This window comes from Ambystoma mexicanum, chromosome 9, assembly GCF_040938575.1.
Source record: "Ambystoma mexicanum isolate Mex_15411 chromosome 9, UKY_AmexF1_1, whole genome shotgun sequence".
NCBI lineage: Eukaryota > Metazoa > Chordata > Amphibia > Caudata > Ambystomatidae > Ambystoma > Ambystoma mexicanum.
The window spans coordinates 1,499,688,089-1,499,760,177 of NC_090931.1; the positions used below are offsets into that span (position 1 = coordinate 1,499,688,089).

Sequence of the window (72,089 nt, forward strand, 5' to 3'; positions counted from 1 at the left end):
CACATGCAGCTGGTCATGTATGCGTCCACTCCGAACTCGATGCCCATACTGGAACTCAAAAAGGCATCCGTAAGGGACTAATGTTTCAAGATTCTTCTGGTCGCACTGAAAAAAGGGGGAGTGGAAAGCCGTGTTGGAGGGCCTAGGAAAAAGGACCCAGGAGGCTCGACGACGCTCAAGCCACTATGGAGGGTCCGCAAAGAGTTAACATTCACAGATTCCAGGTTGCTGCTGCAAGGAGACAAGATGGTGGTGCCCACCCTTTTGGTACAGCACCATGGTCACCAGGGGATGGCCAAGACGAAGGCCAGGCTGAGGCTCAAGGTCTGGTCCCCGGACTTGAAAAGCAGGGTGGAGGAGTTTGTGGTGGCCTATGTATGGTGCCAGGCGGCGTCCCCGGCGCAGAGGGACCCCCACCCCAAATGAGTCAATGCCTCGAGGAACGCAGCCATGGGTGGCAGTATATGCAGATTTTGGATCCACGGGGTTGGGAATGTCCGCTTCCTGGTGGTGGTAGACCAGTGGTCTAGGTACCCAGAAGTGGAATTCGTGGAATCAGTGGCGTTTGAGGACGTGGCGGTAGCCTTTGACAAAATCTTTGTGACTGATGGACTCCCACAGACCTTGTGCTCGGATAATGGACCGCTATTCCGGGGCGAGAGATTCGCTGAGTTCCTGCAAGAGAATGGGGTTCATCACAGGAAAGTCGCCCCAGTCTGGCCCCTGGCGAATGGCGAGGCCAAGCAGTTTATGAGAACGCTTAACAAGGTGTTTCGAATCACCCGCAGCCAAGGCCAGTGCCTTCGCAGAGTCCTAGATCAGTAACTTCGGGAGTATCGAGCAACTCCACACTGCTCGACAGTGGTGGCCCCCACTGAGGCCATGTACCAGAGATGCCTGAGGGGCCTGCTGCCTAATGCCGGTGAGCTGGAGCCTGCCGTGATTGACGATGCTCTGGTGGAAGAAGAAAGGAGAGGATGAAATTAAAGTGAGAGTCTGAGACTGGGGCTTCGTCAGTGCCAGTTGGCACAAGGCGATGAAGTCATTGTAAAGAATCGGCATCCCCAGGGGAAACTGTCACTAACGTATGAACCGAGTCCTATGGACGTGGTTGCTGCGAAGCGGTCGATGGTGACGGCCTCTGATGGAACAGCACGGTGACCAGAAATGCCAGCTTTTTCAAGAAAGTAGATGAAGGCACGCAGCTTGGGGTGTCCCCGCGCAGAGAGTGTGCTGAAGAGCCATATGAAGTTGGTGGGGTGGCCAGCCCCCAGCGTCCCTGGAGTCGGGGGGGAGGCGTGGGGGTTGGGAGGTTGGTGTGGAAAGTTCAGTCCATCAGACCCACCCGAGCTGCCCACTCCTTCTCTCTGGACATCCACTGCTTCAAGCGCCAAAAAGCGAGTGGCTGCAGCTTCCCTGTGGTTGCTGCTAAACCCTGGAACACCATGCCTCTAGCGCTGAGATCAGACCCATCCCATGGTCATTCCAGAAAGAAGTCAAAACTTGACTCTTCAATCAAGGGAAATAGACACTCGCGCCCCTTCCTTCCGCTACCTGCATACTATGTACCTGTAATATGCAACCTACTTCATGCAACTGCCAAATGTATACTAAAATCTACTGTTTGTTGAACCTCTCATCTGCTGTAACCTAATGTAACCTAAGAGAACTACTGTAGCCTAATGTAATCTAAGAGAACTATTGTAACCACCACACTTCTGTAACCAGTGCTTAGATGCCCCTGTGCTAAGTGCGCTTAACAAAAGTCAAAATAAATATATTTGGTTCATTCAAAAGGAGCTACTGGGTATAGAAAGATCCCCTGACACAGGGATCAAAATCAACAGACAAGAGAAACTGAGTGTTCCCGCTCAGTTGTGAAAGGGTGCAGGAGGTACCCTCAACGAACTGGGAGGGGGAGGCCTGCCCACCTCAGTGACTATGTCCTGGACCCTTGAGTCATGCAGGTGGAGGCTGTGATACATGTCTGCGATATTTGGGGTGTTTGCCACATGTTTGAGTGGGTGGTGATTATTTGTTAAACTCTTATTTTGCTCATTATGAAAAAGGAGGAGTGTTATGTCCCCTTTAAGTTGCGCACACAGCAGAGTGATTTAACTCTGTTGCGTGCAGCGGTATAATAAATGGGGCTGGATGACGTGCGCTTAGGCAGAGCGAGCGTGGAGCCCGGACAAGATACTCTGATACACGGTGTCTCTATGCCGAGGGGTGGGGGGGCTCACACCACACCACCATGGAGGTCCCAATCCCAGGCCTCCATTACCACAGGGAGTAGGAGTGATAGGCACGGGAGAACCACCCTTTCAAGTATCTTCCCTGGCATTTGGTTGGACTCTCAATTTGAGCATGAGACTAATAGGTTTTCAGCATAACATGGTGGTATTTTACAAGTGTTTGGCTGCCTGCTGCCTCAGAACGCTATTCCTTCTGCAGTCGAGTGGTGTCTCCCTATTCTTTTGGTGAAACTGCCTGAAAACACATGCTGCTCCTTTAAGCAACTAGGAATACAAAAGCCACCTACGTAGCAAAATGTTTCAAGTGTTAGGCCGTGTTCGGTCAAGACGACCAGAGGAACTCGCAGGAATCCATTGCCTTAACTAAGATCAACATTGCAATGACTGTATGATTTCTGTTTCGAGCTACACTTGGCTAACATCTTCAGCGGTCGCTTTACACAACGCTCTACCTACCCAGCGTGTTCAGTGAACTAAGCAATGAGGTGACTGTTGGCACATAATGCCTTTGAGCCTCAGCAGGTCTGAATAGCCGAACTACTGCGCATGCCCCTATTGTTACATAGGATTTGTAGTGTGGGCTTCTCCTTGCTCTTGTTTCCTACCTCCTATACTATGGAATGACTTACAGACAGATTTGTTGTGGAAAAACGATTGGCCGTAGGCATTTATTTTCTACAGAAAATAACACAAACAAGAATCATGATAACAACATGTGTCTGTGCTTTTGGGCACACCGTGTCCAGGGTTAGCGATGCCAGCCTTTTCCTTGGTCAGTCTCGGTTACCCTCGGGCATCCGTTCCTGGACATGTGCCGCCTACGACTTTCTTCTACCGTGTACCGAAGAAAGTACTCAGCGTTCCTGCTCCTCTCTCCGCTCGTCTCCTTCTTCCCAAAGTTTTGCAGGGTGGGTTGGGTGGCAAAACGTTTCCTTCTTCTTTGCCCAGGTCCCAAGACGCCTACCCGAACGAGGTGAGCGTCTTGCCTGGTTTGTTTTTCCCCCTTGTCCTTTGGCCATACTTATACCCCCTCTGTCCTTTGTTATTCTCCTGGGGGCCGGGCCCTCCCCAGCCCCCCTGCAGGTGTCCCCTCACACCTTTCCTGTTGTTGGGGGCTGTTGCCTGGCAACGCTGGGGCAGTGGTGCCAACTGGCTGCCCCTCCCCATGTTTCTTCGCGCCATCTCGCCCCCACCCCGCGCCTAACCCCCCAGGCCCTCTATCGGGCCGTACTTTGCACGGCCCGGGGCCTGGGGCATTGGAGTTTGTCCGTTTGCAGTGAGGTGACTGTTAGCATACAGTGCCTTTGAGCCTCTCCTGATCTAAATAACGGTAACACGGCGCATGCACGCCCCTATTTTAACATTGGATTTTATCTGTTTGCGGTGAGGTGATTGTCTGCATCTAGTGCCTTGAGCCTCACCCGCTTTGAATAACTGAAATAATTGAAATACAGCGCATGTGCGCTCCGATTGTATTATTGGATTTTGCTTTTCTGCATTGAGGTGCCTGTCGCTCTCTCAGCCTCCGAATCTCACTGTTCAGACTGACTAGAATACGGCACGTGTAAGTCGCCGTCGAATCTTTGAATTGCTTCTTTTTTAATCCCACGGCCTCCCATCCATTCTCCAATGTTTTTTTAAATCTTGTTTGATTTCGTGAGGTGAATGTTGGTCGCATGCTGAGCTTATGACCCATTTGGTCCTTCATAAATAGAGTGATTATTTGTAATTTCATATTTTGGGCATTACAGTGAGATCTGTCAGAGGAAAACCATTTTGATGCTGGTCTCCCTAGGGTTGGTTTAATTTTGTTCCCACTGTGACGCGTGCAGTCAGTAGACAAGCTTTTCTTGTGTGGGTGGCTGCTTGCGCATAGCACTCTTAGCTTATTTTAAAATGTGAACTGTATCAGACAGATGGCGAGATGATGTTAAAACTCTGCGCAAATATGGGGCTATTTAAATGTAGCAACTCACAACACTCAACTCTCAGTCCAAATTAACGGAGTCACAAATGAACAATGGATGAGTCACTATACCAAACTCTACGCAAGCCCTCTCGTCACTGCAAATGAACAGTTGTTGTCTCTACCTGCTATTTTTCATCTGGAGCTAGACAAGGAAGTGGTTTTATACTATATTAATAGATCAAGCAATTCTTGGGCCCTAGGCCCGGATGGCCTTCATAACAGAATGTTTAAACACCATCCCCAGGCTTTGGCAACCATCCTTTGTAATATATATTGATATGTTATTGCCACAATCTTCGTGTATTGATCACACTAACATTGAGATACAAGTGAGAATTTCTATGCAGGGTGATTTGACTTCGTTAATCCCAACATATCGAGGACTGAGTTAAGGATCAATCCTTGCCTCAGCACTCTTTAATTTTTTCATCATGGATATGAACGAGGATTTTGAGGATATTGATAATGATGCTTCTAAGATGTGTGAACAACAAATATCAGCTCTATACTATGCAGATTACCTTGTTTTAATGTCAAAAACACGTCAAGGTCTCCAACGTTTGCTGGATGCTCTAAGTATGTTGATCGCAATGTATTAACAATCTGAATAAATCAAAAATTCTGATATGCAATAACAACAAACGAAATGCAAAATAGAAGAATTGGTTGTTACAGGGCTCAAACTTGGGCCTAGCACTTAGCAATAATAAGACAGACGAACCGTATCACATGAATTTTGACACGAAATTGGCCACAGCAATAGCTTAATCACTCATTATTCAAGCAAAGTATGGAAAATGTTCCCTTAGTCCTATCATCACATTCTATAGACAAAAGGTCTCGACCATTGTACTCTATGGGATAGAAACAAAGCTATTTACTGAAGTGATTTTGCAGAAATTTGAAGGTCGATATTGGCAGCTTATGCTAGGGCTACCCAATTGTGTATCAGTTTTGTGGGTGCGTTATGAAATAGGGTTGATTTCAATATACTTAAGATACTTATGGCAAGTAATCTCCCTATTTAGAAAATGTCTTTTGGCTCCGGGCTCGAACATGCTGCTGAGCATTATGTCCAAATATATGTTTACATTTTCACATAAATGTGTCCAGAAATGGAATGATATTCACACCCTAATGCAAGCGAAAATATCTCTACAAATCCTAATAGAAAATCCAAATTTAGCAAAAACAAAATTGTTACAAAATGATTGCATTTGCAACAGGGAAAAGTGCCAAGAGTATAAAGATTTTAAAAATAATCAGTTTCACGAAAAGAAATTTAGTGTTGTTGAATAATATATGTTGAAATCATCATCATCAGTTTTGCATAGACATGATTTCTTACGGCTAAGATTTAACCTATGGCTGACTAAAGAAATACAGAACAGACGTGGGTAAATCTGTAATCATGAAAAAGTATGCCGGTTTTGTTTGAAAGTTGAGAACAAAGAAACGCGCAACATCTATTGACCAATTGCACAATGTAAAATGATTTATGCACATTGCACTTTAAAAAAATACTAAGGGAATACCGTGCAGATACCTGTGATCAGTTGTGGAAAATGTTATTTACAGGTCATCTGACATCATTCCACATTGCTGCTGTAAATTTTCTGTATACACTGAAACTGATATAATTCGATTTTATGAATAATTATTATAAATTGCTTCAATGTACTCTTTTGATCAATGACTTGTAAAGTTTTTAGGATGTGTTTAATGTGAATTTGTGAATTTGATTTTTTTTATTGATTTTCGGCTAATACGATAAAGAAAAAAAAGAATAACAAAATTATACAATATTTCTCAGCCGAAAACTTACTTTACTCCAGTTAACCAATGGGGAAAACCAAATCCCCTGCTTCCTGGTGCAGTACGTCCCCTTAACAGTTGCCAAACTTTGTCTTTAATACTTTAATGAGAGGGAGAAGACAACTGTGCTAATAGGTGGCCTGTGCAAAGGAGCCTTTAACTGATGTCTGGTCCATGAGATTGCAGGAGGTTCCCCCTGAGCTCCTTCCACTCTTAATGAGACTTATATGAGACCACAGGGTGGTGGTGGGCGGGGGGTCGGGTTGGGTGCTCAACACTGGATTTTTAAAGGAACCTGAGCTTTAGTACTGACAGTCTGCACACGTCGTAGTGAGCCGTATCTTCTGTTTTGCGCAGCTTCAGTACAGCACGGCTTTGCTCTACCTGAATCTGGCATGTTATAGTGAGTAGTGTATTCTGTTCTACGCAGCCTCCGTACAGCATTGGGCCATCGACTCAGATTTCTCAGAAGGGAGGCTTTGCTCTCCTTGGGTCTCCATTAGGGAGCTAGGGTTGCCAACTGTCCCGTATTTTGCGGGATTGTCCCGTAATTGGGAACTCTGTCCCGCAGTTTGCCGAGTGGCTGTGTGGGACGCAGGTTATCCCGAATTGCTTTGTTCCCTGGAGTGTGACTCTTGGGTGACAGCAAGTCGGGACAACCTGCGTCCAGGACAGCCACTCTGCAAAAAGTGGCCGTCTACACACCACAGTGCTGCCACCTGCTGCCGCCTTTCTCTGGGCAGCTCCGAGGCCCCTGCTCCTTTTGAGCCTGCAGGTCCAGCTGCTAACGCTCTGACACCTGTCTTCATTCCAATGCTTTGTTCCTAGATTCGTGATGGCCATGTTTGCAGTTCAAAAAACGTGACCAGCACCTCACAAGGACATACCATTTGCATTGCAATTAAGCCAGGTGTTAACAGCCATTAACAAATTTAAATTACAAACGGGTCGGGCCAAAAGTGAATGACGCCATGACGTTATCGCCGCCTTGTGGGCAGGTGTTCTGCAAAAGGATATCGAAAAGTTGGCCACCCTAGCTTTAGTACTGAGAGTCTGCCCAAGTCCTGGGAATACGTGTCTGCCGTTCTGCGCAGCCTCAGTACCGCGCTGGGGGGTGGTTCCTGATTTCTCAGCTTGGAGGCTTGCTCTACTTGGGTCCCGGTAATGAGGCTGTTAGTGCGGACAGTCTGCGCATGTCCTGGTGAGGCGTGTCTTTGGTTCTGCGCAGCCTCACTACCGCGCTGGGGGGTGGTTCCTGATTTCTCAGCTTGGAGGCTTGCTCTACTTGGGTCCCGGTAATGAGGCTGTTAATGCGGCCAGTCTGCGCATGTCCTGGTGAGTAGTGTCTTTGGTTCTGCGCACCCTCAGTACCGCGCTGGAGGGGTTTTGCGTCATCTTTTTCATGGCGGTAGTTAGTTGCCGAAAGAGGTCAATTCGGAGGAATCCAGCGAGGATCACTAGAGAGCAAAATAATATCACTGGGGAGGACAGCATTGACGGTCACTGGGGCGAAATGAGTGCGCAGGGACCAGATGACGTGAGTTGCCCCCATTCGCTTCCTTGTGAACAGCAGTTATTGCTTCCATGCCATGAGGCCTTTTATCCACCCTTAGCCTTTTAGCTGCGCTTTGGCTTCTGGGAGTTGTAGTATGAGTTGTACTATGAAATGTGGGCCTAGACGGGATATAATTCCCGGCATGCATCATGCTGCTGTCTAATTAAAAAGGATTGGTGGAAGGTGACCTTTGTGACATGTGTCCAGTTGGCAGCACTTGTATTTGTATGAATTGAAGAGAAATATGAGTGCCTCTGTCAGGAACAATGTACAGAATTAATAAGAACAGCACATTCCGTTACAATGTTAGAAAGCGAACAGTGAGCAGAACATGGTCGAGGTGGAAACCTGGGCCAGGGCCATTAACTGCAATGGTGTTCCTGGTGTCCACTCCCTCAGCCTTTGTGTGATGCAGCACTGAGGAGATGGCTGTGCACTGCACAGGCAATGGTTTCCACTTCCGGCTGTGACCATAATGCATGCCCTCCCACCCCCAGGCCGCCTTGCACTCTCACAGGCATGCATGAAAGGAAGTGCACCGGTCCCAGTAGAACTTCCATGCTGGTGAGAAGGGAGCTCCCAGGGGGTGCAATGGTTGCTTGGCAGCGAGAATGTTCACATGCACCAAGAGATTTCTAGGCAGCGTTGGCACATTAAAGCAACAGGAGAAGGCTAGGGCAAATGAAACACATTAGTCAGGATCTTAGAAGGTGTAAAAAGGGGCTGTCATGGGGAGAGGCAGGGCCCACTGGGGGGTCTGAGTACAGTGCATACCATCCTCCAACTTTAAGATCGCTATCAGCAGAAATGTTGACATGTAAGTGACCTCACCCTCCACAGAAATTATGAAAGCTTTCCATCATCCTCTGTGTTCTACCTGCATTTTACTTAATTCCTCGTTAGTATATTCTCTATTATTGTAAAGGTTATATTTTCAGCTTGCCTGAGGAAGCCTACATTGGAGTGGAAACATTGCTTTCACCATTAGAAGTTGCAGTAAGTGTTTCCTGGCATTGCAATGCTAGTTCCTCTTGAACACATGGTGACATGCATTGGACATCGCAATATTTCTGAAGATCGCTGAACAAAGCAGACCTGTTTTTTTACTAGTAAGAAAGAAGGGTTGTACTTCCCAAACAAGGTTCACTTGGGATTTCCATGAGAATGTGGAGGGTTTGAATTAAAGCACATTCCACAATCTTTTCCATGCTACAGGTGAGTAGGTCAGGCCCACCTTCATTCTTTGCATTCTGGGATCTGTAGTTTCGGTTTCCACACTTCTAAATGTAGGATTTTTTTTTTAAATTGCCTTTTTGGTTTTTGGTAACCCTTATACGAAGTACAAAAACAAGACAAAGAACATACTTTATACAGATTTCATTCAAATTCACGTATATTAATCTCATTGGTATCTTTTTTATAATAAAAGTCGCCTATACTTTCAGCTGATATATTTAATAATTATCATTATGGTTAAAATAACAAAAAAAACAGGCATCACCATGTATTTCAGAGACTTGATTCCTGTATTTATACAAATCTTGCATATTTAAATTTTCTATCATTTATCTTAATATGTCCAGTATAAGGGATACTTGTTTCTCTGCACAGAAACGTGACCATAGGTTGTTGTGAAAAACTGGGACGTCTTCCCTTCCATTAAATGCTTCCTCAAATATTTACCTATTTTCTCAGAAAGATTAGTGCTATAGATTATTGGCCCAATTCATGGAATTATTAGCACAGAAAATAAGGCACCTGCACGCAAAATCGCGCACAAGCGCCAGTTTGTCGATACATGGAACAAAATGCGTAGGGATTACCAGGGACTTTCGAGGAATCCGCGCAGGTCCAACACGTCACTGCGACACTACGGGCCCCTTAGCATGAGACTCGTAGCGAAGGGGCGCTCTGTACTGCGCAGTCCCTACACAAGACTAACTGTCCTTAGTGTGGGTGTCTTGCCTTAGTTAGCTGTGGTGGGCTTCCTATCTATCTGCGGGATAGAGGGAGAAAACTTGCCCGCTCTTACATTTTTAATCATCATTTATTACTGAAACACAGAATACATTTCCTTCAAAATGTATTATTTACTGTCCAAACCACTTATGTAAAAACTCGAGGCAAGAGAAATATATCTATCACTTTCAAGTATTTGGGACTGCTTTCAGATCTATTCTTGAAAGTGTCCAACTTGTAGAAGAGTTGAGTGAAGGATCATCTTCACTTTCAATGAATGTCTATCTTTATTCTATTAGGGGTGGGGGGAGCTGTTGTGATTAGGCACATCCTCACTAGTCAACCGGTTTCAGTGGAACCTATCTGCATTTTCCACCGTCTTCAGGACGGATGGTCCCTGGTCATTTCTGAACCTCCTTGTTGTTCATTCTGTTGCCAGAACGATTTACAGCTTGGATAGATTCTTGCTGTGGTAAACCCACTGCCTGTACGGACATAAGAGACAAAGACAGGTGCTCTCATCAAATCACTATTTTGAGGTTATCTGGATCTCTAGGTATTTTAAAAGTACAATGTGCTTTCATGTTATATGACTCAACAATCGTGCTTGCACTCACTGGTAGAAAAACTCTATTCCGGTACAGTCGTGGCTAGTTTTGGCTGGCAAAGACTCTCTCATTCCACAGAGTTGTGTATTACTTTGTCTTTCAACTTCTTGGCTTATTTCTAATGAAGAAACAAAACATATTGCTTATGGGTAGTACCTCATGTTGTCCTTCTGTTCATTACTGGGACATCTGAATAATTCACTGGCCCGAGAGGTGCTACATACATGTTAAACCAGAAAAAAGTGTAACGTGGCTGTCTTGCCATGTACTATCAACTGCTTACTGATATTGTACTCTTTATGACATGATGTTCTGACTGCCCACGTTTTGTAAAATATTGTAGATGGGAGGAGGCCACCCATGCTGCTGACATTCCTGTCCTATATCATTGACTTGAGGGAGTAGGGTTGTAATGCACGCTGCTATACAATGCACTGAAAGACTACAAATCAATTATATCATCCCCATTAATCTTTGTTCCTTTCAAAAAGCGGCAACCCTGATAACGTGTTGGTACTTGCGTGTGTGATCCAGTCTGGGGAAACAATTCTCTGCATGGTCTGTGTGTGTGCGCTTACCTAAATGTAAGTCTCAGCACAGTGTTCGCGTTGGAGCTCTATGACATAAAAAATGATTGCATAATCCTGTAGAATGTACAACCTCGCTAGCGGGTTGTGTCTTATAAGAGCTGATATTCCTGTGCGCTTATCTTAAAATTGTGAAGCTCAATGGCTTTCGCCTGCGCAAGTACAGGCAGTCTTACTGTGCATGCAGTCGCTCTGTCTCAAGTATTTTGACCGCACCTGCATCTGTGGCCATGGCAATGAGCAACATCAGTTACAGAGTGAACATGCTACGGATCCGGTGGCCATCTTAGAACAGACAGTGGTCTCAGACATGATCTGTTTCCTTGTGGTGGAATTACGAACGCTAAATGTTATATCATTTTTTGTCTAAACACCTCTTACATTATTGAATGGTGTTTATTGGCATTACTTATGTGCAATCTCATCCAGTGATACTTGCTTGTTTGGAAAACTGCATACCACCAGCAGAGGTGCCATCAAAGTTGACCCTACAACTCTATACCTGATAAGATACTCTGTCCCAAAAATATTGCAAGAAAGTCTCAGTAACTTCTGTGGTGTATGTTTCATTACCATCAAAATAAGATGCACTCATGCATACTTAGCTGTTTGGACTCAGTCTTCCCCCAATGAGTTATGAATGGCGTGCTGCGTGTTTGCCTATTTTTATACATGCAAGATTTGAGTTTGCTGCCACCATGCATATTATTTACGGGTAAATGTCCTTACTTATTATGGCAGTGTCACTGTTAAAACCCTGTCATCTTCGGATAATTTGACCACCTGACACATTTATTAATTAGCAAAATAATTGACCCATGTTTGTGTCATGGACAAAATTGTCATATTCTGTTCCTTTGTACAGTTCAGAGCATAACAGACAAATAACACGGTTCAAATTGAGGGGTGCTTGGAGCTATTAAGTTCCTGCGTCTAGCACAGTAGAGCCTGGTTAGCTTGAAACCAACAACGACCAGGAGGTACTTTTAGCTCCTGTGCCCAACTGGTACCTTCCAAACATGGATGTGACATTAACTTTGAGTTCTTGAGAATGTTAATAAAGACGAATTAGAACACATCGGATACAAATTTAAGTACAAAATGGACAAAAAGTAAATGGAGCATCACTGCTAGCTCCTGGTTCCCTTAGCTCCTGCCTAAAGGGTAATGCCTGACACCCAGGAGCTGGTTTTACGTCCTGCTCATTGAATCTCAATTTTTCACCCTAAAATAAGTGGCATGCATACCCAACATTCCTTTTTTATATAAATGTGCATGCACTGCTTTTTTGTACAAGAGAGGTTTGTGTTTGATGCCACCATGCATTTTCTCTATCTTAGCTATTCATTTGAGTGTCACCCATATTTATTATTACATAGTGACGTAGTGGAAAAATGGTTGTTTGATGTTCTGCCCATCTGCCACATGGATAATGGGCAGATAAGGTAAATGCATGCCACATTTTTAATCATAATTTTTCATAATTAATAGCCCTATAATAAAATCCAATTAAGTTAATGTAAAGTGTTCATCAAATGCTCAAAGTGTGAACCAATGTTTGCCACTTGGTCCTGTGTAAAATCTTTTTTGGGCAGAGACAAGAGGCTCCAATCCTTCAGAAAAGTATTATTTGTATTCCTAACCACTGTTTCACCAATGTAACAGGCCACTAAAGATTCCAGAAAATCCCAGTGCAGAGTCCCAAGTACACATGGAAATCACTGCTCCATTTGTGATCAATTTTACTGTGCAAACATTTGCAAGAAATGTCTTTAAAATATTTTGCTCAAGAACCTGAACCCCCTAGTAATGTTTGTTTAGTTTTAAATTATTTAACAACTTGACTGGTCCTATGTGCCTGGAAAATGTACTACTTACCACCCAATTTCCTCAACATTTCCCGTAAACAGCCACTTTATTTGAAGTTAAAGGCCTTGCAAATGTCCTTTACTAGAATTGCACGTGTTCTAGATAACTATTAAGTACTGCCAATTAAAATGTTCTATAAGCAGTCTTAAGTCTCTAATTTTTGTTGCCTTAATTTGATGGCCAACTGAGCGCCAATATGTTTTGTTGAAAAACAGATGTTGCTCACCATTCATTTGATATGCATATTTTGATCACTGCGCACAATGGGTTGGGGGCCCCTGGTAGAGTATTCAGCGTATCTAGACTTCTTAAATAAGTGGGCACATCTAGCATTTCTATCCCAAACTGCAGCTTTACTTTTTTATTTCTTTGTATTTGCTAGCCAAGTTATCGGTAACGTCACACGTACAGCCAATACTTTGCAGGAAACTATCAATTCCATTCTTTTAAAGCTGCAAAACTCTCAAAGACACCTTGTTGTTTCAGGAAGTGAGCATATAGGGATTGCGATTTGTCTTGGCTCATTAGGATTTTAAGGTAAAAATTACATGTCGAAATCATTTTCCTTGTCGTTAAGGAAATTATACCTAATTATCCACGAATAGCTTTCACCGGTACAGATTGCGAAAGAACTAATGCTTTCTGCCATATTATACCCTCTAGAATACTGTGTTTCTTTCAGGGAAAATGGCTCCAGGCTGTAAAGTATAGCCGGGACCACACAAGTCTTATATAATTGAATCAGACCTTCGATTGAGTGTCCTCTAGCCTTATGGAGGAAATATTTTATTGCTTTGAACTTTATCGACACCCTGTCTTGATGGATTTGGAGAAACTCTCCTTATTCAGATTATTTGTAACCAAGGAGCCCAAGTACGTATAGCTCGATACTGCCTCAATTTTCTTCCCTTGTAGAGACCGCAATATTTTTTTATATTTCGTCTGTTGGGCTTTACCGTCATGATTTTAGTCTTTGATAGATTAATAATCGTGCCATTTTCTAGAGAGAATTTTTCTGATGCTTTTAGACTATTTTACAGCCCCTTTGCGGTTTGATCGAAAATAAAGATATTGTCTGCATACGATAGCCAAGCAATGGGGCATTGCGCAGTACATGGAGGGTTATTACAATTTAGTAAGGATTTTCCTAAGTCTGCCAAATAAATATTAAAAACCATGGGGGCTAGAGTACAACCTTGTTTTAAAACATGGTAAACTTTAAAATCCTCACTAACTCACCTTACTTGTTAATCCTAATGTGTACAATATTATTTGAGTATAAAGCTTTGATCTAAAGGCTGCCGGTGAGTTAACTGTGGCCATCTTGGAAACGTGAGCAATGCCCCATTCATCCCCCGCTTGCCTCCCTTTCCCACCACACACCCTCTTCCTGGTTCCTTCCCTCCCGCCCATCCCGCTCCGATTGGTCCTTAGGACCGTGTGTTCTGACCTAACGGCTTTGCAGAAGCCGTGTGTGCACCTGTGATCCAAAGGCTGCCGGTGAGTTAACTGCGCATCTTTAGCGCTTCTGCTGCCCCTCCGGGCCATCTTGGAAACGTGAGCAAGGCCCCCTCGTCCCCAGCTTGCCTACCTTTCCCACCCCGCGCCCTCTCCCTGGTTCCTTACCCACCCATCCTGCTCCGATTGGTCCAGCCGAGAGGACTCCCCTCCAATACCAGTTCTCTTAGGGCAGCCCTCTGCCCGGCAGCCCCATCGGCTAAGGACCTGAGGCAAAGGACGGCTCGGACAGTGACGGCTCCAGGTCGTATCTGCAGGTATCAGCAGGAGAAGCAAGAAGCCACCAACAAGTAAGTGTGGCAAGGGTGGGGACAGAAGCAATTACTTCTCGCCATACTGCCCTACCACTCAACCTTCAACATTTCGGATGTGTGCCCAATAGCCGCTCATTGAAAGTTAATTTAGAATTGTGCTCATTGAAAGTTGAATTTAGAAGTGTGCCCAATAGCTGCTCATTGAAAGTTGCATTTAGAAGTGTACCCAATAGCCGCTCATTGAAAGCTGAATTTAGAAGTGTGCCCAATAGCTGCTCATTGAAAGAAGTGTGTCCATTAGCTGCTCATTGAAAGTTGAATTTAGAAGTGTGCCCAATAGCTGCTCATTCAAAGGTGATTTTAGAAGTGTGCCCATTAGCTGCTCATTGAAAGTTGAATGTAGACGTGTACCCAATACCCTCCTTGTGAATATCGAATCAAGAAACGTGACCAATAGCCTGGCATGGACAGTTCAATCTGTGAAAAGTTGAATCTAGAAGTGCTTTTAGAAGTTGAATTTAAAAGTGTACCCAATAGCTCCTAGGTGAAAATTGGATTTAGAAGTGCATTTAGAAGCTGAATTTAGAAGTGTACCCAATAACCCTCAATTAAAACTTGAATTTAGAAGCCTGCCCAATAGCCTCTCTGTGAAAGTTGTATTTAGAAGTGTACCCAATAGCCGCTCATTGAAAGTTGAATGTAGAATTGTGCTCATAGAAAGTTGAATTTAGAAGTGTGCCCAATAGCTGCTCATAGAAAGCTGAATTTAGAAGTGTGCCCAATAGCTGCTCATTGAAAGCTGAACTTAGAAGTGTGCCCAATAGCTGCTCATTGAAAGTTGAATTTAGAATTGTGCTTATTGAAAGTTGAATTTAGAAGTGTGCCCAATAGCTGCTCATTGAAAGGTGATTTTAGAAGTGTGCCCAATAGATGCTCATTGAAAGTTGAATGTAGAAGTGTACCCAATACCCTCCTTGTGAAAATCGAATCAAGAAACGTGACCAATAGCTTGCATGGAAAGTTGAATCTGTGAAAAGTTGAATCTAGAAGTGCTTTTAGAAGTTGAATTTAAAAGTGTACGCAATAGCTCCTAGGTGAAAATTGGATTTAGAAGTGCATTTAGAAGATGAATTTAGAAGTGTACCCAATAACCCTCAATTAAAACTTGAATTTAGAAGCCTGCCCAATAGCCTCTCTGTGAAATTTGTATTTTGAAGTGTTCCCAATAGCCTCCAGTGAAAATTGAATTTAGAAGCCTACCCAATAGCCACTCTTGGGAAGCTGTATTTAGAAGTGTGCCACATATCCCTCTGTGAAAATGGAATCTAGAAGTGCATTTAGAAGTTGAATTTAGGAGTGTGTGCCCAATAGCTTTCAAGGTTAAAGTTGGATTTAGAAGTGCATTTTGAAGCCAAATTTAAGAGTGTACCCAATAGCATCTCTGTGAAAGTTGAATTTAAAGTGTGCCCAATAGACTCTCTGTGATTGTTCCCCTGACTCATTTTTATGCAATTAATTCAATATTTGCCGGGTTAATCCTCTATAACCAAGGTGTACTGACTATGTGCCCCTGCCGGCCTCTAGCGGCCTTACCACCATTGTGCTGTCTCTCCAGCCCCTAACGGCCTTGCCACGGGGTTGCCGTGCCAGCCTTTATCAGCCCTGCCACCCCACGCGCCACCATCAGCCCCTAATACTAGCACTGTACCACATAGCCCCATCCAGCCCAATGCTCTAATGCATCCCTCTGCCACCCACCTCACAGCGCCCACACCCCTCCTCTCCTTCTCCTCCATCTCACTCTTTACTCTCTCTCTCTGGGCCATCTGCAGCCTGCTCCCTGCATACCCAGACCTCTCACCACCGCCCGCCATCATGCCTCACTCTTCCCCATCCACATCTCCACACACCACTCTCAACCACTACATTACTAACCATCCTGAGCACCCCCTTAGGCGCTACAGACTTAGAACCCGCACCAAACCCTCATTTGTGCTCCGCAGCTCCCCACCATCTACCCCCAGTAGGAACCAAAAGCTCAGCTATTGCACCCACACATCATCTCTACGCTCACACCCTCTAGTCCACGCACATACCCACCACCTCCATGCGCCCATACGTGCACCCCTACCTCCATCAATCACAAGTGCTCCCACCACCTCGCTCACATTGAACGCCAGTGCTCCTGACCCACCACTGACCAACCACATCCTAAAAAGCGCACTCATTAATGTACGCTCCATCCATGACCATGCCATAGAGATCAATGACCTCATCACCACCCACAAACTAGACATGCTAGCCGTATCTGAAACATGGCTCCATGAGGCATCCAACCCATCCTTACACCTTGCCATCCCCCAGGATTACACTATCCTTAGGCAGGACCGCAAAACCTCTAAAGGTGGGGGCGTCACCCTCATCTATAGAAACACACTTGCCATTAGGCAGTGCAACCAACATTGGAACAACAACGCTGACCATCTCTATGCTAAACTAGCTCTCTCCCCTAATTGCACTATCAACTTCTTAGTCACATACAGACCACCAGGCTCTCCTCCGGACGTCCAAAAGCATCTCCTCCAAATCATTAGCAACAACTTGAAAAGCTCCACCAAAACCATCCTACTTGGTGACCTTAACCTTGGTTTAGATGACCCCAAGGACAAATCAGCCACACACCTATCCAACGATCTTTCCAACATGGGGTTCATTCACAAAATCACCAAACCTACTCACTGCAAAGGCTGGTCCATCGACTGGGTAGCAGACCATAACTGTTCATCATCCATCACCTCCATCTCACCCCTCCCCCGGACGGATCACCATCTCATCCAATTCTCCATCCCCACCACACCCACCCATAAAACCTTCACATATGCACCCCCTGCCAAGGTCAGAAGCTCCAAAAAACTCACAGCGACCAATCTCGCTCCTCTTCTTGATATCCCTGAACTCAAGCATCCCTTCATCCAAGATCCCACCTCCCTCGCCAACACTTACAACAACGCCCTCACCCGAGCCATTGACGCTATTGCCCCGTTGGAAGATAAAAAAGGAAAACAATCCATGCACTCCAACTCTTGGTTCTTAGAAGAATTATCTGTCCTGCATAACCTGAAGAGCAAAGCCCTATCCAACTGGCAGTCTACGCCCAACCAGTCCTCGCTCAACGAGTTCAAAGAAATCTCACGGACCTACAAAAATGCCATCTTCAAATCCGAATCATATAATCAAAGAATAACCAAATCCAGCTCCAAAACCAGAGAGATATTCTCTATTTTCAAAGAACTCACCACTCCTGAGTCCAGCCCGGACGAAATCATCAAGGATGAAGCTTGGTGCACAGGCATCCAGACAGCCCTGCTAAATGAAGTCAAAATGCTTCAAGACAAAATTGCATCACAACGTAAAGCACTCAATACCTCTGCCACGCCTCCCTCTCTCCCCCTCACAACCCTCACTCAGAAATACTCCTCTTTACCTTCAGAGAAGTCACAGAACTAGAAACCACCGCCTTACTCAAAAACATCAAACCCTCCACGTGCAAGGGGGACATATGCCCTCCCACTATCATCAAAGAGTGCTCACAAGCCCTCACCCCCATCATCACAGCCTTCATCAATGCCTCCTTCTCCTCAGGAACCGTACCTCATTGCCTAAAAGAAGCTTGGGTTCGCCGACTCTTAAAAAAAAAAAAACCTTAGACCCCCACCGTCCCCTTCCTCCTCAAAATCCTTGATAAAGCAGCCCACAGTCAAATTCAGCAATACATAGAGACCCATGCTATCCTAGGCAGAAGACAATCGGGCTTCCGCAAAGGCCATGGGACTGAAACTGCCCTACTAGATTTAAAAAATCAAATCACTAAAATAATAGACACGGGCAAACCTGCTCTCCTCCTGCTACTCGACCTCTCTGCAGCATTTGACTTAGTGGACCATGGCATCCTCACATCTCACCTTTTCAACGCAGCCCACTTCTCCCTCAAAGCAACCTCTTGGATCACCTCCTTTCAAGAAGGCCGAGCCATGAAGGTGTACTCTGACCAGGCCAATGCTGCCCCGACCACCATAAACTGTGGAGTCCCACAAGGGTCATGCACTGCACCGACTCTATAAATCTCTTCACTAAACCCCTCCTCGACCTACTGGACGCCCTCGGCATAACATACACAAACTATGCTGATGACACTCAAGTCCTCCTCCCCCTCACTGGAGACTATGCCCGAGACACAGAAGCCCGTCTCAACATTTACTCTACGATCCAAGCATGGATGGCGATCAATGGCCTCTGCCTTAATGGAGACAAAACAGAGATCATCATCCTGGCCCCCAGCGAAATCCTATCCAAGCTCAGCCAAGACTACGCACACATAACCATCGACAACACCAACATACCTGTCTCCACTGCTGTGAAGACCCTAGTAGTATACCTAGACGCTACGCTACTCCATGACGAGACAAGTCAACGCCATCTCCTCCTCCGCATTGACCACTAAACTCATCTTTGCCAAAAAACCCTATCTTACCACTCCCAACTGCCTCTCCATCGCCAGAGCCACCATAGGAGCCAGGCTAGACTATCGCAACGCCCTCTTAGCTGGCACCTCAACTAAAAATCTAAACACGCTCCAAACAGTGCAAAACAATGCGCTCCACGCTGCTCTGCACATCCCCAAATTTGACCATGTGTCGCAGGCCAGAAGAACTGCTCACTGGCTCCCAGTTAAAGAAAGAATCGACTTCAAAGTACTCTCCCTTACACACAAATGCCTCAATCACACCGCTCCCTCCTACCTAGCAGAAACCATCATGAGGAAATCTTCCCTTCGTTTTATAAGGACCCCCCATGACAACCAACTCCGAGTTCCCACCATAAGAAGAGCTAAAGCTGGAGGCATTGGCTTCCCACACATAGCACCTAAGCTCTGGAACAACCTCCCTAACTCTCTCAGAGCGGAACCCTCGCTGCTTTCCTTTCGGAAATCTCTCAAAACCATGCTCTTCACATAATCACCTCCCACCTTCCCTTCTGACATGAACGGCACATATCTTAAACGCCTTGATGTCTGCACCGCTTATGTATGTAACTAAAACATATTACTGTAAATCTAAATGCCTTGTAAACTTAATAACCTTCCTTCTGTAACCAGCCAAATGCTTATATGTAACAGCGCCACGATGCCCACGGGCTGAGCGTGCGCTTTAAAAATACGAATAAATAAATAAATAAATAAGAAGTGTGTCCAACAGCGTTTAAGTGAAAGTTGAATTTAGAAGTGTGCCCAATAGACTCTCTGTGAAAGTTGAATTTAGAAGTGTTCCCAATAGCTTCTGAGGGAAAGTTAAAGGTAGAAGGGCGCCCATTAGCCTCTCTGCGGAAGTTGAATTTAGAAGTGAGCCCATAATCCTAATATTCTAATACCGTGCCTGGTTTAACCGACTAACCTCCCTGTACAAAGTTCATTTAGACTCATGCCTAATACCCGCCCTGTATAAAGTCAAATTGAGAGAAGTGTGCCAAATAGTCTAATATCCCGTCTATACAAAATTGAATCTAGAGATTGACCTAATATCTCTATACAAAATTTAATCTTGAGGTAGACCTAATATCATCCTTGTGTACAGTTGAATCTAGAAGTGCGCCTAATAGTCTAATATCCCATCGATGCAAAATTGAATCTAGAGGTAGACCTAATACCAGCTCTGTGTGCAGTTGAATTTAGAAGCATACCTAATAGTACCTAATAACCCGATAACATCGCTGTGTACAGTTGAATCTAGAAGTGTGCCTAAAAGTACCCACTAGCCTAATATCATCTCTGCGTACAGCCGAATCTAGAAGTACACCTAATAGTCTAATATCATCTCTGTGCAAACCGAACTTGGAAGTGTGCCTAAAAGTGTGCCCCCACTGAATTTAGAACGACAATTAGAAAGCCCTCCTGAATTCCACCTAAAAGCCCGTACCAAACATGAGTGCACCCACTCCACCAGAGCTTGTCGGAAACGACCACCGTGGACCGCCCCTACTCCCCGTTCTGCCTTCCTTCCCGTCCCCCCCTTCCCAAATCATCCCACCCTCCTTTGCATTCCCTACAATTCCCCTCTCCAAACACTAAGCCAGATGGGCACGATGGTGAGCCAACCACCCTAAGACCACTCCTCCCCGAACCCCACCACCGACCAGTCAACGTTAACCATACCTGCTCCCCTCACCATCATACCAGGCACACCCCGTCCTGCAATCATCCACCCCCCGCCTTGCCCACAAACCCCTGCCACCTCCCCCCCCGACCGCACCTTTTTCCCCCTCCCTAAAAACTGCACACCTAGCCCTAGCAAGAACTGAAGCCGCATCCCTCTTCCCCCGGACCCTCCTACCCTCTCTCACACTCCAATCGCAACAAAGAGACTAAAGAGGAAATGTACCTGGTCCCCCTCAATCTCTCAGCACTCTTCGCCTCCCCTGTCTTGACCCACCACCTCATTCCCCCAATCACCTTCTTCCCCCGTGGCCTCACCCTTCCTGAAACCCCTCTCCCTCGATTTTGCACCAACCGCAACTGAAACCCCTAACCACCCACACCCCACCCTCAAATCCCCCAAACCAAACCCGATCATTCTAACACACGCAGCCACCCAAGCCCACCCAAAACCCGCTATTCTGTCTTGCTCGACCGATATTCCCATCGATCATCACCCACCCTTCCCCGCTCCCTCTCCAGCTTCCACCCTCTCCGCCTCCACCCCCCTCCGCTCCAGCTCCGAGACCAACCTCGCCTGCCGATGTGAACTGCATCCTATTTAATGCCCGTTCCGTAGCAAAAAACAGACACTGCATCTTTGACCTCCTCGCCTCTGACAAACCAGACCTGGTTTTCATCACTGAAACTTGGTTCTCTGACGACTTCCCCCCTAATCGCTAATGAAGCCTTCCCCCCTGACTATTCCCTCATCCCATTGAACCGTCCCTCCAGAGGAGGGGGTATAGCATTCGTCTTCAAGTCTCTTTGCCTCAATCATCAACAACCAACCTTCCATTCCTTCCTGCAAATATCTCCTCGTTAAACTATCCCTCTCCCCGTCGCTCTCACACAGCTTCCTAATAATCTACAGACCCCCTGGCTACGATAGACAATTCGCAAACAACCTCTGCGACGCTATGGCCACCCTTCAACTAAACCATCCAAACCTAACCCTTCTTGGAGACTTCAACATATGGCTTGACATCCCCACCAACCCTATGACACACTCTCTGGTTGACGGTTTAGACGCAATTAACTTCCAACCTCACATAAATGGCCCGACTCACTATAAAGGACACACTCTTGATGCCATCTTTAGCTCCAACGCCCTGATTCATTTAAACCCCCCCACCCCTATCATCTGGTCCAATTACTTCATTCTCTCGTTCGACTTTCGCTCACCTGACCCCCTTCCGGTACTCGAATCTGAACCTCCGAATCTACGCAAATGCTGGAAAAAACTAATAATCGTCCCGGACCTAGCCGACGTACTCCTCCAGTCTCCACCAACTACCTGCCAAATCCATAAACAACCAACCCTGGAAGCCTTTGACTCATGGCTCAACGTATCTCTGATGCGGCATACACCCCCTTGCAAACCAGCAACCCGCCGTGGTCTCTTCCCCAGATGGTTCACTCCTGAGTTGAAGACCACTAAACAATTATATAAATACCTAGAACGCAAATGGCAGAAAGACAAAACCCAGGAGACCAGGGCCACCTTGGCCCGACACCTTTATCAGTACAAGGCCGAAATCCGGAAAGCAAAAAGAGCCCACTACAACTCCCGAATCCTAAACTGTAAAAACCCAAGCAAAGAACTCCACAAAATCATCTCCGAATTCGCCAACCCGGCTTGCACCACGACCGTCCCGACCGACTCACAATCACTGTGCGACTCACTCTCCCTCCACTTTTACACCACGGCTCTCGAAATAACAACACACTCTAACCACCAAACAGGCTCTCTTACACCCACCAGGCAACTCTTCCCCCCCATACCGACTAGCCCACCAACCGCAACCAATACGCAACCAACGTTCGAATCCTTTAGTCCAATATCACCAGAGCAATTTCTCAAACATCTATCTGCCCGCAAACCATCTGGCTCGGCACTAGTCCCTTTCCCAGCCACAACCTTCAGAGAAATGTTCGCTTCCACCTGCGCAGGAGAACACGCACAATCCATCATAAATGCCTCCCTCTCCTCTGGTATCTTTCCCGACGCGTTCATGTCAAACCTCTAATTAAAAAACCTTCCCTGGATCCTCTCGAGCCCAAAAACTACTGCCCCATCTCAAATACCAGGTTGCCAAACTCATTGACCGAACCGCCTACTCCCAACTAAATGCCTTTTGTCGAAGCCAACAATCTCCTAGACCCCGCCCAATCAGGTTTCAGAGCCCGTCACGGAACTGAAAACACCCTAACCTCAATCTGGGATGACCTTAAAATGACGGCAGATTCCTCGGGATGCGCCGCTCTAATCCTTCTTGACCTATCCACCGCCTTTGACACAATCAATCACTCAATCCTACTAGACCGTCTGCACTCCCTAGGAATTTGTGGAACTGCTCTAAAATGGATAGCTTCATTCCTCAAAGATAGGTACCAAATAACAATACTCTTCACCTATACCTCCCAAGCCCGACCAGTCGACACGGGAGTCACACAAGGTGCATTCCTATCCGCCCTCCTATTCAATCTCTACTTGATTAACCTCCCACCAATAATTCGTTCACACAACATCCTGTTACAACTATGCCGACGACACTCAACTAATTCTAAAACTCCTGAACTCAAAACCCAACTCCCGACCTGACCTGGCCTCCTGCCTCCGAACTTCTTCCACACCCACTACCCTGGCCAATCCGCCATGGGCAACTCTCCGACCCCCTCCAGCTCAGTGAAAAATCTTGGAGGCACCCTTGACTCTGACCTAACACTCTCGCGCCAAGTCAACAACGTCTCAAAGTCCTGCCACTAGCACCTTAAAACCCTTAGGCGCATCTTTCCATACCTCTCCTTTCCCTACAGACTCTCCGCGGTCCAATCAATAGTTATATCAAGACTGGACTACGCAAACCCCCTATACCTCGGAGTCCACGCGTACCAACTGAATAAACTCCAAAGGGCACAAAATGCGGCAGCCAAATTGCTACTCGCGCTCGACCCAAGAGACCACATCTCCCCAGCCTGTAAGACGCTGCACTGGCTTCCAGTAGCCCGAAGGGTGACTTTCAAAACCTTATGCATCTCCCATCGAGCACTGCATAAAACCGGACCTCAATATCTTCAAGACAATCTAAAACCCTATCACCCCCCACGCACCCTAAGATCAAGCTCAGCCGGCCTCCTAGTCATACCGAAAACAAACTCAGTCAGGTTAGGCGGATCGTCATTCTCAGCCTTGGCCCCCACACTATTGAACTCACTCCCACCCCACATCCGCCTAACTGAAGATTTAACGTCTTTCCGCAAACTGCTGAAAACCTGCCTCTTCCCCTAAAGCCATCCCGTACCAAACTAACCCAAGCAGACTAACAGCACCTCAATAACTCAATCCAACAAACTACCTGACACGAGAAATTGACAAACAATAACCCCGAATATAAACTAGAATAGCAACCGGAATTAAATGAGTAAAGTTTATCAAAGCAGTGAAATGGTTAATAAGAGTAAATAATACGGAAACAGTAAAGAGATTCAAACTCCTGAAAAGGACATAATGCATGAGGAGTGAAAGAAGTGAATGGCGTGGATGAAATAGTTAGAATGGATGAAGCGTGTGGAACAGATGAATGTGCTGAGTGGAAGAATGCATGAGTGGAAGAACAGATGACTATATAGTTTGAATGCGTGTGTTAATTGTAGATCGGATGAGTGTACAGAATGGATGAACATGTTGAGTGTGTAGAGCGGCAGGGCGTGTAGAGCGGACGAGCATGTAGCGCAAATGAGTGTGTGTAGAACGCAGGAGTGCGTAAAACAGATGAATGTGCAGATCAGATGAGCGTAAACCGGCTGAGTATGTAGAACAGACGAGTATGTAGAGCAGATGAATGTGGTTAGCGGATGAGCACGGAAGTGCGGAGAGTGTGTAGATCGCTGGAACAGATGAATGTGCATACCTGGCGAATGTATAGAACGGATGAGCGTATAGAGCGAACAGAGTGGATGACCGTAAAGAGTGGATGAGCATACAAAATGGATGAGTATAGAGATGAATTTATAGAACAGGGTAATGCTGTTGAATGTGTGGAAAGCACAAGTGCATAAAGTGGATGAGCGCGGGGAGCGGATTCATAGATACATAGAATGGATGAGTGCGGGGAACGGATGAGTGCGGGGACCAGGTGAGTGCGTAGGGTGGGTGAATGTGTAGAGCAGAGGAAGGTGTAGTGCACGCGAGGGGATAAAGCGGACAAACGCCGAGAGTGGATGAATTACACAGACCGTGTGGGTGCGTAGAACGGATAAGCATATAAAATGGATGAGTACCGAATGCATACAGAATGCAGGGAGCCTGACCGATGAGCGGAACGGGATGGATGAGCTGAGCAGAGGAAAGTGTAGAGTGGAGGACTGCATAGAACAGACTTGTGGGTAGGGCCGACAAATATATAGAGCAGACGAATGCATATGAGTGAATTTGAAAAAGGGGTGCGTAGAGGGGACGAGTGCGTAGAGGGGACGAGTGCGGACCATATAACCCATCATATCACACCACCACGCTTACTCTCTCCTTTACACCTCGGCTAGAACACAGAGATTCTATGACACCATTCGGTATAACTGTTCTCATACCAACATCTGCCGCAGACTCCACATCATTCTAAGTAATCACTGCTGGTTACTCACCCCCAGCCAGGCGTTCTCCTCAGGCCTAATGCAGCCACATCCGGTCTGGATAAATCCTGCCAGAATGAGCACATACTCCATATCTCTCAACCACCACACCTACGGCTAAGAAGCAGCTATTACACGAATACCGCACCAGCTGCACACATACTGTAGTATGTGCTCACACGCACCTTAACTCTCTCTACTGACCTGAACTTCGGTTCCCAAAGGCGTTCAACCTACCAGCGCCCTCAGACCATACCAATGGTATATAAGGCGCTATATAAATGCAAAATAACATAACATAAAATACAGGATCTGCATATTTATTTTTGCCACTCATTTTTTTCCCATACGTTTTGATGGTGAACTGTGTCAGTTTGTAAAATCAATCAAAAAGATATGAAGACACTTATTCCTATGCAACACGGTGCTGCAAATAAAATACATTAAAATCCATACATTTGTAGCTGTGTTAAAACCCTTTCTACGACCTGATTGTTATATAATAGAAACCTTCTCTTACTCTAGCCATGAGTTGATATATTGTAGAAGTAATTTACAGAAAATCTTGGCACCAGAGTCAATCATGGGCAGGATTCTGTAATTACCAGGAGAATCTCTTGAGCCTTTTTTATAAATTCAATTTAACAGCGATTGTTTTGAGGAAACTGATATTTGGTCCAAGGTCACAATGCTCTGAAAAATAACGTAAAGAATCTGCGGCCAAATATGAGTGAGAGCTTTCAAAAGAGCACTGGAAGTTTTTAGATCTTTTATAATCTTCTATGTCTTCCTCAGTGAATAGAAAGTATTCTCTATCTTCAATGTTAAAGTAGTTTTCAGTGTCTTCAAATCTACATTCATTAAAGAATAAGGTACGTATGCGGTTCTTCCAGACCTCAGTGCTGATGGGGTTGATTTCTCTCACCGAGGGTTGGTTCATATTGTACTTATGAAAGATGTACCAGAACATTTTAGAATCCTTACTCTTTAGGACAGAGAACCACACCTTCCACTGTGCCGAGGCGATGGAGCCCCTGTGCACTTTATGCCAGTTTTTAAAATGCTGTCAAGTTTTTTTTATATTTGATGTCTGCTCGTAAATGTCTGACATTTATTTTGATCCTTTTAATGTCCTGCGTTAGTTGTTTCTTTAAAAAGAAATAACATTATGATCATATGCTTTATGATGTACCTTATGACCAAAATAAACCTTTTCCCTCTGTTCATGTGCACAGTCAATAATGAAGCCTTGAGTAATTTGGTAACAGGATTCAACATTGGAGAAATTAGCCTCATTTCCTTTTGTCAGCATAGAAAGTAATTTAAGACTAATCACAGTTACATTTCTTTCCGTCCGCCTTATTCTATTACCACAATGGTTCACTATACATTTCCCAACCATTTGTTTCGAAGTTTGCATTACTTCACAATTAATGGTAATTTCAATAAAAACATGGTCACTTAACTCATTAGGGAAAAGATTGAAATTACTAGCATGCAAAAACCCATCATTACTAGTTAAGACAAAGTCAACCATCAGTGATGTGCTCCATTTGATCATGTGAAGTACAATTGTGCTTCTTTACGTTAACCAGTTGTAACAAATGAGGTACTTGAAAGAACAGTAGCCAACAGCTAGAATCATTTCTGATTTCCTCCTCTGAGGTGCCCAAAGCCCATAAATCAAACTGATTTGAGGTGTAGACATAATCTTGAGCGATTTCTACTTTTCGTTTGTAACATGGGTGGTAAAAATTGCAATTCCCCAAGATAAAATGTGCATCATTCGGATTAGTAGTTCTCCAAATAGTAATCAAGAAATCTAAATGGTCAATCTGCTGCAATTTAACATTCCCGGGAGGGTTATATACATTTAAAAAAAGGAAAGCTATAGTCTCATGTGTTAAAATCTGCTCCACCTTAACTGACAAAACCTGGTCAGAGCAATGAGTGGGAAGGAGTTCTGAGGCTCTTAACCGGTTAGTACCCACAGTGAGCAAGCCTCAAAAGGGGCGGCCTTTCTCATGTTTCTGCGCCCCCCCCATTACAACGTTGTAAAGCCATCTAACCAAACATCATTGAATAACCAAGTTTCTGGCAAAAGACAAATATCATCTGTGGTTAAATAGTAAAAAGCTAAAGGGTTCTCTAGGAAAGATCTCTAACCCCTAGAGTTCCAGGATCTGCTAATCAGATTCTTACGGTGCCTTAGTCACTGAACTTCATCTAAGTCAGAAAAAGCCCAGCCATCCTTGCGCATTGCATTTATTTTCTGTAGTGAGTGGCAAATCTTGGTTACAATATCATGACTTGTTCTGGCATATAGTTATCAATTTTACTATTATTTGGCACCTTTTTCATACCTTTCTTTGGCTTTTGACTCCCTAATTAGTTAATATCCCATCTGTAGAAAAGTATACGACTGGGACATGATAGCTCGGTGATAATCGTGGAGACAAGGTGAATCACTATCCAGTTTGAATCGCATGATTTCTGTGGAATTTCAATAAGCTTAACATCTTTGGAGGATATCATTTTCAATAAAGTGACTTGATGTAGCAGTTCTAACACATTTGTCTGAATCAAATATGGACTAGCCGAAGAAGCGTATAAGTCACACATTTTGTATTTTTGTAGAGGGAGCTTTAATTGTTTGTGACGGAAGGAACTCCAAATTTAACATGTTGCAATTAGCTTCCTCTATTAGGACCAAGGTGTCTGTATGGTCAACATTGACCTCATCTTGTGAACTCTTCACGCCCAAGATTGCAAGCCCTTCAGATGAAGTAGGTTTCTTGTTTCTTTTTTGGTATTTATCACAGAGTTAAAAAGGTTAATCTTTGATAAACTCTGTATGCATCCTAACTTCTTTGCTGGGTTTAGTAGTATTCGTCATATGTAGGCCGGGTATATATCCTTGTTTAATTTTAGTCCTGCCTTCCGGGGCCCTGTTTGCTCTAATGACAAAGGTCTTAGCCGTTTCCTGGCAGATGAAGTTGCTTGGAAAGGCCGAGGCAAGACCTTGTCTACTAGCCCCACTATTCCCAGGATTCTTCGAGTTTACCGCATGACTTTGTTTTTTCCTGTGTACTTTTTTAAGAGGCGCAATGTTATGTACTTTTTTTCTCCAAACCAGTTTGCTTGTGGCTGTAGCCATGAATTAGGATCTGTGGAAATATATGAATCGTTTATACATTCTTTATCCTGCAAAGTTTGAATAATAATTCGGCAGGCGTTAGCGTCCAATGCCCTATTAATACTCTCATCCTTTCTAGCGGATGGTGGCAGTTATCTGCCTAGTGATAAACCGTTCCGAAATCTAATTTAGACCTTGTTTAATTATTTGTTGAGCTTTATGCAGTGTGTTACAGAGCTTTCAAAAGCATCATGAACTCGAGTTCAATACTGGGGTCATCCAGTGAGGATGCATCACTGAAGGAAAAACGTGCATGTCGTTTGGGGGAGTAAGCATTCATGGCAATTGTTGTTAAATTGGGGGATTTTGCCAGATATGTGGTGGAATTGAACAGGGGTCTTTGCTTCCAATGGTTTCATCAGCCATAACGGGTGTCTGGTTCTCAGTTATCTTACCTGCCTGTAGATTTAAGCACAGGTTTAGTACATGAATTATTGTCAATAGGATTGTACTGTTATTGTTGGCAACTCGTGGGGGTTGCATGGGCAAGAGGAAGTTGTCCCTGCGCCTGCCGGCGAAACCCTATATGGACCGAAGAACATAATTTACCGGAGTAAATACTACATGAACTTTGGGCTTCCCTCATTAAGAACGAGGGTTGTGAGCTGGGCATGCTGATGTCACGTCGTGGGCTGGGCCTTGTTATGTGGAACTGTGGATTTGGTCACTAACACTAATTTGACTTTGTAAGCATTGCATGTCACTTATGTACCGTTGCCTATTTTTCTTTCCTAGACTCATTGCTTGCTTTGGCCCCTCCCACAGGTGTCCGGAAGCCTCCTCATAACATCAGGGGTACGCGCATTCATGTGAGCCCAAGTGTGCTGTTGGGCTGTTAGTGTCGGAGGGTAAAAGGGGGTGCGGCTATATCTGCAACTTTTTGTTGGAATCCACTTTAAGTATTGGGCCAGTGCTCATTCACTTTCTTTATATAGCACTGAGCTCACTGCATAGGAGTTTGTGGGACAGGAACTAATAATGGCTAGTGGCTTGCACAGTGGAAGATTCGTTTAGGTGGCACTATTGGGTAATCTGAATGTGGATCTATTAGTATGCGCAGGGAAGAGTACTTATCCTGACAAGAGTGCGATTGATATGTTGCCCCGCATTGAACGCATTGATTATATTGAAGGTGGCTGGGGTGATCAGGCCTACCTATGTCGACATCTTTAATAAGCACAGGGAAGTTGATGGAGGGGGGAGTTTAATAAAGGGGCTGTCCACACAGTTCAAGTTCATGTACCTGTAGTGAGTGCTCTCAATGAGGTTGGAAAGTCAGCTATAATATACCAAAGTCCAGAGACAGGCCTTATGGAAGGCGGCGAGGCTCTGGATTGTGAAATGACTCACCCACATGAGTTAGGTTAATGTATCTACAAGCTTTAATGAGTCGGATCGATTTATCTAAGATCGGACCTGATGTGATGGTGGAATTAGACAAACGTGTTAGGCAATCCATTGGCATTTTGACCCCGCTAATTCAAAGTACCTATGGAACTGATGTATTTAGCTCTTCTAAGATAAAAAAATGCCTCGTGGTGTTTAGATAGAAGCAGTGACTCGATAGTCCCCGCACTAAAAGGTCCTAGTGAAAAATCGACTAATGAGAGGGATATGTTGAATGGGGGTGATGACTACAATACAGGGAGTATTGGACCAAAACTGTGTAATTCACCAATAGGAGGGGAGGGAGGCACTAATGCTCTTCCATATGGAGGGGAAGGGAATATCAATATGGCCTCTCCAGCTTCATCAGAGGCGCCTGTAATAATTCGAATTCTTGATCTCTTGGATAAAGGGCATGATTACACCCACCTTGAGATCAGGGAGATTAAATCCTCCAAGACTGAAATTCTTGCCAAAATCAACAGGCTGGAAGGATTCATAATTGCAAGGGAGACTTGCCCCAATAACATAAACAAATCCTCAAACGACCTTAGCACTCCATTGCAATGTCCAATTACAAAGGAAGTGACGCCCCATGACGATAAAGGCACTCAATGCTCAGAACCCAGTGTTTATAACATGACTGAAATTGCTTCTGACATACGTGCAATGAAATCCGCGATTGAAGATATTAGACATAATGCTCTTCAGAGCATGGGTGGCCCTATGACTCGGATACCGCAGGGTGGGAGTGAGTCCTTCGATAGTCCTATAGCCCTCACCAAGATAATCAAACAAATGGAGGAAGAGGAGGAGATCGCAAGTTACACCACAGAAAAGTTCATTTTTTTTTGTCCAGACGTACTAGGAAGTTAGAGAATCGTGCGGTCAACTGGGCTGAGAGAAAGCAAAAAGCTGCAAGGGAACACACTAAAAAAATGAAAAGCATGGAACAAGCTAATAAAACAAAAAGTACGTCTGGGGAAAAAACAAAAGCTTGTAAATCTACGATGAAAAAGCATTCTGCTTTGAACATCTAGGATGATACAATTGACGTTGAACAACAAGAGGCAAGCTCTTCTTTGACCGAAAACTAGCACTCAAACAGGGAGTACTGAGTCATCCAGCGAAAGTAATAAGAAGGAAGTAGAGAGGAATGCAAGGTCTACTAAAAAGGAGAATAAAATTGCGTCACCCGATCTCACTGGAGAAGTGGGGAAAAACAGATGAACCTTAATAATTACTTCTGCCAGGAAGAAAGGAAACACACTTTTACAACCACATTGATTAGTAGGAAAGCGGCTCCTCCTCAAGTGAGCCTTGTGGGGAACAAACGGGGGCATTAGGATTCATGTACTGAGATGGGTAAAGGCTGTACATATGCGGAAGTCAGTTCTGGGTAAAGTGCTAATGTCCTTGGGAGTACCTTGTCTACTGAGAAGGGCTGTATAATAGTAACGGGATCTGAAAAATCTATGGAATTGACATTAGAGAAGGGTGCAGTGCAGCCTGCACATGGGAGAAGCCAGCAGTTTGGTACTATCTCCATCATAAACAATTGTATCCGCCCCAGTCCCCATCTTCCTCTTAATGCGGGGGAAGTGTTCCGATAGGAACGGGCAATCGATACCTATAAATGCCATTCAAGAAATTGGTCCCTTGCATGTGACAAGGCCTTTACAGATAATTGAGCCAGTAGGGATCGATCAGCATACATGTATCATGGGGACCTTGAAAAAAGCTTTGGGAGGAGGATTGATCACTTCGGAAGCTTTGATTAAAGAACTGGACTTGCAAAGAAAAGGTAGATGCTCTATTGGATGGGCAAATAAGTGCTCAAGGAGCATTATTCCATCTCGCGATGGACATGGAGGGAGCGGGGGTCTGAATTGGGGAGGGGGAGTACTGTAGACCATATAGTACTGGCGCCCTCTGATATGCCTATATCTAATCTAAGCACTGTAAATGTATCTGACAGATCTAACGAACAAATGGCTAACTCTAAGAATATGGCTGGGGGCGTTGGTATCATTGGCCTGGAGGGTAAAGCTGACATATTAGGAGGTTCTAGGATCAATAGAAAATATCTGTTGGACCTTATGTCATGCATACCCCCTTTGAGAATGCTTACAACAAGGGATTTTGAGGCATTTCTTTAGCATGTTATAACAACTATAGAATGATTTTTTAGGTACCTTCTGTAAGCATACTAAAATTCATATGGTCAAATAGGTCTGAACTACTTGAACTAGGATATAAGTTAAATACATTTAATGATGAAATTGCTGCGCAGGAATTTTTACAATATCAGTTGCCCTGCGTTGGCAAAGAAGCGGAGGCCACCACTGGAAAGATTAGTGGTAACTCAGATGAAAAATTATGCATATCCCAATTGCTTTCTATTGCATCAAATAATGAGCTAGCTTCTGTCGAGCCTCTATTGCAAACAATTTTTAACAAGTATAACGAGGCTGAGAGTTTGATTACATAACGCGCACCTCCAGGGCACATAAAGAAGGGGATAAACCGGGCAGACTGCTATCATGGCTATGTAGGAGGGAGTATCCGAGACACATAACAACTATGCTCAAGGATGAGGGGGGTAATGCAAAAGACACAGCAATCGATCAACGACACTTTCGCAACTTTCTACTCTAAGCTGTCTGCCCACGACACTCCTGTGCCGCGGGCAGACATGCAGGGTACACTAGAAGATATTGGACTCCCCAAATTGGGCAAAGCTCAGCGGGAGGCTCTGGATGAAGTAATTACTGCGAATGATGTGACCGAGGCCATTAGATCCCTGGCCACTTGCAAGACCCCGGGAAGCGATGGACTCCCCCCACACCCTCCCAGAATTCTACAAGGCGTATGAGTCGACTCTGACCCCGCTGCTCCATGAAGTGTTTAAAGAAGCGTATGAAGTGGGAGTTCTGCCAAATAGCATGAGGGAGACACTAATAGTCCCAACACTCAAACCAAATCACCCATGGATGATTGTGTTTCATACCGCCCACTGGAAATGTTGAACTATGATGTCAAAATATTAACCATCATACTAGCTAAGCGGCCATTCAGGGTAGTGGGGGGCCTGGTGCACGACGACCAGAATGGCTTTGTACCTGGCCGCAACGCAATGGCTAATTTATGCAGACTCCAACATGTCATGACACAAACGATGGAGGAAAGTGAACTCTTGGCAATACTTTCACTTGACGCCATCAAAGTGTTTGACTCCATATACTGGGAATGGTTGATTAAGGTACTGAGGGAATTTGGGCTCGGGGAAGGATTTGTACAATGGATAAAATTACTATACACCGCCCCAACAGCCAGAGTGAAAACGGGGAGAATGGTATCGTCGGCTTGGGCTATACAGAGAGGCACCAGACAGGGCTGCCCGCTATCGCCTGTGTTATATCCTGGGGCTTGAACCAATTTCAATATACTTCAGAAAACAGTTTTTTGATGCAGGGATATAGGTAGATGGCAGATACCATATAATCTCACTTTATGCTGATGATGTCCTGTTGTACTTGAGAGACCCACGCACAAATGTCCCTATGATGCTTGAAGTACTGGACAACTATGCACGTGCCTCTGGGATACGCTTCAGCAAACGGAATTCCTGCATATTCCCACTGGCAAGTCTAAGGGGGACCGATATTGAAGATTTACCATAGGTGGGCGTCCAGTGGCAACTGGACACATTCAGGTGCTTAGGGGTCAAAATCAAACATACACCAGAGCTAATCCATGAGAGCAACACAGTAGCTATAATAAAGGGCCTGCGGAATTCGATGAAGTTCTGTTCCAAGCTACCACTGTCAATGATGGGCAGGGCATCAATCACCAAAATGATGATCCTCTCAAGGTTCTTATTTCTTTCACAACATATGCTACTACTTCAAGTCAACTTTCTTTTGAACACTGGAGACACTGCTCCGAGAGTTCCTATGGGCAGTGACCGGGCACAAACTCTCTGGCCATATTGACGCTACCCTACAAGGAAGGGGGTATACAACTCCCTGACCTAGAAAGTGTTATTTGGCGGCGCAGCTCAGCCAGGTAGCTTGATGGCTCTCGGATGAAACCACCGCTGAGACCGGAATTTTACAGCACCTGGCTGCCCCGGTACACTTAAAAGAAATATTATGGATCCCATCTACCGGCCCAAGGAATGCCCCCATGATTTTAACACTAGGCCGGAAAGATATGGAACAGAACCAAGTCAGTGCTCCGTTTGGAGCAACCCTACTCCCCCAACACTCCGATTATGGCAGATGTATGCAAAGTGGGCACTGATCTCCCCACTGTGAGACATTGGGAAAGACTGGGGCTATACACCTGGGGTGATATGTATGAGGAGGGGATCTTCCGGGAATTCGAGTCGCTATGTGAACATGAAGGGCTGACAAAAGGGCAATTTTTGTGGTACCAGACAATCGAGCATGTGGCTAAAGGGAAATGGGATAAATGGCCAGCGAAGCCGACAGTTAACCCCCTACTAGCAGTTATGTACGGCTTGAGTGATGGCTGGAAGCCTGTGTCCAGGCTGTATGGTCAGTTGTCTGATAGGTCCAACCCCCAAGTACAACATTGAAGGAGAGATGAGGAAGACCTGGGTGAAACTATTACTGAGAAGGAATGGAAAGCATTAATAAGAGAGATGTTTCATCCATCGGATGACAAGCCTCCCTGATGTTGCAAACCCATTGCGTAACTAGTTTGGCATTTCAGATTATGGACGATGAAAAGACTTTCCCAAAAAACTAACATCCATGAAGAGGGTACTATGGACCTCAAACTAAACTCCCACATGGCTATAATACTACTTTAGCGAATGAAGACAGTTAATATTTGCTGTTTACTTGTTGTTAGTTAATGAGCTTGCAAAACAGGATATTGCAATGAATATGCTGTGGTTTATTGCTGGATGTTTATTTTACAAATGACAATAAAAATATTTAAAAACAAATAAAACAAGGCTGAGACCTATCAGCAGTCGAATCATGATTTAGTGATTCATTCATGGAATTCGTGTGGGTTCCACAACATTTCCAAGTGGCTGGCTTCGCTATTGCCCTCACAAATACCGAATATTATGTGCGACCCAGCTCTTGTAGTGAATTTTATATGCGTTTATTTTAACATCCATTCACTTGGCTCGTTCTCACCCCTTTGTTGTTATATTGGTAGGAGGGGGCCCTTTTGCAACCTCTGGAAATGCACGTTTAAATAAGAGGCTCCAGCTAAAGCATACGTTGTATTGTACTTATCACATGTTGAAATAACAAATGCTGAGGCGAGGAAATACAATCACCGCGGGAACATCTCTCACCTCAGAGGAAAATGAAGGGCGACGCAGCTGCAGCCGACCTTCTACTGGAAACCAAACGCGACGACACTGACAAGTACACCCTCAGTATAGCCCTCGGAGAAAGGGCAAGCTTCTACTGTTGTGCTGAACTACACTTCGAGAGACGTAATCCAGAGTTTAACCGACTTGGACTGGACTAGCCCAAAAGAGGTGTGTGTGCCTTTTAAGGAGACCCGGTCTGCTGCATCAGCTGACCATAAAAAGGCCGCCTCAATGTCCTTGTTTCGTAAGCCCTCAGAGAAGGGGCGAGCTTCTGCTGTTGTGCTGTTCTGCGTGATCTCCGGAGTGGGCTGAGTTAGTCTCCTCCGGACTCCCTTCTTATCATTGGCTCCCGAAAAAGTGTAAAGAAAAAAACATAGAAATGAGTCGCCGCCCAGAGGCTACTACGGCATTGCCCGCAATACTACTGAAAACGAGAGCCCAAACTAGAAAAGAGAGGCTATCTGAATCTCAGCATGATTCCAACGATGCTCTTCACCCCCCGTGGCCCTCCTCGATGGAGCAAGTAAGTACATACTCGCATGAGTCAGACGACGCAGATGTCATGGCAAATAGAATCGATATAAATGACGATGACGGTGTGCAAAATGTTGCGTTTATACCAAACATACCAAATATACCAAATAGTAACACCGCGACCAAAAATGAAAATGAGAACATACCACCGCTTACTGCCGGAAATACCTTGAGAGATACTCAAAGTAAGCGCCCTGATTATGCCTTGAACGAAGCACCACCGACCAAATCCATTTCCAATGGAAAACAAATGGAGTCTGTTGGTGCAGAAATGGCCCCCTCTGAGATGGAAAGGTCCCAACTCAACAGCGGCGTAACAACACACTTCACCACTATATCAAACTTGCCCAATGTGGGTCCTCCGGGGAACTTGCAATCAAAACACTCAGACACGATAGAATGCCCCAAACTCTATACAAGCTCAATAACAAAGCAAACCTGCACCTTGCCAAATACAAAACGCAGCCTTTCTATTTATGAAAGCGCGTCAGCCTCTCCAGCTTTCTTGTATGGAAAAGCTGTTGAGAATCTGACCAACGAGGTTTTCAGCAACAAAATACTGCTAAATGAGGAAATGATAACATCGGTTAACGAGTCTCGAAAGACTCTTACCTACTGCTGCACCAAAAACGCTGAGCACTGCGCCGTCAGCACAAAATCTGGAAAACCGCTGAGACTCTATTGGTATTGCAGACAAACTAATAGCTGACTTAGCACAGATAAATAAAATTCGATACGACCAGCAAAATGTAAAAAATGTACAGGCCAATTTCGCCAATTCATCTGGATGAGTGAAAACAGCAACACAAGCCGCTGATTTTGGTCTCAAAACAAACATTACTTTGTCTCAAAAGACAAATTCATCTTTAAACATAGACAAATACAAGTTAGCAGCTCCACAACACTGCGATGCTCACAGCGGAAAAAGTCTAAACTTGGCCAAAGAGAAACCAGAAGTAAGTCAAAAACTAGTCCTGTCCTAATGGTACCTGAGGATCAGACCCAACCCATAAGGAATATGGACCAACATTACTGTCAATCACAAGCACCTGACAGTTCATCATCAGATTCCTCACTAATGGAACGCCCTTACCCAAAAATCAGAATTTCTACAAGATATATCCGACAAAATAGAGAAGAGCGGTACAAAACCTTTGAGCAAAAAATAACATTGGATAAAGACCTACAGACCATCATCATGGCAGCAATGGGCATGTCTATTGCCCCATTTATCAAGCACTATGAGCATCTAAACGAAAATATTAAAGATCTTACAACGCTGTCGGCACTTCACAACACTAAACTAATGGAAGTTGAAAGAAAAAGCACAAGCTTTAAAGAAGATCTGACTACAATTTGTACCAAAATGGATTCTCTGTTGGAGTTAGCTTCTGGGCAGATGATAAACAATAATGAGGACAAAAAACTTCTTGCCGAATTTGCCAAAGAAGCCCTGAAACTATTTAGACACAAACCTGAGCAACATACAAAAAACACAAATACAGAGAAAGCGCCTGTAGGAACTGTCGAAACGCCTAAGGGTATTGATTTCCAGAACTTGGCTGTCTGTAGACAACTGGTAACTTCAACAGATACCAGCAGCCAAACAGCAATAAATGGCCTTCCTGAAATTCATAAACCTGACTTAACAACAAAGATGACAGGCAACTCTTCCATAAAAAAACCGCACCCAATCAGCATCGATAGAAAAAGACATAGGCCTGGCTAATCAAGATCTTACTTCCTTTGACAAAGTGTTGGAAGATAGACGAAAAGCGAGCAACCTCGCAATACTGGATCCACACAAACACCTTCATCTAAAACTATACTTGAGATACTTGATCGTAGCCCAGAAGGTAAATTAGTCACCACAGATAAAGCAGAGACAAACTGTAACAAAAACTTACCAACATTTGACATCTTTAAGGGAGCAAAATGCACTACAAAACAAACAAACACCTTTACGTTCGGAAAAAATCAAGTCCAGAGCAAAAACACAAAAAATCAACCAGCAAACAGGATGAGGCGTGGAAATGGCTCAACATTTTTTTTGCAAAACATTAAAACTGTTAATTTAACAGTCCATAATAATACCGAGACCAAAGAACAAAATTCACACAAATCATCACTGGAACCCAAAGTCCCAAGCAAAAGTGTAAACTACAAATCTCCGGAAAGACAAAAAAATGTTGAAAATGATTTGATCAATCTATCTACATATGATGATATTGAGGAAATTCCCCAAATAGAGCTGGAACATCTTAAAAAAAAAAAAAAAGGACTTAACTTCACCAACTACGAAATCTATGGCCAAAAAGGTAACTACCTTAAACATAAACGAGCCTGCCACTGCCCAACCCCAGAGTCCCCCCAAAACAACCGAAGCAACAAAGAATTTGTAAACTGATAGCAAAAATATCAACTAAGATTTGAGTACTCCTTTCTTGACAATGGAGGTAAAGCGTGCAAAACAAAAGATCTGAGGCTAGTGACTGTGAAAGCAGGTCACAAATGATGAAAAACACATCGGATAAACTAAACGGGCCGCTAAATCCGCGTCCACTTCAACAAATTCAAGACACACCAAGCTCACAACTACAATTGAAAAATGAAATAAAGTACACAAATCAGTGTAACAAAACAAACCTCAAAACAATGAAAAAAGACTCAATATTTGAAAAATTGATCTTGGAAAGGGTGGAACATGCAGAACATTTGATCCTAAACTGGCATTATATAACTAGGCTCTTTCATCTTGTGCCTAGTTTGAAAACCATAATCTTGGAGGATCTAAAAATTGTTGAATTCCATTGCGAGCATAGAAACGATATAGTAACTTTACATCTTGCCTCAAGCATGATAAAAGATCTGTTAACAGATGCGGTACCTGCATTACTATCTTTGGGCTTTGATCTGTATCTCCAGCCACAAAACTAAGTGGTACAAGAGCATCTAATTAAGGGAACGACTAACAAAACCTCAAAAAACACAGACCAGAGCTACACAAACAAAACACTTCCTGTAAGCAGAGAGGATTTGTCATCAATGATCATGGAACCAAAATCCAAAAATAAGGAAACATGCCAACGACTCCTAGATGAGCAAATCAAAATAACGATTGAAGGCAATACGACAACATTTGACAAATTGATTAGTCAGGATGGCAACACGAGCACAAACGAAAACGAAAATTGGGCATGGCTGGCCTCCACTCTAAACAACAAACGGCGAAAGTAATGCCAAAATCACAAGGAAAACCAGACACTGGAAATTGGATCTTGGAACACGCACAGATTTACCCATCTGTTCCACACACCTTGGATGCGAAACCTGGACCTGATATGTCTTCAGGAAACATGGTTAAGCGACTGTCCAATATCTTCCTCATTTGAAATAGCTCTAAATCCTGCCATTCAACAGAGTAAAGGCAGACCAATGGCTGGCCTATTAATAGCTGCCAAAAAAGAATCAGGCCTTAGGATCATGGAGTCAAAAAATGCCACATCCTATATACAAACGGCCAAAGTAATGGTACTAGGCACCGGCGAGCCGGAGTTCCTCTACATTGTCAATCTTTATTGGAATCAGATTGCAACAGGAACAACAATATTCATTGATCAAGTGACCGCAATCATTGATGAAATCCTTGAAATCTCATGCACTGCTCAAATAATCTCTGGCAATTTGAACGTAGACTGTGTGAACATGGATATGAATCACATATCCAAACCACCCAGAAAAAAGGCACACGAAGAAGTGGCCCACCTATGGCACCTGGAAATGGATTCCCGAAAAACTGTCAATTCTAAATGGAAACATTCTCGGGGATATACCTGCGAATCCCACATGGAGTAGAGAAAAACAGCACTCAACATTAGACTACTTTTATGTATCAGAATCTTTCTTACCAAAAGCTTGTGGCCTGAAAGTTTGTAAGACCGAGCACAGTGATCATGACCTTCTAAAAATGACCTGCATTGCCAGTAAAAATCTCTTACAAATATCATGGTCACATAACCTCTCATATCGCTCAGGTAGGATAAGGCTAAATCTGAAAACTGGTGATATAAATCAGATTACAACCACTATGGCATCAACACCTGATCAGATTGAATACCCGCCCCTAATCACAAAAATTCACAGAACATAAACAAGGGCTCAACCAGCGGCAGCTACAACATAAGCACAAGTTCGATGTTCAAATACTACAACAAAAACGCACAATGCGCAGAGAAATTCGAAAGTGTTCACATAAGGACAAAAGTATTTTTCTCACACTGAAAAAATTTGAATTCCAAAAATACCGAAACTGGAGAAAAACCTATAATGCAACGTTGCTGCAAACTGACTCTGAAGAGATGCTTCAAAAACTAAACAATAAAAACTCCTCAGAATTCTGGACGCTAATAAACAACATGGCTGCTCCATAAGACGCAATCCAAACTTCATTAATTCCTGAGGAAACCTGGATAAAACATTATACAGAACTGTTCAGTAGCTCTAAAGCAAAAAGAAAGACAAACCCTGAAAACGTAACGTCATGGGACTTGTGCTTTGACAAATCTGACATCTTGAGCTCAATAAAAAAACTCCAGTGCTTCGAGGGCCCCAGGACCAGATGGCCTCTCAAACTACATGCTAAAAACAAATCCAGAAGCGTGGGCAAACCTCTGTAGCATGTTATTCGAAAGAATAAAAATGAAATGTGTGACACCAAAAACTATTATAGTACCAATATTCAAAAAAAAGGTGTTCTATCCAACCCAAGGAACTACAGGCCAATCGCCCTGCTTGACGTGCTAGGTAAGATCTATGCACATGAACTGCAAAAAATGCTGCTTGTATGGTCGACCAAAAAAAAAACACATTGACAGCCGACAAGCTGGCTTTGCCAAAGGAGTTGGCTGTAGTTTAAACACTCTACTACTGAATCTACTAAAAAAAGAAGCAATTAAAACCTATTCCCCAATTTATGTGGCTTCAATTGATTTTTTGCATGCCTTTGATAGTGTTAACCAACATATCCTATGGGCCAAACTTGAAGCTTGGGAGTGTCCAGCCAGTCTACTTGCTGCAATAAGACAACTGCACTCAGAAACGACCATACAGATTAGATTAGATCGAGGTGGCACTTTATCTCAGCCCGTAAAAACACACAAGGGTGTGAAACGGGGCTGCCCCTTGGCCGCCATCATATTCAATCTCTTCATCTCGGATATTGGTGACACGCTCAATATGATAACTTTTCAACCAAAAATTCATGGATCACACGTAGGGTGGCTAATATACGCAGACGATCTAATACTTTTAGACGTCGCTCCAATTGGGCTATAGCGAAGACTGGATGCCCTGGAAAAATGTGTCGAAGAAAATGACCTCTGTATCAACAAACAAAAATGTGAAGTATTGACACTACGAAACTTGTCAAACCGAAAAAGAGGGACCAAGCGTTTCGAATGGTACTTAGAAAAAACACCACTCAAGACTTAATCTCACATTAAGAACCTCGGAACCTTGATAAACTCGAATATAAACGACGGACCATGGGTGGAGGAAACAAAATGAAAATGCAAACAGCTAGCCTGCCAAGCCGCCATCATAAATAAAAAGTATGGTAAATTTTCAATAAAGCCAATGATTGATTTCTATCGACAGAAGGCTGTGCGCGTTAATTTATGGCGCTGAAAACATGTTTGGTTGCCCTCATGATTTGTGGGATACATTGGAGAACATTTTCTGAACTAGAGCATTGCACTTACCTAAGGGCTGCCCTACCAGCAACATACGCTATGAACTGGGCTTGATATCAATAAAAGCAAGGGTGAGTTGAAATGCACTAATGCTCTATAGCAAGACTTTGCTTGACAATCCAGCTCCACAATTTATAATCCTACAAAAACCAGCATCCGACCCAAAACACACGGTCCTAGCAGAATGGAGTAATCTCTGTATAGAGTTACTGGATTCAAATAGCATACAAATTGAAACTCTGATAACCCAGATAAGGCAAAACTGACACTATGGAGATCAAACTGACACCAAACTTCCATAGAGCGTGAAAACTCACGTTTGATGAAGGATGCCCCTCAGGAAGCCGGCGAGTATGATAAATTGCAGCCTTACCTAACTCAATTTCCTGATCAGAATTCAAGAATGCTATTTTTGCAATTTTGACAAAATCTGTTTTTGACTAAGGACTGTACAAAATCTTGGAAGCGGAACGAAAGTGCAAATATAACTTGTCGTTTCTGCAACCACTCATCGGAGACTCTCAAACACCTAACCCTATTCTGTAAAAAGTTCAGATCATTACGTACTAAACTATTTGGTCCACTCTTTGAAGAACGTCAAACTTACAGTGCATCTGACTGGTGGAAAACCATGTTTGACGGTTCAAATCGAAAAGTCATGTTGGGATTGGTGATGTTCTTGAGGGACTTAAAAATCTCATTAACTGAAGCATTTCCCACATCTCTTTTGCATGTAACAAAACCTTAGCAGAACCATGAGAATGGTTTTGTAAACAATCAAAAATTAATGGCAGAGGGTGTGGGTTTGTATGACGAGAAGTGATGTAAACGGAAAAGAAAATTTTAAAAGGTTTTTCTAAACCAAATAAAATTTTTAAAAAAATAAATTGTTGATACAGAAAACCATGAAAACCCGAGGCCTTGTTATTGCATGGTTTCCATACCTTTTGCGCCAACGCAACTAAGGCAACAGTGGGGTGGCCTGCGGGAGGTTTAGCTATCGCTCTAAATAACAATATAGATTGTACCTCTAAGCTAATTTATGCATCGGACTATGTCCTTGCTGTTGTTGTCACATTGAATGTATGTAAACATAAACCACTACTGTTAGTGAGTCTTTACTGGAACCCCCAAAAAATTGATATTGAAGCTATGTTTGTCGACATTTTCACCTGCCTAGAAAATGCATGGGCCTATCATTCTTATGCTAACACTATTGTGGGAGGGGATTTTAATTCCTTTTGTCTGGAAATGTACGAAGATGTTGTTGACCATCAGAATGAGGCAACTAGTAAATGAAAGTTGAGAGAAAGGAAATGGGTCCAATATGTGGATGATTGGGGTATGAGCTTTGTTAAATTTGACGATTCTACTCTTAAATACACATGGACCCGTGGAGGGATGCGTTCAATGATAGACATTTTTTTGTATATCTCAGTCTCTTGTACACATTGTGATGCCAGTGATCGTGCATAGGACTATGTACAGTGATCATGCACCGATTGAAATTTCTATAGGTATTCCATTCACTAAACATATAGTCGAGGAACAATTACAACTACTAGAGGTTGATCGTGTGAATGCATCCCTCAGATGGAAACCTGTGCGTTGCCAAAAACTAGTAAGAATGGTCTATTGTAAATTGGAAGAGAACGACAAATTAATTTCTTTCCCGAGACTTCCTTTGGTTCAGAAGGAAGCATTTGTATCTAACATAGTTAAACAACTTTATTTGATCTTATAGCAAGGCAGACACCTCGGCAACCACTAACAAACCATAAGTTTGATTTATAAAGTTATGCTATTGCGAATATTAAAACGCGACAACTTGAGTTTATCCCAGTACTTGTCAAAAAAGAACCGCATTTTACAAGAATTCAAGAATAGAAATAGAGGAATTAAGGTCCTAGCTCATAATAAAGTAAATCACAAGCTTATAAGATCGATATGCAAACATGACACTAGACGAATATGGTCAATTATCAGGCATCCGGACTCCTGCACTAAGGATTTTTCTGCGAACATAATTCCTGCTGATATCTGGGAAGCGCATATCACAAACCAGCATTAATTGCCAGCTTGCTTTGAGGAATGTATTTATCAGTCACCAACCAGCCTTAAAATGAATGCAAATATGGTCAACAGAAGACATAGAGTGGGCCATTGGCAGACTAACCCACTCTAAAGCAGCAGGACCAGATGGCATTCTGTCGTGCATATACAGGGCTAATCTGTTGTTCTGGGCAGGAATCCTCAAGATCAAATTTGATTTGATTTTGCGGACTCCTAACATACCTGAAACCTGGGTCACCTGAATAATCGTACCCATTTTTAAAAAGGGGACCCCGGCAACCCTGATAATTACCGTCCCATATCTCTTATAGATGCAGCCGCTAAGGTCTTTACTATCTTGATCCTGCATGACATGGAAAAGCACATTGCACTCCACAACATATAATTCAAAATTCCAAACAGGTTTCCGAAGAGGTATGCGTACCGTGCTCAATGCCCCCACTCTTGCGCATATTATAGCTGGCTCTAAAATAAAAGGAGCATGCCCAGTGTATATGGCATGCATCGATATGTCCAACGCATTTGACACCGTGGTTAGAAATGTGTTGTGAAGGAAGTTGTCTGCTCTTGGTATCCCGGCATTATTGATCTTCTGGATTGTTTAGCACCACACAAATACTGCATATAAGATCAGACTAACTCAAGCAGGTGCAATGACTCAATTAGTGCGAACGCCCCTTGGATTGAAGTAAGTCTGCAAGTTAGCTGCAGCCTTATTTAATCTCTATATATGTGATTTAGACAATCTATGTTTGCAGCAAGACTTGGTATAATGAGGCTACATTTGCTGACAACATCATCCTTTTTGACCTTACACCGTCGGGTTTACAAGCAAAGTTGCATCTATTTGAGCACTTCATGTATGTGCATAATCTTAGACCTAATGCAACCAAAACCACGATGATGGTCTTTAATGCTGGTAAAAAATTAAAACAGTATAGCTGGAAACTTAACAAAGTTTCTATCACGCTAGCTGTCGAGATCATTTATCTTGGTTACTATGTGACTAATGCGTCATCCATTAGTCTTTTGAACCGATAGATTGAAGCTAAAAACTAGTTCTGTTCTGTGCCAAATAAAGCTTATTTGTTCCAAGTATTGCACATTTTCTCTGGTACCGTTGCTAGAATATTTAAATCTTAAGGTTGAGCCGGTGATTTTGTATATACTTGATATGTGTTTGTATAACCTCAATAAACAACTGTATATATTGCAGGGGCGTTTGATGAAAGCGACACTGCATCTTTCTTTAGCCGTGCCGAACTGTATACTAAGACACGAGTTTGGTTTAGTGTCACTGTCATGTAAAAGGTAATGGCGTACGTTAACGAATTACGCCTAAATGCTTGATCCTCCCAAGAACTCTCTTTACCAGGACTTTTCTACAATGTTGTCGGGCCAATGTACAGGTTCTGTTATGCAGTATCATATGAAGATGCTAAGTATATTGACCGAATTGGATATGAGGGCCAATGATTTATGCCTGAAACCTGTATATGTCAAAAAAATATTATTTGCGAAAGATTGGATTCGCACATTAGAAGAAATAACAAGATATTCTACATACACTGAATATGTGAAGTTTACGCAGAAACAGGACATAAGTGGCTCATATGTTGTTATGTTTCCTGGTCATTTGGGGCGTATTATATACGTTTTAGACTGAACCAAATTCACACCAGGGAACGGACCAAGCATTGGGGTGATGCAATGGGTAACAAAAAGGAGACTAAATGTCGTTTCTCTGGGTGCGACAAGCCTAATGAAACACTAAAGCATCTAGTCCTTGAATGTAGGCAATTCAAGGTTGCAAGAACAATATTCCTCATGAAATGTGTTAATATTGAGTCTGTTGAGGCGCCTGAATTTCTCTGGAACAGGATGATGCACGGGAAGCATAACCCCCTGATTTTTGCACTTGTATGTCTATTAATAGAAGATGAATTGGGAAACTATGAGTAATGAGTAATAGAGAAACATGCTAAACATGAATATGCTGTTGTGTTTAATAATGACTCTTAAAAGGTGTATAACACACATATAGGTACTGTCGCATTGGGCAATATGTGCGCATGTCTAAGTTAATAATTTGGTTGGGATCATTGAAAAAAACTTCATTGGCATCTTTTAAAGTGTATTCATTGTAAGATGGGAGGATAGCTCAGTGGCAAGGTGTTCGCCTTGGAAGCAAGATGACTCGAAGCACCACAGGTTCGATCCCCGGGTCCGCGCTTGGAGATCTCTGGGTATTTAAGCGTGTTATAAATACGCAACTAAGACAAAAAAAACAATTCCTGTAACAGCGCCTTCATGCCCGCGGGCTGTGTGAGCGCTTTAAAAAAAAAAATGCAAATAAGATTGATTGTTTAGGTGATTTAATATTTAAATAAGTTAATCCTATATCATCATCTTGGATGGATTGTTGAAAAGATTGATGTAATGTATGTTTTTAATGTAATATATATTATGTATTTGTATGAATTTTGTAAAGGTTCTTGAGAACCACAAACAAATTAAAAAAAAAAAAATAGGATTGTCCTCCAAAGAATTGTGCTCAGTGATTGGGCACTGTTAATCCTAGAGATAGAATCTGTTACCAAGTTGCGACTAAAGTTTGTTAAAAGTTTAAGAAAAGCAGTGATTTTCCCACGTCCAAGATTGAATTTGTCACCTCCACCAGTATAGTTTTCGACTGCTTGTTTATCTTGGAAGATTTGCCCTTCTTTTTCAAAGCGCGACTTGCCGTCAAAACTCAAGAGCATATAGCTCGTTCTTTGGAGTGGAGGGAGTAGCTGCGACATGTAGCAAGCATCCTTATTCAGGCCAACCATTTAGCACTGATTCATGGATGCTGTGATGATTTTCAATGTAGAAGTTCAAAGGCTATCAGCCCGCAGGCACTTCCTACGTGTATACGATGTTATACTAAGGCAAGCCCCTAATGTAGCTTCACAACTCAGTCAGACTATTCCTTAAAAGGCTCATTCAGTAATATCCAAATAGCTATACCCAGTCAGGGAAGATTGGTTCAAATAGTAGATTACAGTAATCTCTAGAGGTTCAAAGGCCAACTGCCCGCAGTCACCTCTAGAAAAGATAGTGTGATAATATTTAAAAATTATGAAACACTCCGGTCTAATTAATTAGTAAGAGACACTTTGAGGTTGCTTCACATAGTAACCACATAGTTTCAGGTCAAGCTTCAGACCCGCCTCTCAGGGGCCCTTCCAATTCCAAAGGCCGCCAGAGGTACAGTTACAAAGCGTATGCCGGAAACTATTCAAACTCCACAAGTCGCATTAGTAAAGGGAGATTTCACAAATTAGACCGGCTCCAAGAGGGTGTGCTTAGGTAAGGGCATCTCTGTGTTAGAAGTGTTAGAACTAAGTGTGTAGATAATTAAGCAAGTCAAAAACGGGTTGAACTCCTACCGCAGTTTTCCGCTCTTCTCGATAAGCTACTGGAGCAGAGGTCCCAGTCACGGAACACCAGAACACTCGCGCCACACTCCGCCACTCTCCGCTTGGCGACAGAGCTTTTATGGCGGAAGGCACCTCCTTAACGAACAGAGACAACAGACTTGATGCAAAAAAGGCCAGTATCTGATCCTGTAATGTTAGGAACACTCGCTCCACACTCTGCCACTCTCCGCTTGGCGACAGAGCTTTTGTGAGGGAAGGCACCTCCTTCTTAACGGACAGAGACAAAAGACTTGCTGCAAAAATGCCAGTATCTGCTCCTATAATGTCAGTAACACTTGCTCCACACTTTTTTAAATAGGCCCTTTTAAAGACCCTCAAACATGCAAAGTTCAGAACCAATAAAAAGAATAATTGTTTCAGATGCCAGGAAAAAGGAATACTTCAACATGTGCTCATAGTATGTAAAGGGACGAGATGTTTCTGTAACTAATGTTTGTAGAATATCTCGGAGAAAGATTAGCGAAGTAATGGAACCTTCCCTGAATGCACAATATTGGGCAATGAGCGTGATAGAGCCACCCAAGAGCATTATTGCAAAAAACGTATTAATATTGGTAAAGCATTGGAAAACTGGGACGATTGTTGGAATAACTTCCTGACCCCAATGACACTGGAAGGGATTGGGGATTGTTGAGGCTGTATGTCGGAATGTAAGTGTGAGCTTTTGCTGATTTTAACAATCAGGCTTCATCTACTTTTCCCACAATGTGATGCAACTATCCGGTGCTTTGCGCTTTTGTGAGCACCAGCAGTTTTTGAGCAATTGCCATCTATATTTGTAATATCGTCACACACGATGCACCCTTTGCTGTGGTCCACACCCTTTTGTTTCAGTGAGTAGCCACAGTCGAATGCATCTTTTTCCCATCACGTTTTTATTCATTGATTAAAGAATAACTTAATGTCCAGAGGTTGCTGGTCCCTCCCATCCGAAACACATTGCACCGTCCTTAATATTAGCATATTTCACATTCCCTTTCATCCCCCACACTACTGTTGACCTATATTTGACACCTGAATAAACACTTGAACCAGCAGTTTTGAAATTACTTGTGTTTTATGAATTGAACTTGTGTTTTGCATGATAGTGTACTGTTTAACATGAGTGCTGGCAGAGGGGCGAGCACGCATTCTGTACACCATCGTCCCGCAACATAATCACGTGTATGGCTTCCATTAAAAGCCATCAACAACTGTTTCCGTTCACAAATGTTTACCCTCCTGCTGTGACATCACAGCAGAAAATTATGGTATTCATAATCGGCTGTAATAACATCACGGCAGGGGAACTCAACATTTACTCAACCTCTCCTGGGTCTCGTAAGACTCGAGTGATGCACCCCGGCCAAATCCCTTACAGTGCAAGAGCTGTGAATCTGTCTGCTTCTGAGAGCTGTGGCTCCTGAGAGTTCAAAGCCCACTCTCTTTGGCACCATAGGATCCACAGATCTTACAATCTATCAGACTCGCAGCCCCTGCACTGCCAGGGAGCTGCACTAGCAGGGCGGTAGTGTTGATGGTGAGGGAGGAGTGGGGACCCCTATTCTTCATGGGCGTGTCTTGCTTTCTTTTGTATGTTGTGTATAGGTCCCCTCATGCCTTGCCACTCCACCCCATGTAATGCTGGTCAATACGGACACAAACACAATGATGTCCAACCTGCTTATAAAGTAATTTGAATGCTGACGAAGATGGAGTATATCAATACTCAAAGAAGTCATTTGATGGCTAGGACAAACTTTAAAAGCAATCAAGATCGTACAGAGGCGAAAAAGAAGAATAACATTTATTTTAATGAGTATTGTGTTACAAAAAAGAGAGGGTCTGCTTTTAGACCAAAAAATAAATAAAGAATGCATATGTGATTGATGAAAACATTATGACACTTACGGGACAACAAAGCATGTGCGTGAAAAGAACATTAAACAAACAGAATAGGTCATTTGATAGTAGGAAAAACTTATAACAGTATTTACATCATACTAGAATGCAAAACAAGGTTTTATTTAGAAAACTTCAATTTATTAGAAATCTCTCCACTCTAGTTATAGTGAATATTCAATTAATGACTTTCTACAGGTCTGCCAACGTGTAGGTGTCTTAACATAATTTTTTTTGACACGCAAAATACTGACAGACATCAGCGACACGTTTCGGCAAGTAAGCCACCTGTCTGGCAATTAACTTCCAAAAATTGCCTTCCTCAGTGCAAAAGAAACAACAACTGAACCCTGTGGGGAAGCAGATAAAAGATATTTTGATATTTGGTAAAAACATATAATGCTCTATGATTTAGGTACTGGGTTCAATCGGGATTGCTTGTAAAGTAAGTTTAAGCCAAGAAAGGGGGGCAAAATATGCCATAAAATCTGACTGTAGTACTAATTAGAATGGCCAGATGAAGAGCTTACCGAAATTAAACGGGGCAAAACATCTGAGGCAATAAGCCAGAAATTATCTCAGCAGCAGGGCAACATTACAGAAGGCGTGGCAGTAAAAGCAGCGACTGTGAAAAATAATTCGATATGGACTTTATTTAGGAAACAATTCAAAGCGCTTTGAGTCTTTCTGTTTGTTAAAAATATTCGCCAGGTCAAGTGTAAGTAGCCTACCTGACTGACTGACTGTGCTTTTTTCAGAAAGATGAGAGCAAACTAGGCCGGAATTGATAATTTTTGCAAGTAGCAGGTAAGGTCGCAAGTCTCTTGACTTCTGTATTGCTCACCCTGGGCAAACAATATAAAATAAAAAATAATGAGGAGCATGAAAAAACATGCATGTGTCATTATGTAGTATTGGGTTGAGATTGAAGTGAAAGAAAATAAGAAAATGAAGTAAAAAAGGGAAAATAAACAAATAAACAAAGCTGTAAGGTAAGATCTGCCTACCTTGAATTTGTATTTAGAATACGAATGCGTTCACTTTCATCTTGAAACCCAGTCTTTTTTGACATGACGACTATTCCCCCGCCCTTATCGGTGGGTTTGATTACGATTGTGGAATCTTTGGATAGCTCCACTGCTGTTTTTGGGACACTTCTCCCAATTTTTGTGTTTAAAGGTCAATACGGACACTACAGGGGTGTAAAAGGATTTCATGGGGCCACATCTATCAACTGCAGCATAATTGCATGCTGGGGTGCAGAGACAGCGCGAGTTTCACTCTCACTATCTATCAGATTTCGCTGAAAGCCCCTACGTGGAGTATATCCTTGCAGTCGATAACGCCACCCTTTAGTAATTCCATGTTCAGCCCATAGATGTACTCATGCATGGTGGCGGGTAGGCGGTGAATATTCGACTACATGTGTGCAGAATATTTCACCTATAAATCAGCAAGTATATTTTGCCAATTCCTCACTCCTGATTAATGAGGGCTCTGGAGAGGTTATATTTATCTATTTGTGTATTGGACTGTGCTGAGGTTTCAGACCCCTGCTTTTCTTTCTTAAAATTGATCTGAGGGAAGACACTAATGGCTTCACTCAGAATCATTTGTGAGTGGGGAGTAAAGTGAGAATGAATGGCTCTGCCCTGAGACTATTGATATTTAGGCTGTACAATTATATAAAATAATATGTGGAACCTCTGCTTCTTTCAACAGAGAGTGAGCAGCCATGAGCTACATGTTCTGGAGAAGGTCCACGAGAGTACGGAATGTGATGAGCACTTTAATCCGGCATCACACCTGGAAATGCATCAGACATCGCACATAGAAGAAAGTCCATTAGAGTGTTTAGAGTGTGAGAAAAGCTTCGATCAGAGCTCCTATCTGCACCACCATCAGAAGAGCCATGCGAGGGAGAAGCCATATGAATGCACAGACTGCAAGAAAAGTTTCAGGGACCACTCAACTCTGATCAGGCATCTTAGGATGCATACTGGAGAAAAGCCCTATGGGTGCACGGAATGTGGTAAGCACTTTAAATGCGCACCAGACCTGAAGATTCACCATAGATCCCATACCGGAGAGAAACCATACCAGTGTACGGAGTGTGGTAAAAGCTTCACTCAGCGATCAAACTTAAACAAGCATGAGAGGATACATACCGGCGGGCAACCATTCCAGTGTACAGAATGTGAGAAAAGCTTCACTGGGAGCTCAGCACTACGCCTTCATCAACAGAGCCATACTGGGGAACCACGATACCAATGTACGGAGTGTGAGAAAAGGTTCACTGTGAGGCAATATCTGTACAGACATCAGAGGAGCCATACTGGGGAGCGACCATACCAGTGTACAGAGTGTGAGAAGAGCTTCAATTGGAGCTCAAATCTGTATCGGCATCAGAAGAGCCATACTAAGGAGCGACCACACCAGTGTACAGAGTGTGAGAAAAGCTTTACTAGGAGGTCACATCTGCACCGACATCAGACGAGTCACACCAGGGAAAAGCCGTATGAATGCACAGAGTGCAAGAAAAGCTACACAGACCACCCAACTCTGATCAGGCATTTTAGGATCCATACTGGGGAAAGGCCATATGGGTGCACGGAATGTGGTAAGCTCTTTAATCGAGGATCAACCCTGAGGACTCACAAGAGATCCCACACCAGAGAGAAACCATACCAGTGTACGAAGTGTGAGAAAAGCTTCACTCACAGCTCAACTCTGTACCAGCATCAGAGGAGCCATACTATGGAGCGACCATACCAGTGTACAGAGTGTGAGAAAAGCTTTATTTGGAGCTCAACCCTGCATCGGCATCAGAAGAGCCATACTGGGGAGAGACTATAATGTTGTACAGAGTGTGAGAAAAGCTTCACTTAGCGCTCACGTCTAACTCGGCATCAGAAGATCCATACTGGGAAGCGTCCGTACCAGTGCTCGTAGTGTGAGAAAAGCTTCACTAACAGCTTAAATCTGTACTAGCATCAGAAGAGCCATACTGCGGTATGACCATAGCAGTGTATGGAGTGTGATAAAAGCTTCACTCGGAGCTCAAAACTGAACCAGCATCAGAAGATACATGCCAGGGAGCAACCATACCAGTGCTCAGAGTGTGAGAAAAGCTTCACTCAGTGCTCCCACTTAAACCAGCATCAGAACATCCATACAGGGGAGCTACCAAATCAATATATGGAGTGTGAGAAAAGCTACACCAAGAGGGGACATCGGTTTGACAATCGGAAGAGCCATACTGGGAAGTGACCATACCTGTGTGCATAGTGTGAGAAAAGCTTTACTAGTAGGACATGTTTGTACTAGCATCAGAGAATCCATGCAGGGGACACGCTGTATGAATGCACAGAGTGCAAGAAATGCATTAGCGATGCCTCATCGCTCAGCAGACATCTAAGGATCCATACTGGGGGGAAGGCCTTTGGTTGTATGGAATGTGGCAAGCACTTTACTCGGGCATCACGCCTAGCATACCAAACACGATCCTAACCAGGCCTATGAGACAACCTGCCTCACATTGTATACCACCCACCCCATTCCTGCTGCAAGGCCTTCTAGCAGCCACCAAACCGACATCCAACATATTAGAGAGCCTAAACGACCCATGCCTCAACTCACCTGACCTATGGATCAAACAATTCACTAAATAACCCACACCAAATCAACCATGCCCATTAAAAAAAAAAAAACCGAAAGGCTAGGCAACAGATTTGTGCCTGTACAAACAGCACCTAGAACATCCATGACCATGTTAGACCCCCCTGCTATAACTAAGACTACCCCTAATAATCCCACTAGCACAATTAAGGGTGCTCTGATCAATGCTAGATCCCTACCAGCACATACCCTTGATATTGCCGACATTATAGCCTTCCACGACATTGACTTCCTGGCTATCACTGAGACGTGGCTTCATGCTGCAGCAGGACCGTCTCTCTCACTTGCCATCCCTGACAAGTACTCGATCATCAGACTTGATAGAGACATTAACAGGGCCAAAGGTGGAGGCATTGCCTTCATCTCTAAAACTGCGCTAGGCCGTAGGCCTATATCTAACCAGTCACTCCCATCAGCCGAACTACTATCGGTCAAGCTACCCATCTCTTCCTCCCGCACCATTACCATCCACCTTGTATACAGACCACCTGGGCATACCTCCACATTCGAAGAAGACCTCACACTTCTCCTCTCAAACAACACCAAATCCGGCTCTCAAATTATCTTACTTGAGGACCTCAACCATGGGTTCCAAGATGCAAAGGACACTGAGGCCTTAACCCTCGCTAGCTCCATTACTGAACTAGGATTCAAACACCGCATCTCAGAACCCACCCACAATAAAGGTAGGACTCTTGACTGGCTTGCCGACCTTAATTGCAATATTAACATCCTCGCCAACACTCCTTGCATCTGGATGGACCATCACTTGATATCATTCATGATAAATGCAACCTAAACAGCTCCCATAACCTCGCCCCACCCACTCAAACTACGAACACTCGCAATATAATGGTGGAAAAACGACTTCCACTATTGCAACCAATCATCAATGCCAACAATACGAGACACACAGACCCCACGGTCCTAGTGGACCTGTTCAACCATACGGTACTCGATGCAATAAATACAATCGCCCCTCTCAAACTGTGAAAAGACAGACCCCCTCGCACATCTGAACTTATGGTTTACACCATATCTCAGATCCCTGCGCAAATCTATAAGAAATGCAGAAGCACTTTGGAAGAGTCATACAACAGCCCTGAGCAAGGGCAACTTCCTAGCAGCCTCCACTCTTTACAAAGAGACAATCCTACAAACCAAATAAGATACCTACAATACCCTTTTCATCCAAGCTAAATCAAATATCAAAGAGCTTTTCAATGTTCTCAGAGAGCTGGAATCCCTGGCACCACCACCAGTCACCTCCACTAAAGATACCATTTGGTGCACCAACATTCAGGCAACATTACTGAGCAAAATAACAATGCTACAAAACAAAATTCAATTGAAAAAACGTGTGATCCCAGATACTAATACCAAACCTAAGACCTATACTCCCCACCTAAACACACAAACTATTCAACTTCACTCCTCTCACTACCAAGGAAGTAGAGGACATAATTACCAAACTAAAACCCTAAAAATGCCAAGGAGACATTTGCAATGCACCCATCATTAAAGAGGCAATCAAGGAATTGGCGCCTTTCATCGCCCCCCTCATCAATTCTTCATTCGAAACAGATGTAGTGCCCAGTAACCTCAAAGACGCCTGCGTCCTCCGGCTACTTAAAAAGCCAACCTTAGACCTCAATATCCCTATGAAGTATAGACCTAGCACCTCAGTGCCTTTTCTTTTGAAAATTGATAGAGCAGCTTATCTGCAAATCCAGGATCACCTAGAAACAAGCAACCTCCTTGGCATTAGACAATCAGGCTTTAGACAATCAGGCTTTAGACCCAGACACAGTACCGAAACGGCCCTAATTGACCTAAAAACCCAAATTGAGGAATTAAAAGACAAAGGCAAACTTGCCATCCTCCTGCTACTTTATCTTTCAGCTGCATTCGACTTAGTAGATTACAATGTCCTCTGCATGCATTTTACCACAGCAGCATGCTTTTCTAACAAAGCCACTATCTGGATCCAGTCATTTCTTGATAATAGATCAATGAGGGTTTTCTCACCATTAGCATCCGCCGAACCAGCAGTTACATGCGGTGTCCCTCAAGGTTCCTGCGTGTTTCCCGCGCTATACAACATATTTACTAAGCCTCTGTTTGCCCATCTTGACTATCTGGGTGTCACATACACCAACTGTGCATATGATACCCAGATACTCATACCCATCACCGGAGTCTATGACACAGACACAAACGTACTCAATGACATTTACAGCATCATCCGGGCATGGATGGATAATCATGGACTCTGTCTCAATGATGAGAAGACCAAGCTTCTCCTTCTATGCTCCAAGCTTAAACCCAATAGACTTGAAAAACAATTTGACTTCTTTAATATTGATGGGAACTCTATCAAGGTTTCCAAGAATGTGAACAAGCTTGGCGTTTACATCCATTCATTTCTACACCTATCAAGACAGGTCAATGTATTGGCCTCTTCCACAGCATACACCTGCAAGCTCATCATGGCCCGCAGACCGTTCCTCTCCACAACCAACTGTATCGCCATTGCTAGAGCTCTAGTACTTTCCAAGATCGACTACTGTAATGCTCTCTACCTCAGAACCAGCCAACAGAATCTAAAAAAGCTGCAAGTTCTTCAAAACAATGCCATTAGGGCAGCCCTGAATATCCCCAAATCACAACATATATCGGGGGTAAGACGAAATTTGATTGGCTATTAGTTAAGCAAAGGATTGCCTTCAAAACCCTTTCACTTACCCACAAATGCCTCTCAAACGTAGCTCCTAGATACCTTATCAAGAACTTTGCTGGCAATAGCTCAGCTCGACCGACAAGATCAGCACAGGCACATTGCCTCAAAATCCCGAGCTTTAAACAACAAAAGGCTGGAGGTAGCAGCTTCCCCGCTCTAGCAGCCAAATTATGGAACACGTTAGCCCTACCTTTTAAGATCTGAACATGCCTACTACCCTTTCCGGAGGAACGCCAAAATGTGTATCCTCACTCAAGGGCCTTAGTCTCCATCCGCCTCACAACTCCTTATTCTGCAGCCACATAAATGTACGATATGTAAAAAAAAAATGTTTTAAAAAAGTTTTGTCATTCTGTAAACCTTGCAAATTATATCTCATGATTGGTGTATGTATACTCTGTAAATTGTACTAATGTTAGTCTGTATTGTCTGCAACTTTTCGATATAGGAAATGCACCCAGATAACAAATAAACTAAACTATAGCAGTGCACGGAATGTGGGAAAAGCTTCAGTCGCAGCTTAAATTTGTACAGGCATCAGAAGAGCCATACTGGGGGGATGCGTGCGGATGCACAGAGTGTCTAAGCCCTTCAATCCAGTATCAACATTGAGGCAATATTAAAGACCACACGCAAGGTGTATGCCCAAGGGTGGTTGCAACAGTGCTTAGTCTTCCTAAATCAACCCTGCACCCCCTCTGGTGCTACGTCTTTGTAAAGAGTGATTACTGCCCACAAAAGCAGTTAGCAAACTAGAACCAGCCCTAAAAGCTGCGGGCTTGGACATGGTGTACACAGTGCAGGGCGGTGAAAGAAACTGATTTGCTCCAACTCCTAGTGCTCTAAATTACCCCATTATACCCTGACTTTTTAGGTGCTTTCTCACAATTGAATATCTGAAAACATGCTCTGAACCGGGAAATACTAACCCCAGGAGAAAAATGAAAAAGAATGCAAAAAGAAAATTTAAGAAAATAAACCTACAAAAAAGACAAGAGGGAGCAGAGGTGCAGTGAAGGATGCAAAGTACTACTGAAGAAACAGCTGCTGTTGAGGAATTAGCACATGAATGTCAACAGAAATGGAAACCGAAGCCTAAATATGAGATTCATACAAGAAAGGATGGTGACGTCACACAACTCATTACATGGCATAGAAAAAAAGGAAAATCCGACACTGCAAACTCTGCCATTCTCATATCAGTAAATATAAAGCCAGGAATGTATAATATATAGATACAAGTCAAGAAAGAGCTGGAAACCAAGGCCCCCCACTATGCATTTTGTAATAAACAGTGAAATAATTACAAACTGCAGTATTTACAACTCTTCAGAAGGTATATTTGTGGTCCTGGGCCCAATGAAACTATACGGAATCTGAGGCAGTAAAAAAGGGCAAATCGAAATTAAATGTATTGCATGTAATAAAAATATTACCTCATGTAGTATTCGTTTCCGCCTCATCACTAGAATATAATAATCTCCTCCCTGTGAAACGGGATGTAAATGCATGTGGGATGGTAGTTGCTCATACTGCTCCTGGTGTTGGAAGAAATAATTGCACAGAAGTGTTGGAAATTACTGTTTGTTTATTTATATAGAGCGCAAACCCCTGAGGCATCTAGGCGCTTACAGTTGAGAGATTAGTTTCAGTGCTTCAGGTTACTGAAAAGGAAGCGTAGGAGGTGAATTACAACATTGTGGAACGTGCAATAAATACATCATACGCAAAGTGCAAAAGAGAAATACGAGGTGATCACATCCATTGAGCCTGGCCCCATGTTAAGGGCTGCAGTAACACACAGATGCAAAGTCAAATCAGTGGGCAAATACATGGTGCCTATCCAAAGTTATAAGGCAACAGCAGCACAGCAGATGCGAAAGTAAAAACAATAGGCAAATACATGGTGCCTACCCCAAATTACAAGATGGCAGCAGCACACAGATGCTAGAGTCTAACAAAAGGGCAACATAAGTCCAGCAATGGGCACATGCATGGTGCCTACATCATGTTGCAGGGTTGCAGCAGTACACAGATGCGAGAGTCAAACAGTAGGCACATGCATGGTTCCTACCCCATGTTGCAGGGCGGTGGCAGCAGCACATAGATGTGAAGGTCCAGCAATGGGCACATACATGGTGCCTACCCATGTTGCAGGGCGGCGGCAGCAGCACATAGATGTGAAGGTCCAGCAATGGGCACATACATGGTGCCTACCCATGTTGCAGGGAGGCAGCAGCATGCTACTACAAGAATTAAATAAAGGGCACTATTGTGCTGGAAGAGTGGGATGAGGGGGGACATCAATGGCAGAAGAGGGGGTGGCGGCACACAGCATCACAGGCAACCAAGGGGGGGGGGGTGCACACAGAATCACAGGCGACCAGGGGGGCACACAAGCATCACAGGTGACCAGATGGGGCACACACAGCACCACAGGCGACGAGGGGGCACACAAGCATCACAGGAGACCAGGAGAGGGGTTGGGTGGGCACACAAGCATCACAGCCGACCATGAGATGAGATGGGATGGGAGGCACACAGCATCACAGGCAACCAGGGGGGGACACACAGCATCACAGGCGACCCAGAGGGTGTGGGGGCACACATGCATCACAGGCGACCAGGAGAGGGGATGGGGGCACACAAGCATCACAGGCAACCAGGAGAGGGGCTGGAGGAACACAAGCATCACAGGAAACCAGGGGAGGGTTGGAAAACATACCTGTAGCGGCATGGAGCTGACAGGGGCCTTAGTGAGGGCCTTTGTGGTCTGGTGCCAGCTCCCGTCTCCAGTTGAGCTGATTGGCTTAACTAGGAAGGCCAACCAATGGGAGAGGGAATCGGGGCCAAGCCACCCAGAGAGAAAGCAAAGTGAAAATGACCCAGCCATCTTGAAAGGGCCAAGAAGCATGTGGAAGACCGTGCACAATAAAGAATTAAAATCCATGTGTAAAGATTGCGCTTCTGCAATCCTTGTGATCCGATGCAAATTGCATTTGTTTTAGAAAATAAATGCCAAAAACTGCGCATCAGGTGCCAAGAATTCCACAATAGCCAGCCTTACCTTGGCTGAGAGTGGATGGGTCTAGTGGAGCTTGAGAGCAGCCAGATGGCCGTAGGAGCAACAAGGCAGCCACCGGAATGAACAGCAGCCTTCGATGTGGGCCTTTGTGGTCTGGTGCCATCTCCCGAGAGGGAGAGGGAGTCGGGTCCAAGACACCAGGAGCGAAAGCTGTAGCACCTGCAGCGTTCCAAGTGCCAGATGGAATTACCAATAAACGATCTCAGACCCAAATAACCACACCGACTCAAAGAATATGGCAAAATACGACTTTATTTTCAGCACAATAAAGTAGTGAAATCTGGTGAATAAATGGATTGCAGCTAACTCACTCTCGAATACATTTATGTTACACAAAAGCTTTATAACGCTCTGATGTCATTCTATGTGGCAAATGGTAAAACTATATTGAAAGGCGGGATTGGTTAGGTGAACATATATAACTATACTTCGTTTGGGTGTTAGTGTAACAATTGGCTGCCCCTTATCTGATAGTCAAGCCTTGAACTACCTCTAACTACGTATAATACAGATTAATAGCAGAATAACAGCAGCGGATTGGCTTCTGCAACAATGTATGGTCCCTCGCTACATAGTCCTTCGTGATATGAATGGCATTCACTCCCAACTTTAGACATTCAGCAGCACCTAAGTAAAACGAAACCAAGGTGCGGGAACATCGGCCCGCTGCCCACTTGGGCAATTAGCCTACCATCTCTCATCAGTTAGGCCCTAAGCCAAAGCTTCTTCTTTGTAGTTGACCTTACTAACTTTTCTCTTCCTCAGGACTTTTAAGGGAGTGAAGGTACATTGCTATATTCTTCTAAAGCTTATGAATAGGCCTTGTTTTCCAGTCTTTAGCATGTGTGAGGAGACCACAATTTTGTCCATTCTGACTTTTCATTTAGTGCTATTTGATACAATTATACTGGGTGCTATAATTCTTCTTGGCCTCTGGAGACTTGGTTGCTCCGCCATGCATATGCTTTCTACATCTTTAATTCTTTTAATTGCAAATGTTCACACCTTTACTTAATCTAAGAGAAATATGTTGTGCGTATGTAGATTATCCTCTTCGACTCCTTTTGTGCCTTGCAATTTCATCTTGATATGGCATCCTTGATCCTAAGCCAAACAGATATTCTTTTTCCTTCCACAAAGCTGTTGTCCAGCGCCTGTCGGCTTCTGCAGCCTCGGTCTCTCTCCTTCAGGCGTCTTGCTTATTATTTATACAGAGTTTGGCATTCATCTTTTCATCATGGCCCATTAGCCGTTTTATAATGTATACTGCAGCAAGCTTCCATATGTCTCATCTACCTTGCGTTTCTGCGTATGTACATCTACTGAATCTCTTCCCACTTATCTTAAGTGCATTTGATTTCTTCGTATTTGCATGTTCAGTTACTTTGTTACTTCAGTCACATCTTCTTTCTTAAGTATTTGCATATTGTTTCAGTGTGTACTCATGTCTCCGCTTTATCGTGTCACTTTACTCTTGCCAGATTTCACTTATAGCTCTTCTATATTCACTGCTGTATGCAGACATCCTTCTACCACATCAGTGCAAGCGTACATTCAATACGGTTGTCTGAGTGCATAACGTCTCTCATATCTTCGATGCGGTATTGGGATGATACCTGTTGTCATACACAGTGCATTCTTGCTGTTCTTCCATTATGACGGAGGTGAGGGGGTGGGCACTGTAGATGGTGTGTACATCTGCCTCTTTACATGACACATTTTGCCAACTGTACCTTGCCCTGCTCCTGTTTCATATAGGCAGTGAATGCCTCTGTCTTGAGGCATTTTAATATGCATCTTGTTCTTGAATATGGGGTGCACACTAGAAGTACTGGAAATGCACCTTCAGCCCTAGATTTGCATTGCAGAATTGTGCACCAGAGTCTTGCATGTGTGCCGTGATGATGCCCACATACTGTGGCCCTTTGTTTATAGAGGCCTCATATGTTAGAAATATGAAGATTATCCATGCGCCCCTTTCAGATAGAACTGAGAAGATTAACCATGCATCACACCTAGATAGACTTGTGGAGATTAGGCCTTTCTCACAACAGATAGGACTGTGTAGATTGGCCACACCGAAGAATTTAGCGAGAAGCCTTCTACTTCCTCAAATACACCACCCAAACACTATACAGGCACACACACACTGGGCTAGCCAAACTATACCCTAAGCACACACCCAACACACACACTTGCAACAAACAAACCAAGAAACTGGACCATACCCATATGTGCACAACAAGCCAGTGCGAACAATCTAAACACCTGCCAATCTACATGCAAAGCACACATACACACCCTAGCATAACAGTCACATAGAAACATCCCAGGCATTGGACCTTGCCCATACAGATACAACGAGCCAGTGCACACAACCCTAAATACCAGTAAACGACACACAGACACACCCCAACACAACACACAGCCACACAGAAAAGATCCCAGGCATTGGACCTTGCCCATAGGGCTACAACAAGTCAGTGCACACAACCTACCATCTGCAAACCAACACACAGACGCCAGTTTCTCCTGGTTCTGGACCTATCCTATCATTCTTCCCTCACTAACCAACCCTGTCCTTTTTTTTTGCAGAACCACGTGAGCGCCTGGAGACTGCCCTTGTGTTGTATCAATGCGCGGTATAAATCAACATAACCTGTCTGAAGTGAAGGGGTGCATTGCCTCCTCAGTTGTTGCAAGGCCTTTTTAATCAATAATTACTTATCAAAGAAAGTTTGTCTTCCTCTGCGTTTTTCAGGTTAGAGGTTGTTCCTTTTCATATGTAGCGGCCCATACAGTCGACCTCCCTTCCAATGTTTAATCTGATTTCCTGAGGATAGTTTGACCTGTCCAAAATCTTGGAAGACCTGGATAAATCCAAATTAAGCAGTCTTGCTGCGATCTCCAGTGTCTCCAGCATTCGGTGCCGGGTACCTTTTGTGCAAGGGCTAGAACTATATAAAATAGAAAAGTACACAGTGAGGAGATACTTGCACCAATCCCAGTATGGTAGCTCAGTGGGTTGCACACCTGCTGCAGGAATACATTTGTAACCAGCATCACAACTGCACATGAAAGACTGGTTACAGTCCCTGTGAAATGCACAGATTACAACCCCTGTCAAGTCCCCTTCTGATCCGCTCTTCAGACCTATGTGTACTGCGAGAGTATATTTATTCCCACAGTTCTTAAAGAGAAGGGGTCCAGCATATGGTGCTTTATGGGGGTACACACACCACCATTACCCTGCCAGGCCAAGTGTATTAACACCGAAAGCGCTTGAGCCGCTTAATAAATTCTAGAAGTCTTGAGATGAATTGAGAACTAAAGCCAGTCTTGCACCATTTGGGGACCCCATTCCCCAGAATATTGTACAGAAGATCTGACTTGCGTATTCATCTGGGTTTGGGCTTAGATAATATTGTGGGGGGCTGGTCTCTTCAGTTCTGAGCTACTAACCTCTTTCCTTACCAGAGAGATGTCAAGTTGCAGAGTCCTGGACTCCAGTGTGTTTGAGCCAGAAATCACCTGCAGCACCATAGGACTCAAGTCCCAGAATGCATCTGCATAGCGCCCAATCTCCCACGCAGTGATGACCAGCATGAAGAGTAAGAAGAGGATGAACCAAAGACAAGCCCCAGCAACTGTTACTTCCAATTGCAGCTGGATAACGGCCCCATCTCCCCACCCATTAATGACTAGCATGGAGAGTAAGAAGAGGAGTGATGAACCAAAGCTGAGCCCTTACCTCCCTACTACGAGTTCCCTTTGCGGGCCCTCCCTTAACGCCTGTTTTTTTCAGGCGTTAAGGACGGGATCCGCAAAGGGACTCTGGAGCGAATAACGGTACTGCAATTTGGGGGAAGGGCCCTGGTGAATGGGGAATTACCGGTCCCGCCAATCTTGGAATGGACCAGTAATTGCTCCATTCACCAGGGCGGAGTCGGTAGGGTTTTGGAGGCAGCCATGGAGCTAATAGCTCCATGGCTACCTCCAACCGCGTAATGAGGCCCACTGTGTCTTATTCGTCAGTGCCGAGTGCAGCTTTTGAGGTTTGATTGTGGGTCATAATCTGGCAGGTGGCTAAACAGAAGATCTTATTTAGATAGGAAATTCTGCCAAAAATCACATGGTGTCCTATGAATTCGGGGATTTACACCACCATCCTGCCACTTGTAATCCCTTTGTCTGTCCAGGGGCCCAAGTGGTGGTAATAGTAAACGAGTTTGATGGAATTACTGCCAACTACCACCAAACTCGTAATGAGGGCCATAGTGTTTCTTGTCCATCACATTCATACTTAATTGTTTACACTTGTTTGCCTGAGCGTGTGAAGGGCGAGCATTTTCTTTACTGACTGTTTGGCTGTTTGCGGCCAGCTGATTGCCATTGGAGCATCCAGACAAGCCCCTCCCATTGAGGAAGTACAGAGTCAAAAGCTGCCTCCAGGAGCCCTTGCGGCGTTAGGCCCGAGCGTGTGAAGGGCGAGCGTTTTCTTTACTGACTGTTTGGCGTTTGCGGCCAGCTGATTGCCATTGGAGCATCCAGACAAGCACCTCCCATTGAGGAAGTACGGAGTCAAAAGCTGCCTCCAGGAGCCCTTGCGGCATTAAGCCTGAACGTGTGAAGGGCGAGCGTTTTCTATACTGACTGTTTGGCTGTTTGCTGCTTTGCTGCCTGGCTGGATTCCATCCCCTGGGCAACATAGTGACCATCGGGGAATATAAGTCATTATCAAGAGCAAGACCTTTCTGGCACGTTTCACGCCGTAAGATGAGGCCTCATGACTCGGACTGCCGAAGGTCCCCAGACCCAATGGAAGACGCTCTACCACTGACGAATGGTGAACCTGTGGACAGCTATGAAAGCGACTTCAGCCGGGGGCGGAAAGGTAAGAAAGGGCGCTCCCTGGCCCGCATCTTTACCCTCTCCCTCACCGGCTTTATTAGCCCCACTAGTGCCTAACACGCATTTGCCTAATAATCCTTGAAGCGCATGTTATGCCTTTGAAAACTTTCCTACTAATTCGCAACACCTATTGCAACACCTTGTGAACTCTGACACAAGCGAATGCCTAGACAACCAGAACCGCTGACACTGCCGACCAGTATCACAGCCTAGGTACGCATGCTTCCTCTGCAATACAGCAATTGTGCAGTGAAGTCAGAGAAATAAATGAGGAACACGCGGCAACGAATTATGAAAACGTGACTACCCAGGCATCATCACTCAACTCCCACGCCTGCCATAAAGCCTGCAGCCTCAAATCTGCCCCAATCACAAGTCAAGACGGCTATGATCAGCGACTTCAGTGAGCCGATTGACAGTTTTTACTTGCCACTTTCTGCCACCAATGTCATCGATGCTGAGTTAATTAGCGTGTTAAATGTCCCACATGTCGACCAGCGATTAACCACGCTCAGAACCTAGTGGAAGGTGCCTTGCAAAAATGCACATCTAGTGAAAATGGAAAACAGTATGAACACCCAACAACAATGCCTCTCTTTCACCAGCGTTAGCGTGTCTGCTCTTTTCTCAAGCAGCGCCAACACAGACACGAGCCACAAATTTAAAGCCACATGACACGGCAGGAAAGAATTGCGTCATTAACAACAAAATGAATAAAGATCTGGTTGCCCAAAATGCACTAGCAAAAGACATGTGATTTTGTGCCCCGATACCAAACAGGATCCACCTGTCCACAACTCCAAACAAGACGGCGGCAAGCTCAATTTGTGAAAACAGGGAGAAGCAAAAAACCAATCGGTCAAAGGAAAGCACCAATCTCAGTGCGTATGCATGTCAACCACCTGATGACACAGGAAAAAACATATTGCCAACACCAGGCCTGGCCTGGGTGGGGGGAGGGAATCTGATGCTTTGGCTACACGCCAAAGATCACCTTACTCAACATCTAGAACGACCACCACGGACTAAAGTTCTATGGCAAGAGCACAACGCCTTCAGCTAATCATTGAAATGAAATTAAAACTAAACCACTCTACATTTAACGAGCCTGAACTCCTGCCAACAAATGTGAGCACTCTGTGCTCTAAAAACCACAGTACCTCTATTGAGGATCGCGCAAAAAAAGCACCAAATCCTCGGCACCTAGACGATCAGTTCAACATAGAAAATGTGCATGTTTCATTAAACGGTAATGACTCATCTGTTCAAATCGATCCACAACTGAGTCTCTCTGTTGAAACCTTATCTCAGTTACACAACAACGTTGTAGCAGCCTCATCCATCGTCCTGCTACCATTTACCAAATTATATGAATCTCTGAATGGAGCCATCAGTGATCAAGGGGCAATGCTTTCAAATCGCACAAATAAAATGGAAAAACTCAAGCTTTTTACAGGGTTCCTACAGAAACAAATAGAACAACATGCAGATCTGTCTGTTCGATGGCAGGAACGTCTAAGTGATTTAGCCGCACGTCACCATTGTCAAAACGACAATCTAATTGAAAGTCTGTTAGAGGCGGTGAGATGGATGCGCCTTCAGACCAGAGAAGTGGAAAAGAAAGCTCAGACATGCGATTCTCCCTTAATGGGAAACAACTTGCCGAAAACTATCTTTCCACAAAACAAAAACAAGACATCAAAGGCTCTGGGGAAGCGCCCTGTAACCAGGCCAGTAACAGATCAAAGTACAAGGCCTCTCATCATCCTAAACCATGACATACAATCCTTGATAACGACTGTGGACGGCTCAGCGTCAGGAAAAAGTCCCCCAATTCTTGATCCTGAAAACATCGATGTTGGTAACGCAGAAGAAAGCAGCCAACAAACTCTTGAGGGCAACACAAATGCAACTAACCTCTTGCAGTGCGCAGCCCGTGAGTCATTACTACCACCTAAGGCACAAATGTCCACAGCCTCGAATAAAAACCTGGAGACATTGGCATCAATAGCACCTCTTAATAACTCAAAATGTTCATTTGATATATTCAATGGCCGTGCCAAAACTATCCTGACGACCGACAAGCCTACTAGACCGGCTAGAGAAGATAACAGTCTCAGTTCAAGAAAACAATAAGAAGCAACAAAAGCCTTCACCCAAATGTGAAAAGGAATCTTACCGCACCAACAAAACCTGGCTTGTTTGATCGCACAGCAGGAACAAGCAAACGGGTAGCTCAGGCCGTACTTGCCCAAGATCTTGGCAAAGAAAACGACCAACAAACTAATAAACAGACAGCAAAACGCTGCCGTCTTGAATCCGATGAAATGAGCAATGTCAGTCCATCTGCCTCCTCAGCAATAGACTTATGTGACCTTTCAACCTACTCGGCAGAAGCAGACAACCAAGAAGAGGGAACAAAAAATGGGCCTTCGACTGAGTGCTCAAGCGCCCCGTGGATACGAGCTGCTTAAGATCAGAAACAATCAAAGCCACTTTCTGAAAAAAAATCAAGCAGGGACACCCTGCAAAAAGAATGGCAAAACCAATTTGGAAGGCACCGTCAATACTTGCCTCCAAGTTAAATCCGAAACTGACATCTAATCAGAGGCACACAAGAACCCAATACTCATTGTGAGGGAGAATTCTCATTTTATGGCTAATTTCCCTTACCTATAGAGTCCCCCAGCAACTTTGCTGGATTTGAAGGGTTTGTTTCTTCTTTACCTGCTAAGAGTGAAACTCTTTTTCCCACTCTTAGACATTGTTGCTATGTGTGTTTTCTAGGCTATTCTTGTGTTTAATGCCTATGGGACTTTCTCTCCCCCATAGGAACCATCTTTATGCACATGTGTTACACAGCACCCTCTGTGCAGTACCACAGGGGTGACGTAGCGACCCCCAAACATAGACCCCATACCGTGAGACTGACTACTGTCTCCCAGGGCATGTAAAGTCCCCATTGACTTTACTAGTCAATTTTTACGAACTTAACCAGTACAACCCATCTTACTATGGAGGTACTGGAAGGGGTTAATAGTTTTTCCCCTAGGTTCATTTTCGAGAGTGTACCCTACAGTACCCCTCCTAAAAGGTTTCTGGCTGGTGGCAGTGGTTACTACCTAAAATATTCGACTGCGAATATTTCTCTATGGGATTTTCCCATTGTTCGAGGCTACCACCTTTTCTGACAGCCTCTAACATACCGCCAGTGCATTTTAATATTAACTTTGCTCCGGTAGGTTTTATTTGCCAGAACCTTGATATAACTTCTTTTTCGTGTCTTCCTCTTCAATCCTAACCCAGGTCGGGGATCCTTTGTTCGTCCTTTTGGCGGGCTTGTACCAGAAGCCCTTCTTTCGGCGCAACTGAGTCTGGGGTGGGTCTATTGTGTGGGAGGGGGAGTAGGACCCCTGGACAGGGTTGCCTCAGCAACCCATGTCGCACACTCTATCCTGATAGGCTGGAGGGTCTCCCGCCAAGATGACCACTCCACTACTGTGTGAGTGACAGCTAGGCTGTATGAATGGGTCTCTTTCTGCATAAAAGCAGGGTCCTGAGGACTGGAAAAGCAAGACGTCGCCACTGGAACTGCGGAACCGAAGGGGAGAGAAGCCACAGACATCTTCAGCATCTACACCACCGGTGAAGCCCTGCCAGATCGTCTCACCACTTTTCTTCCACACGACGAGAGGAGATCTTCTTCGAAAGTGCATCCTTCTCTTGAGCTGGTGGGAACAACCAGTTTGCCCATCGCTTCTCCGGACCTGCCTCGGTCGAATCGACAGTGCCCAGCACTTGGAGACCGGATAGACAGGCAGCTATCGACCCGGACTACGATTAAAAGGAATGTACCTTTTTAAACTTTGTTTGGCAGCACCATGGTTGGCTTCTTCCCTGAGTAGTGCAGTACCTTGAACCTTCCTCCACGACGAGAGCCTCTCTTCCTCTGCTGGATCCTCCGAACTTCAGGAACTACCAGGAACAACCACCACCGCAGGAGCCACCTCTCCACTTTTAAGGTACATTGTTCCGCCAGGCCTCCCTTTCTTTGCAGTAGTGCTAAAGGTGTTTTAAATCCTTTTCCTACCTGTAGGGTTGGCTGCACTTCTCTCAACATTATCTTTCACTTTCTGCAACCACCTTTTCAACATCGTTAACCCAAGACTTGACTGCAGCTACAAGAACATTTTGCTCCTGGGCCCTTGCCCTGTACCACTAACTCCGGCACAGGCCTTTTGACTCTCGTCACATTTGTTAGACCTGCTTTCTCAAGATTGATTCTCTATTCGAACTGTGTGGTGCAACCCTGTCTTATAACTACCCTTTCCTTCCCACTGCATAATCATTGTGAAATGCCATTTTGCTCAGTTTTCATTCTCAGTATTGCTTATATTGATGCACTGTCTTACTGAACTGGTTCACAACTGATGGGAAGTGTTGCTAGGGTGTATAAGAGCCTATTTCTAAATAACTTGTGTTTTCCCTCCCTTGTGAGAAATTGCTAGAGGTTCCCTTGTGTGTAGTTATCACTGTGCCGTTTTGCTCAGTTTTCACTTTGGCTCACTTGGTCTACAATTTATATAGGGATTGTGTATATTTTTCTATTGACTTAATTTAACTTGCTTGATACTTGTGATACATGTGTTTACTTAGAAGTGTATAAAATAAATATATATTTACTTTTCAACTACAAAGTTTTGGTCAGTGTTTCCTTGTCCCATAGTACAGTAGGCCTATTGTGTAAACCCTGAATACTGCTCATCTCCCTCTTGAGATAAGTCTGACTGCTCAGTCACAGCTACCAACTAAATCTTTGTGGTACAGACTGATACCCAAAGGGATTTATTGTTCTCACCTGTAGTCCTAATCTGGTGTAGTGCTCCCTAAGGGAACTGCACTGGATTCTGCCTAACACTGGTGTATAGCGGTGAGGATAAAAGTTTTGGATTTACATTTTAGTGTTCTGCTAGTCCTTTGGTTCAAATAACCACAAGGCTAACTATCACAACAAGTTTATTTTAAACAAAAGTTAAAATGATGGAAAGTTACAGCCAGGAGACCCTCCTTACTAATACTGCTGATTATTTAAGGGATCTGTGTAGACAGAAAGGTCTTCCTGTCAAAGGCAAGAAACAAGAAATGATTGATGGACTGTTGGAGAAACACAGTCTGGATAGTGGTGCTGTAGTGCCCACTACTCCAGCAAATGTAGCAAACAGTAATGAGGATAATGTTGAAGATGTTATTATTGAAACAGATGAGGAAGAGGAGGATAACTGTGTCACCCCCTTTGGGCCTCTACCTGCTCAAATGCCTCAATCTGTAGCTACTGGACCTTTAACAAGTCCCACATTAAGTCTTGAATTTATCTCTCTAGACAAAATGAGACTTGAATTTGAATTCAAACGAATTAGTGCCCAAACTGAACAGAGACATCAAGAACTAAGGCTCAAAGAAATGGAGCTCAACCATGAGCATGAGATGAAGAAATTGTCTTTGGAAAATGCTTCTCTCCCCGAATCCTCTAGATCTTCCCGTCAAAAAAGACCCCGGATGCCTAAAGAGATTGTGGGTATGTATGAACCTAAGTTGGATGTATTAGATTGGCTTGCTATGTTTGAATATAATCATAGGCTCCAGGATATCTAATGGAATCAGTTGATCCTCTGGTTATTCCCTAGGCTCCCTCCTGTTGCATCTGATGTGGTAATGGAGTTGGGGGAGGTGGATAGGATGGATTATGAATGTGTAAAGCTAGCTTTAATGGCTAGATTTGGGAAGACTCCTTCCCAGTACGTTAAGAGGTTTAGGACCCTCAAAAAGCATGATAGTACCTCTTGGGATACTTGGGTGAATGAGTGTTTGAAGAACTTAGAGGGATGGATTAAGGGTTATAGAGTTAACACTTATGAATGAATGAGAAATCTTGGTATGATGGAGTCTATCTATGATGCCTGCTCTCCTGAGCTCAGACAGCACTTGGCTGATTCAAAGGATTTAGATCCTAAGAAGCTAGCTAAGGCTGCTGACTTGTGGGTTGCCAACATGGCTACTCACAAGGATTCAGGGGTAACTCAGAAAAAGGATGAGGGATAGCAGCCAAAGAAAGACAACAAAGAGAATTCAAATAATTCCAATTCCAAAGAGGGCCACAAACAAAAACCTAAGGGTAAGCCGCAAGGAAAACCTAATCAGGCTAGTGTACCTTCTTGTCCCAGACCAGAAGGGGGTCAGAACAAGCCACCATTCATAAAGACATTTGGAAAATGTTATGCTTGTGGTGCAACTGATCATGTGAAAGGGGATCCCAGATGTAAGGGTAAACCTTCAGGGATCCACACTGTCTCCTTAGCCTTCGCTCCAGAGGAGGAAGTACATATGGCTTATGGAAACTTTCAACTACTAGCTGATGATCCCATTGGAGTCTCAGCTAGTGTATCTTTAGTATCTCTAGGGTTGTGGGAACAACAGAATTTAGATGTGTATAATTCTAGCCCTCCTAATACTAAAGAGTATTATAAAGACAGTGTCCTAGTCAATGGTCAGGAGACTCCTGCCATTAGAGACACTGGGGCCAGCATAACTGTGGTGGATGAATCTTTTTTCAAGGTGGAGGATGTTGCTAAGGCACCCAAACGCCTCACCAACTTAGCTGGAGGGCCTGTGCAGATGCTTCCCCAATTACCAGCTCTCATCCAGTGCAATGAAATGACTGTCAGGATACCTGTGAGTGTACAATCTGAAGTACCAGGAAGGGTGCTGTTAGGCAGTGATCTGAAAGACCTGGGAGTAGTGTCAAGTACTCCCAGACCTCCTAGTAAGAGATTACAGGAGCTTACCAGACCTGCAAGGGAGAGGACCTTGAGGGGCTCTCCTGAGGAGATGATAGAAAAAGAAGTCACTCCTACTCCACTGGAGTTACTAACTGCTATTTCAAAGCAACCAGAAGCAAAGGGGAAACCCAAGACTTCCAAGAAGAAACCAGCAGAGACCCCTCCAGTGCTGCCAACCAGGAAATCTCCTAGGTTAGCAATAATCACAGCCGTGATTCCTCCTCCAGCTGAGGCCGAGAGTGAGGTACAACCCTGTGTGGTTGAACTAGAACCTGAGGACTCAGATCTAGTAGAAGGCCAGGAACTCATTGGAGATCTTGACCCTGTGGACCATCCTGAGCTGCAGTCTTTACTGGCAGAAGGTGGACCTCAAAGGGCAGACTTCAGTAAGGGACAAAGGGATGTCCAACTCTGGAAGGTCTTCGCCAGCAGGCAGCTTCTCAGCTTGAAGGGCAAGAGCCTGGGAAGTACAGGTTACACTGGGAAGATGACCTCTTCTATAGTGAACCAACAGAGTCACTCCCTGGGGTCTACAAAAGGCTTGTAGTGCCCCAAGCAAACCGACTCCAATTCTTGCAACTAGTCCATGAGCTACCTTTGGCTGGTCACTTGAGCTTCAAGAAGACCAAGGAAAGGCTCTCTCTCTACTTTTATCGGCCTAAAATGGGGGCTGAAGTAGATAAGTATTGCAAGAGTTGCCACACTTGCCAAACCTCTGGTAAAAGTGGCTCCAAGAACGCGGCACTTCTAGTGCCTCTCCCTGTGGTGGGAGTACCATTTGAGAGAGTAGGAATCGACATTATTGGTCCCCTTGATCCTCCAACTTCTTCAGGCAACAGGTTTATACTTGTCGTAGTAGACCATACTACTAGGTTCCCTGAAGCAATTCCTATGAGGACTGTTACAGCTCCAGCTGTGGCTAAGGCTCTCCTTGGTATTTTTACCAGGGTTTGGTTTCCTAAGGAGGTAATATCCGACAGGGGTCACATTTTATGTCCCACTACATGAAGGCCATGTGGAAAAACTGTGGAGTTACCTACAAGTTCTCAACAGCATACCACCCTCAGACAAATTGGTTGGTAGAAAGGTTTAACAGAACCATGAAGAGCATGATAGGAGCTTTAGAAGACCCTCTTAAGAAAAAGTGGGATCTTTTACTGCCATGCCTTCTCTTTGCATATAGAGAAGTCCATCAGGAGGGAGTGGGTTACAGTCCCTTTGAACTTCTCTATGGCCATCCAGTCAGAGGTCCATTGGCCCTGATCAAGGAGGGGTTGGAGAGTGCTCCTTCCCCCCACGCCAGTCAGAGTGACTGACTATGTGATGGGACTCTGGAGGAGAATGTCACAAATGATGGCAGAGGCAAATGATAACTTGAAAGCAGGTCAGGCTCTGGTCAAGCATTGGCATGACCAGAAGGCCAACATGGTTGAGTTCACTCAAGACCAGCTAGTTCTTGTTATGGTCCCCACAAGGCAGAGGGCCTTGCAGGACAAATGGATGGGACCCTTCAAGGTTGTGGGAAAACTTGGAGAGGTGAACTATCTGGTGGATTTAGGCAATCCTAAGGAGGCTACTAGAGTCTTTCACATCAACCTTCTAAAAGCTTATGTCTCGAGACCAGAACTGGGAGCTTTGCTTCTAGCTTCAGCTCAAGAGGAGGAGAGTGAACCTCTACCTGACCTCCTCAGGGGCAAGCCTCTAGATGAGAAAATAGGAGTTAATCTCTCTTCTAACCTGACACCTGAGCAACAGGAGGAGTGCAAAGTTTTGTTGAATCAATTTGCCTCCCTGTTCTCGCTAGCACCAAGATTGATCCCTTGGGGCCAACATGATATCCAAACTGGTGACTGTCAACCTGTCAAAAGCAGGGGCTACATGATGTCAGAAAATGTCAGAACCCACAT

The 72,089-nt window shown here is 44.2% G+C and overlaps 1 protein-coding gene across 1 annotated transcript; it reads left to right on the top strand.

The window, feature by feature from the left end:
• Window positions 1-7,437: 7,437 nt before the first annotated feature.
• On the top strand, window positions 7,438-56,794 carry LOC138489317 (zinc finger protein 345-like). Its single transcript, XM_069617016.1, has 2 exons — window positions 7,438-7,576; window positions 50,655-56,794. The coding sequence occupies exons 1-2, from the start codon at window positions 7,442-7,444 to the stop codon at window positions 51,786-51,788; spliced, it is 1,269 nt and encodes a 422-aa protein (XP_069473117.1). The 5' UTR covers window positions 7,438-7,441; the 3' UTR covers window positions 51,789-56,794.
• Window positions 56,795-72,089: the final 15,295 nt, after the last annotated feature.

Bases quoted from the DNA above. Each gene is read 5' to 3' on its own strand.
- LOC138489317 (XM_069617016.1), top strand. From the start codon at position 7,442: ATGGCGGTAGTTAGTTGCCGAAAGAGGTCAATTCGGAGGAATCCAGCG. The intron at 7,577-50,654 runs GTGAGTTGCCCC...TTCTTTCAACAG, and splicing joins GTGCGCAGGGACCAGATGAC to AGAGTGAGCAGCCATGAGCT.